Source organism: Dromiciops gliroides, chromosome 4, assembly GCF_019393635.1.
Source record: "Dromiciops gliroides isolate mDroGli1 chromosome 4, mDroGli1.pri, whole genome shotgun sequence".
NCBI classification, from domain to species: Eukaryota; Metazoa; Chordata; class Mammalia; order Microbiotheria; family Microbiotheriidae; genus Dromiciops; species Dromiciops gliroides.
The window spans coordinates 229,853,420-229,925,508 of record NC_057864.1 but is presented as its reverse complement, the minus strand read 5'-3'; the positions used below and the strand labels follow the sequence as shown (position 1 = coordinate 229,925,508).

The 72,089-nt window shown below is 38.2% G+C and overlaps 2 protein-coding genes and 1 pseudogene across 5 annotated transcripts in view; 1 reads left to right on the top strand and 2 right to left on the bottom strand.

The window, feature by feature from the left end:
• LOC122752565 (L-amino-acid oxidase-like) overlaps positions 1-5,645 on the bottom strand; it is a 12,980-nt gene extending 7,335 nt beyond the window's left edge. Inside the window, exons 1-4 of the mRNA XM_043999396.1 lie at positions 5,627-5,645; positions 2,961-3,178; positions 2,259-2,371; positions 1-48 (exon numbers count right to left, since the gene is read on the bottom strand). The exon at positions 1-48 is cut by the window's left edge and continues 154 nt beyond it. Of these exons, the coding sequence (XP_043855331.1) occupies positions 1-48; positions 2,259-2,371; positions 2,961-3,178; positions 5,627-5,639 (392 nt within the window). The 5' untranslated portion in view covers positions 5,640-5,645. The remainder of the gene's footprint in view (positions 49-2,258; positions 2,372-2,960; positions 3,179-5,626) is intronic.
• Positions 5,646-25,174: 19,529 nt separating this feature from the next.
• On the bottom strand, positions 25,175-25,293 carry LOC122727193 (annotated as a pseudogene).
• A 5,617-nt stretch (positions 25,294-30,910) lies between these two features.
• On the top strand, positions 30,911-45,072 carry PGBD2 (piggyBac transposable element derived 2). Of its 4 annotated transcripts, none has more exons than XM_043999487.1 (5): positions 30,911-31,049; positions 36,932-36,993; positions 38,267-38,379; positions 42,286-42,355; positions 43,290-45,072. In XM_043999487.1, exons 4-5 carry the CDS (start codon positions 42,339-42,341, stop codon positions 45,046-45,048), a joined length of 1,776 nt encoding a protein of 591 aa, XP_043855422.1. In that variant the 5' UTR covers positions 30,911-31,049; positions 36,932-36,993; positions 38,267-38,379; positions 42,286-42,338; the 3' UTR covers positions 45,049-45,072. The 4 variants fall into 4 exon arrangements, with proteins under 4 accessions (XP_043855422.1, XP_043855421.1, XP_043855424.1 ...); XM_043999489.1 differs by lacking the exon at positions 30,911-31,049 and adding an exon at positions 31,126-31,451; XM_043999486.1 differs by lacking the exon at positions 38,267-38,379.
• Positions 45,073-72,089: the final 27,017 nt, after the last annotated feature.

Sequence of the window (72,089 nt, the reverse complement as noted above, 5' to 3'; positions counted from 1 at the left end):
AACTCATTCAGCTTCAACCCAAATTGACGGATGAGTTCACGAGAAAACCTGGCAGGAGCAGAGGTCAGAGGAGTTCATGAAGAAAGATTCAGGAAGAAAGTAGGAAATTTATGCTATGCACCATAGCTCCCTTTGCTCATTATTCCTACCCCCAATTCACTTTTCATTTTTTTATGGCTATTGAAATGGCTATTGGCTAATGGCTATTGAAGAGCTGGCTACTTGCCATGAGTATAATTGTGATCATGTTTTATGTATTTGAGTTTTTTAGCACTTCAAATAGAAAAATTCAGTTCTCTTTGGAGGAATGGGGTGTGTGTGTATATGTGTTTGGTGGAGAAAATTTGGTTTGGGGAAGTATTTTTCAGAACATCAAGTTTCCTTACTTGGAGATTTTATCTTCCATTTTCCTGCTTCCATACAGAAGCTGCACCTCACCACCTTAATCCACACAGATCAGTGTATATCTTATGATCATTCCTTAGGAAGACAGATGGTCCAGCCTCCATTTTCCCCATCCCAGAATCTATCAAGTTACTAGAAAGGTCTTTCAGAGCACTCATCCTTCCTTGCTGCAAATGTTTGTTTGTTTGTTTCTTTCTTTCTTTTTGGCTCCTCTCATCAGGGAACTGAACGATGTCATCTTTTACTTGGAGCAGGCTTTAGACTTTCCAGTTGATATTTTTGCATTCACTGGCACTGACAATAGAATTTCAGAATTGGATGGATTGCGTTTTAGAGAGCATTCATTCCAATCCCTCATTTTATAGATGAGGAAATTGAAACTAAGAGGTAGGAAGTCTTGATTTGTCATCATCATTCTATGCATTTGGACAGATCCAGCATTCGAATACAGACCTCTTGGCTCTTAGTCTGGGGCTCTTTCCATATATCATGTAGTTGGTGAGCAATTATTCAAATAAGATAATATTTGTAAAGCACTTAGCATAGTGCCTAGTATATAGTAGGCATTTAATAAATGCTTCCTCTATAGTTCAGGCCTTAAATCTTATCCTCTGACTTTTTTTTCTGTTATTATCTTCTTCCTTATACTATCTAGCTCTCTCTTCCTTCCTTCCTACTCCTGAGCCTTGCCCTTGTCATCTCTAGGATCTTCAATTCAATTGAACAAGGATTTATTAAATACCTACTAGATACTAGGCACTGTGCTACATTCAGGGAATACAAAGACAAAAATGACCCTACTCCCAGTCCTCATGGAATTTACATCCTATTGGGGAAAAGTAGCATGTGCAGATCAGCAAATACAAAATATTTTGTTTGGACCTGTGATGTTTTTGGTGTAGAGAGGTCCTGGTGAGGAAACTACCTCTGTGAATGCGGATCTGTAATAGTTCTGCAACATACAACTTTAAAGATGTGCCTGAGGCATTGAGGGGTAAAGTAATTTGTTTACACATGTGGCTAGTGTGTTGTCAGAGATGGAACTTGAGTTCCATTCCTGCTTATTCCATGACCACCTCTCTATCATACTATTATTTCTCCAAATATGAAACAGATACAAAGTAATTTATGTAGGGGATTGGGGGTAGAATGCTAACAACATTTAGGTATACCATATATAGTTATACTATATATACATACACAAACATATTTACATACATACACACATATATACATACATACACATACACACTGTACATAGTTATTTGCTTGTTGTCTTCCTCATTAAAATGTGAATTCCTGGAGGACAGATTCTGTTTTTGTCTTTTCTTTGTATCCCAGTGCTTGGCACAGAGTAAGAGCTTAATAAATGCTTGTTGACTGACTGACTAATTAACACCTGGAGAAATTAGGCAAGGATTTTTGAAGGAGGTGGCACTTGAGCTGAGTCTTGAAGGGAACCAAGGGTTCAGTATTTCAGGCCTTAGGGACAGACTATACAAAGCACAGAGAGGGAAGACTAAATGTTGTATATATATAGAACAACAAATAAATCAGTTTGGCTGGAAAACAGAGTGAAGAGAGGGGGAGTAATGTATAATGAGTCTGAAGAGATAGATTGGAGTAGATTATGAAGAACTTTAAATGCAAAAAGAGGCATTTGTATTTTATCCTAAAGGTAATAGGGAGTCATTGAACTTCTTGATCAGGGAAATGACATAATCAGATCTATGTTTTGGGACCATAAGTTTGGCAGCTGTGTAAAGAAAGGATGGGTTCAGGAGGGGACACTGGGGATAGACTAGATGAAGGATGCCAAATTAGGAAATCAATTACAATAATTGCTTGCTTACATGTGGTTGGCAGGGATCCGCATGGCACCAAGTTCAGCATACCACTCTGCTCCAGGCACTCGGTGAGTCTCAATTCTCCCACCTACTCGTCCAGAGGCCTCTAGCACAGTAACCTAGAAAGATATATTCTGCCCAACCTTAGTGAATCAGGTTTCCCCTTAAGTCCTATCCCCACACAATTACCAAACCCCTTAGATCTCATCCTGATCATACTTCTCTCTTTTTCCAGATCCCAGTTATAGGCACTAGCTCCTTTCCAGTTTAGACCTCTTTCTCTTACTAGGTTTGAGATTAAAGACTCAAGGATCTAAACATCTACCCAGTCCACTCTCCTCTCCTTCATATTTTCTTGATTTCTTTGTTGTTGTTGTTGGGGCAGCTAGGTGGTACAGAAGATAGAGCAGGGTCTGGAGTCAGGAAGACTTCTTGAGTTTAAATCTTGCCTCAGATATTTACCAGCTGTGTGATCCTGGGCAAGTCACTTAACCCTGTTTGCCTCAATTTCCTCATCTATAAAGTGATCTGGAGAAAGAAATAAACCACTCCAGTATCTTTGCAAAGAAAACCCTAAATGGGGTCATGAAGAGTCAGGCATGACTGAAATGACTGAACGACATTTCCCACTGCCTTCCCTTTCTTATTCCCCTTTGTCTTAAGTCTGAAATTCTGGGCCCAGAATTCTGGCATCCCCAGCTCTTGTACCTGGTGACCAGCATCCTGTAGGACTTTGGCAGCAGTGAGCCCAGCCATGCCACCTCCAATCACTACCACACTCTTCTTCTCAGTGGGTGCTCCCAGTCCATTCCGCAATAGCCCAAGCAGGTCTTCATACTGGGGGTCATCAAAGCATTTCACCAGCTCACTATTAAAAGCCTGGGATTGGGGGTTCAGCAGTACCACAGTCATGAGGAACAGTTTCACTAGGATTGATAGGAGAGAAAGACTAGGGTCAGAAGAATAGCTAAAATACTAGAGATAATTGGGATAACAGACATATCACCAGTCTGGGGTAGGGAGAACCCCAGAACTATCAACAATTTTAAAAAATCATAGCTTACATTTATATAATGTTTTAAGCTCTACAAAGTGCTTTCCTCACAACAACCCTAGAAGGAAAGTAACTTAGTAGTTAGTACAGCAATTCACACATGGTAAGTGCTTAATAAATGCTTTTTCATTTATTCATAATTATCTCTATTTTCAGAGATAAAGAAAATGAAGCACAGAGTATCTAAGTGACTTCCCACAGTTACACAACTAGGACTCCTGTCTCTAGATCCATTAAGGACATTGAGGTCTTAAAGATAGATTGGAAGACTCATCCTTTTTACTTTAGAGCAAGATTTTATTCCACCCCACTTTCATTAGCCATGCCCCAAATTCTTTCAAGATATCATTTCATTGCCTCTTCATCCCAATCCATATGAAGACCATCTTAACATCTAACTTCAATTTTTCCTGCTGTAGATGATGCCTATTTCCTCTTGCCTATTTCTCTCTTTTTAAATGAGGGATAAAGGAATAACCTTGTAATCTGGTTCTATTAAGGAGATTCTTCTAAGGCTAGCAGGTGGGATGATTGTTCAAATCTTCCATTCTTTACTTCAGACTGGAGGCTCATCATGTTACTTTTACTTTGAATTAGGGTTTGCCTAGATCACTAAGAATGGCTTTCTGCAGGCTTCTAGGTCTTGTTCTGATTCCTGGGTTTTTAACTTCATTCAGTCTTTTATGAAAATTAAGAATAAGCTCCATGTAGGACACTATGCTGAGTGCTAGGGATATATCAGGATATACATGCATTTTAAAATACATGGATATACATACTATCTCCACATATATATCCATATATATATATATATATATATACACACACATTATAGACCCTATAACTATAATTTTTATAATCTGTTGGGGGAAAGGAGATGGAAATAGAAGCATAATATTCTGAAATGAACACTGAATTAGGAGTCAAAATACTTGGATATGAATCTTGGCTCTACTACTACTACTACCTGTGTGACTTCCCTCCTCTGGCCTTCAATTCCTCATCTACAAAATAAGGGGATATTAGATCTAAGGTCCCTTTCAACTCGAAATTCTATGATCCTTTCATTGTTTTCTTCATTGATTAATGACCTGAAATGAAGTATCTCTACCAAGCCTTCTCTACTCTGAGATTAGCCCTGACCCTTTTGGCCTATTCCCAGAATATTTCATTTCTTTCTCCATCTTTGGATACCTTCTCTGAATTCTTCTCCTACTTTTCCTCTAAAATTAGGAGGCTTTGGACTCCCTCCTTAGTGCTCTCTTTTCCTCTATTTCATCCTGCAAAACATATATAGACATATATATATATATATGTATATATATATATGTATATATATATATATATGTACACAGATGTGTATATACCTGCATGCATGTAACACAGCAACACATATGCCATGGGAAATATGCTAGTTTTGGAATTTATCTACAATCCCCTCCTTTAAGGAATAAGAACAGAGGCAATATTCTTTCCCTCTCCTCTCCACTTAGAAAAATTCAAACTCTTGAAAACTACTCTGCCTTTTAGTGATACTCCAATTAAAACTGCAGTGCTGGATTGTTTGTGATTTTGAGCAATTCAAAGATCTTACTTATCACAATAATCCTGACAAGAAGGAAATTGAACCACTCACATTCTTTCACCCAGTCTCTGTCCTAGGCATTGTGCTTTAGAGTGAATACTAGAGGAGATATTTAAAATCATTTAGTTCAAGCTCTTGACTGATGAAGAAAGTAAAACCTAGAGAGCTCAAAGTTATATAACTGGTTAGTAGCAGGCCAAGACCAAAGTTAATTGGTCTATGAACCTTTGATGTTGACTTCCCTAACCTCATACTTTCTTCAACTACATCCAAAACTGCATAAATAACAAGTTCTTATTCTTTCCTTAGCTAAGGAGAGGGTTAATAAGAAAATAGGGCTAATTGTTTTTAGTGGGATAAAAGAGAGGCTCCTAACTTGTTTCTTTGAAGACAAGGATCCTTCATGGTTGGCAAATTGCTTTAATCTGCCAGTGTTTGTATTTGGATTTAGAGATCATCCCATCTTTCTGTGTTAGGGATTCTCTTTAGCACTGAAAGATAGAAGTATGAAGAATGGGATATGTGTATAAAATTGGCCTATTGAAACCCCAGAAAGCAGTAAGTATATATCCTATACCTGGAAGGCTGAGGGCCAAGAGGGCACTTCTCTTGAATGAGGGTAATACACTGAACAAAAGAGATGAAGAGGAAATAAGGAAGAGAAAAGCTGGGCAGAAAAAGGAAAGAAGATATTCCCATCACACTCTCATCCTGGTTCTATCTTTGGTTACTCACAGAAGGTCTCCATGGTCCTCAGGATGTGGAGGAAAATCTTATCCCCTTGGATGGTTCAAGTCAGATCCCTCTGTTGAGAGACTGGGTAAAGGCCAGTAATAAATTGTCTTCTCTCTCTTTCCTCTGAACTGTCCCAACCTCCACCTCTTTAATTACACATCTCTCCTCCTACTCTTAGATCAGTCATTCCCCTCCAAGACTTGAGAAACAGGAAGAAGGTACTAGGTAGACAGGAGGAAAACAGCCACACTTAGACTTTAGGATCTTTCAGTATTTTGGTGGTAGAGGATGTTAGCTCCTTTAAGGAGAAATCTCATTCAGACCCCTGATGATAAAGGATCCCACAGGAGTGAGCACTTTCAGCCCTTCCCCTTCTCTCCACACCACCTTCTGCCATTTTCTGGTTTCAAATTTTATGAGACTGATGATATTATTGACCATTTTCTTGGAAGGTCCTAGATATGAATCAGTTCACCAGTTGTTCACCCTGCTATTCACCAGTCCCATCCCTACTTCCAACATACTGTTGTGTGGCTTTAGATAAACTTGTCTAAACTCTTACTTCTTTGTTTGGAGGATTACCCATTGTATGCTACATATCTGAAATTTCCAAAATATTTTCTAACCATGGTCTCTGAGAAAAAATTGAAAGAGAAGAAAAGGAATATCTGAAAATGCTCAAATGAGGAAGACAAATTAGGAAGATTGGGAAGAGAATGAGGCATGGACAGGAGGAATGGAAGGACTGAGTGTAGGAATTCTCCCTTTTCATTTTCACTTTGGATTCCATTTGACAATACTTTCCAATCTGCAACCACATCCCACTACTACCACTCCCTGCCCTAGGTCTAGGGCCCTATTCCTTCCTGTTCTCCAACTATGTCTCTTTTATCCTAAATCATCCATTCAACAAAAGTTTAAGTATTTAATAGGTACAGAACACTGCACTAGGTGCTGAGGAAGGTGTAAAGATGAGAGCCCATTTTTTCTCCTCAAGGAGCTTAACCAAGCAAGAGAAATAAGGCCCAAATTATTATCGCACAAAACAGGACATGAGAAATGTGTGAAAGGTACAAACAAAATGTTGTTAGACTTCTGAGAAGGAAAATCTTTTTTGATCACCGTGTGACCTTAGATCACTGTGCCTCGTTATGCCTCAGTTTCCTCATCTATTAAAAAAGGAGGATTTCAATTACATGATCTCTTAAGTTCTATGATTCATTTTATATTCATTCTATGAATCTTTTATTTCTGAGTGGGAAAATCAGAGAAAGCTTCATGGCATCATTTGAAGGATGACAGAATTTCAATAGGCAGAGATGGTGGAGGGGAAGGATTAGAAATGAGTAGAAGGGGAGGGAATTCTAGTTACAGTGAATAGAATCCCTATTTTCTTTTTCCACTCTGCTCTTCTAGGGTCCCTTTCCTTTCCCTATTCTTCAAGAGGTTGCACAGTAATTTGAAAAAAAGCAGAGGCTTAGGAGTCAGAGGACCTTGGTTCAAATCCTACCTCTTTTACTTGCTACCTGTGTGACCTTGGACAAATAATCTAATCTTTTTTTTTTTTTTTGGTGGAGCAATGAGGGTTAAGTGACTTGCCCAGGGTCACACAGCTAGTGTTAAGTGTCTAAGGCTGGATTTGAACTCAGGTACTCCTGAATCCAGGGCAGTGCTTTACCCACTGCACCACCTAGCTGCCCCCAAATCATCTAATCCTACGAGGCTACAATTTCCTTATTTTTTAAATGAGGTTGTTGGATTTAAACTGAGTCTCTTCTGGCTCCAAAATTATAGTTCATTCATTTGACTCATTTGAGCATTTTAATATCTCCAAGTGGTCTTTTCTTCCGTTATTTTCAATTATTTTCTCAGAGACCAAGGATATTTCCTTTCCTTTTCCCACTCCCCCATTTTTGTATTGATTCATTTACATCTAGCTCAGAAATAAATATAGCAGCACTGCCAACTCCTGTGCTCTGGGAGGATATGGAAAGGTCCAGACAAACTCAGCTCCCCTGAGAAACATTTACTAATATGAAGAGCACTGTATGAAACAAAGAACCAAAGGGAAACATGACAGATTCCTCTATCCCACAAAGGACTGACTATATGAGGAAATGGTACCTGAAACAAAGTGTGCCCCAGGGGTTGGATTAAGGCTTCCTGACAGGTGCAAGGAAACTGAGTCCAGGCCCATATGGATAGGGCTTGGGGGAGTACCTGGGGAATGGGCCTGGAGTCAGCTTGATCTTATGTAGGCCTGCTTTGTAGGCTTAACTGGAAATGATTGCATTATGAAGTAGACAAGGTCAGTGTGATGAAGGTAAAGATGCACCAAGAGAGTAAGAAGCTATAGCCTGTAGCAATGCATTAGGGCTTGGTCCCAGCAGGTAGGTCTAGCTTCTGGTCTCAGGTCAGGACTTGGATTCCATGTTAGGATTGTGAAGGCAAGGTCTGGACCCTAGGCAGACATCAACCTAGGAACTACAATTAGGGAAGGAGGATACAAACGCAGCCACATCGCCTAGGACTAAGACAAGGCAGAGTCCTTCTGACTGCAGTAGGATCAGGGCCTACCTTCCATATAACATTGTTCTATTATAGAACTGCAGTGGGAGATGGATCCTGGGCATAACCAGCCCACATAAGAGTGTAGGAAGAGCCACAGTCTGGTCCTGACATAAACTTATTATATAAGAACTGACGCTGAAAACATGATCAAAAACAGAAAACTCCAACTACCATGATATATTATGCATTATAAGAATCCCAATACAAAATCCCAAAGGAAGGAAACAGTTACAAAAAAAAAATCATGAGTACAACTTCAGAAAAAAGAATGAACAGGCCCAAAGTGCTCCTAGAATGAATGGAATAAATGAAAAAAGAGCTGAAAAAAAAGATCCAAAATGCAATCAGAAAATAACCTTACTTAAGTAAAGGACACTGTGAAAATAGAATGGAATAAAGTGAAATAAATGATTGAATGAGGAACAAGAAATATTAGAACAAGGTCAAAAGACTGAAGAATAAGAACCATCAGGAATCAATATAGCACTCCATGAAACATAACTACATTTTAAGAAAATTTCAATGGAAAATCATGGTAGAAGGCTCTATCTTATAAAGTTTAATACTTTTCATGTTTAGATTTTTTACTTTTATCTATTCCAAAGACATTCCCTGATCATTTCTCTAAGCCAGTGTTACAGAATACATTTGCTGGTCCCTTTAGAAACCTAAGTTTCACAGTGTCTGACTTTCTAATACCACCCCCTTCCCCAACCAGTTCTGTCACCCAGACACAGATTATGTCTTCAAAGTGTTTTGATAGTAAAGATAAGTGAGGTGCCAGCTAAGAGTATCATTAAGAGTCTGAGAATTCTTGAGCCCTTCCTTTGTGTGACAGCCTCTCCTTTCGCTCCACTTCCTCCCCCCTTGCCCCTACCTACTTACCAAAGTGGATATACTCCTTAGAAGGCCCTATTGCAAGGAGGAAGAAAGTACAAAGGGAAGAATGAGGGCTAGACCGCTGAAAGAGTTTTCTAGATATTCATAAAAACATAGGATCATAGAATTTTAGAGTTGAAGGGATCATGGATGTCTTCTTCTTTGTAGTGGATGGTTAGATTAGTGCCTATGCTACATGTCTAAAACACTCATTTTGGAGGTGGTAAAAATAAGATGAAATAATTTGCCCAAGGTCACATAACCAGTTAGTGATGGAACCAGGTCTAGGACCTAGATCATCTCTGGTGTGTGTGCTGTCCTGTGTGAAGCCAGAAAGAGGAAAAGAATGATTTTTGGAGGGCTGTTCATGGCATTCTACTATATGTACAGGTACTTCTGCTGTTACCTGACATAAGCATTACAAAAAAAGTAATGTGCTATGCAAAATTGCACAATAAAAACCTCAGAGCTTATGGGGAACATGGGGTTAAGAATACAATGCTCAAGACTTTGTCAGTGACATAAAAAAGATAAGAACCTAATAAAAAACAGTAGAATTGGTTTATACATATTAAATGGTTAAGAAATACATAAATGGGGCAGCTAGGTGGCACAGTGGATAGAGAACTGGCCCTGGATTCAGGAGGTCCTGAGTTCAAATCCGGCCTCAGACACTTGACACTTACTAGCTGTGTGACCCTGGGCAAGTCACTTAACCCCAATTGTCCCACCAAAAAAAAAACAAAACATAAATACTACAATAAATAGTGGCCAAGTCAGTGGACTTGGGTTGCACTAGCAAGTTAGGTAGGCTTTAACTCCAGGCCTTGGGCAGGAGGCCTTGGTGGAATGCTCTAGGGGTGGTCTGGACTAGTCCTTCTCTGCTCACACATCGCTCCTATTGCACCAGAAGATATCAAACAATAAATATAGCACTTTATCTTGACAAACCTGAAGTTTACTTGTGGAAATGTGCATCAGATGAGTTACTGTTTGTGAGTTATTATGAAGTGGTACAGTTTTCTGCATCCTTATAATTTCTTGATTGCACAGAAGCAAATTACATCAATCACATTCAAACAAATTCACAATTTTGAAGCATGCATTATAGCAGAAGTGACTGTATATAGAAAAATGAAGTCCAGGTTGTATTCTGGCTGAAGATCATTTACTCCAATTTTATTCTTCCTACCCTGACTCTAACTCTACATCCAATTTCCTTGTCCCTTTCTTGCTATTCCTATTATTTGATAACAATTTAGAGGAAAGTAGCTTGACCTACACTGAAGTGGATTATATTGATCAGGAAAAATATGAGAGGAGCTAAATCAAGAATCCAGGTGTCTTCATTCCATTTTGATAATCCCTAGAGGACAATGGGGACATACCCAAAAGCCTAACCATACTTTTTTCCATTTGTCAAGATAGGAAAAACACACTGTGGCCTAAGCTCTGGACATCACTAAGTACTCTAATACTCAGTGAGTTCACTCTTGCTTTGAAAAATGACATTCAGCATTCGAGTCTAGGAAGAGAAACTTAACTTATCTCAAAGAGTGCAAGAAAAGAATTACTAGTACCTCAGATTAGCCAATAAATCAGAAGAGTGGATTTAGTAGTGGGGAAAGGTAAATGGCTATAGCCAGAGTTGTTGTTGTTGTTCTTCTTCTTCTTCTTCTTTGAACTTGACTGCCCCAGATGTGTTAGTTGATCTTCAACAAATTAATCTTCTTTCCATGTTTTAGTTTCTCATCTGTTTCCTGTATAATGTCATGAACAGCTCCCCCAAAGTCAGTAAAAAAAAGGCCAGTGAAATCCCTTTCAACTCTAAAGTGCAATACTTAATATTCATATTCTTGCTTTCAAACAGGATGGACCTCAGATCATCCTTGACAGATGTTGGTAAATTGGGGGTGGTGAATAGTTAGTGTCTCTCCTCTGTTCATATGAAAGATCTGGGTTCTAATCTTTGCATTGTCACTAACTAGTTGAATTTTTTTTGGTGGGTTTTTTTTTTGGTTTTTGGTTTTTTAATAACTCCTGTGTTTGAACTTCAAAGACACAGTTCTGGTTTTTTCATTCAAGGTCCAATTTTCCCCAAAGCATTTTATTCAATTTTGCTAACTAAGTTATTCTTGGCTGTAAGCCTCTGCCTTCTAGAACATCATATTTCAAGTTCTCTTCTCTTTTAGGGTGGTGGCTACTAAATCAAGTACAATCCTGACTGTGACTTCTTGGTACTTTCTTTCTTTCTAATTGCTAGTAGTATTTTTCTTTTGACCTCAAAGTTCTGGATTTTGGCTATCATGTTCCTGAGATTTTTCATCTTGAGGTTTCTTTCAGGAGGTGACCAATGAATTCTATTCTACTCTTCCCTTTGTTTCTAAGAGATCTAGGCAGTTTTAAGATTGCTTGAAATATGACGTGTAGGCTCCTTTTGTCCTGGTATTCAGATATCCAGTGATTCTTAATTTCTTTCTCTGAAATCTGTTTTCTAGGTCAGTTGTTTTTGCTATGAGATAGCTTACATTTTCTCCTATTTTTTCAGTATTTTGACTATTTTTAATAATTTTGTTTATCTCTATTGGGTTTATTCAAATTTTTACTTTTGCTTGGATAAGGTTTTGTACATCTTCTACCAAGCTGTTAATTCCCTTTCCAAAATTCTTTATTCTATAGATCTCATTTCTCTTCCAACTTTCCCTAAGTGCTCTCATTTCATTTATGAAAACACTTCTAACTCTTTTTCACCATTTATTTAGGATTTTATTTTCCCAAATTACATGTAAAAACAAGTTCTAGTGTTGGTTTTTAAACTTTGTGTTCCAAATTCTCTTCTTCCCTCCCTCCCCACCCTGCCCTTAAGACAGAAACAATCCAATATAAGTTATACATGTGTAGTCATGCAAAACATTTCCACATTAGTCAGGTTGTGAAAGAAAACAGACAAAAAACCTTAAGAAAAAGAAAAGGGAACTAAAAAAATTATGCTTCAACTGTAGTCAGACACCATCAGTTCTTTCAGTTCTTTCTCTGGAGATGGATTGCATTTTTCATAAGTCCTTCAGAGTTGTCTTGGATCATTGTATTGCTGAAAATAGCTAAGTCATTCACAGCTGATCATCTTACAATATTGCTATTACTTTGTATATAGTACATTTCACTTTGCATCAGCTCATGTAAGCCTTTCCAGGTTTTTCTGATAGCATCCTGTTCATCATTTCTTTTTTTTTTCTTTCCTTTTCTTTTTTCTTTTTTTGTGGGGCAATGAGGATTAAGCTGCCCCTCCTGTTCATCATTTCTTATAACATAATCGCGTTCCATCATAATCTCATCCCACAGTTTGTTCAGCCATTCCCCAATTGATGGGCATCTCCTGAATGTCAAATTTGACTTTTTGATTTTACCTCTTTTTGGATACTGACCTAGTAGTGGTATTATTAGGTCAAAGAGTATATACGGTTTTATAGCCCTTTGGCCATAGTTCCAAATTGCTCTACAGAATGTTTGAATTGTTTACAACTTCACCAAGTGTGCATTAATGTCCCATTTTTCCCATATCCCCTACAACATTTGTCATTTTCCTTGGTTGTCCTATTATCCAATCCAATAGGTATGAGGTAGTACCCCAGAATTGTTTTGACCTGCATCTCTCCAATCAATAGTGAGTTAGAGATTTTTTTTTTCATATGGCTATAGGTAGCTTTGATTATTTCATTTGAAAACTTCATATCTTACAGGCAGTTTTCTGATGAAGGAGTCAAAGCTATCTATAATAATATGAAAAAATGCTCTAGATCATTATTGATCAGAGAAATGCAAATTAAAACAACTTTGAGGTACCACCTCACACCTATCAGATTGACTAATATGACAAAAAAAGAAAATAATAAATGTTGGAGAAGCTGTGGAAAAATGGGAACACTAATGCATTGTTGGTGGAGCTGTGAAGTGATACAGCCATTCTGGAGAGCAATTTGGAACTATGCCCAAAAGGGCTATGGGACTGTTCATATCCTTTGACCCCGGTGGTCTGTACCCCAAAGATTCCATAGAAAAGGGAAAAGGACCCACGTGTACAAAAATATTTATAGCAGCTCTCTGTGGTGGCAAAGAGTTGGAAATCAAGGGAATGCCCATCAATAGGGGAATGGCTAAACAAATTGTGGTATATAAATGTAATGGAATACTATTGTGCTTGAAGAAACAATGAGCAGGGGGCAGCTAGGTGGTGCAGTGGATAAAGCACCGGCCCTCGATTCAGGAGGACTTGAGTTCAAATCCGACCCTTGACACTTCACTTAACCACAATTGCCTCACCCCCAAAAACAAACAAACAAAAAAGATGAATTTGGGGCCAGCTAAGTGGCGCAGTGGATAAAGCACCAGCCCTGGATTCAGGAGGACCTGAGTTCAAATCTGGCCTCAGACACTTGACACTTACTAGCTGTGTGACCCTGGGCAAGTCACTTAACCCACACTGCCCTGCCAAAAAAGCAAAAACAAAACAAAAAAAGAAAGGAGCAGGAGGAGTTTTGAGAAACCTGGAAGGACTTACGTGAACTGATGCTGACTGAGAGGAGCAGAACCAGGAGAACATTGTACACAGTAACAGCAACATTGTATGATGAACAGTGGGGATAGACTTGGCTCTTCTCAGCAGTGTAACAATCCAAAACAGTTTCAAAGAACTTGTGATAGAAAATATTCTCAACATCCAGAAAAAAGAACTGTGAATTATGAATGCAGATTGAATAATACGGTTTCTACTTTTGGACTATCTTTTTTTTCCCCTTCTTGTTTGAGGTTTTTCCTTTGTACTCTGATTCTTCTTTCACAAGATGACTAATGTAGAAATATGTTTGATGTGACTCATATACAACCTATATCAGACTGCTTTCCATCTTGGGGAGGAGGGAGGGAAGGAGGGGGAGAAAAGAAAAATTTGGAACTAAAAATCCAGTGTAAACAAATGTTGAAAACTATTCTTATATGTAATATGTAACTGGAAAATAATAAAACAAAATTTAACCCCCCCCCAAAAAAAAGCAGAAAAAAAGAAAACTTCATATCATTTGATTATCAATGTGGAATGTGACTCATTTCTCTATGTGTTTGAGAAAAGAGGCCTGTCAAGACAAACTTGCTTGAAATTTTTTTCACAGTTACTATTGCTAACTATATTTCCCTTCATCCTATTCCCTCCCCATGACATTTACTCTATTTTCTATATTCTTTCATTCTGTCCCTCCTCAAAAGTATTTTGCTTCTGACTGCCTTCTCCCCTAATCTGCCCTCCCTTCTATCACCCCTCTCTCCCTCATCCCCTTCCCTCCTACTTTCCTGCAGGGTAAAATAGATTACTATTCCCAATAAGTGTATATTATTCCCTCTTTGAGCCAATTCTGATGAGAGTAAGACTCACTCACTCCCTAGCAACTTCCTCATCTTCCCCTACGCATTTTCTTGTTTCTTTTGTGTGAGATATTTTATCCCATTCCACCTCTCCCTTTCCCTTTCTCCCAGTGCATTCCTCTCACCCTTTAATTTTATTTTTTAAAGTTATCATCCCTTCATATTCAACTCACACCTGTGCTCTCTCTCTAAATATACTCCATCCAGCTGCCTTAATAATAAGAAAATTCTAATGAGTTACATTTCTGTGAGAAATGGGTAGTTGTCTCCTCTCAATGTGGATATAACAGTCAGTTAACTGACCTGTTTGTAGGACAAAGGTCTCAGATCCCCGCCTCCCCCTCAGGTTAGCAAGGTCACATGATTTGAGGAACCCTGGTCTCTATAAGGTCTGCTCCAGAGTTGTGTCCATATAAGGAAGTATAAGGTCCACTCCTGAGTTATGCCCATACAAGGAAGAGGGGTGGGAATACTGCGTTCAGATTAGAGTTTTTGCGTGTAGATTGTAACCCCACCAGTGATGAAAAAGGGGAGGGTCCATTCGCATTAGGGACTAGGGTATAAAACAGGGCCTGCGAGCCCCCTTTCTGGGCACCCACTAGCTGCACACTAGGGTGCCTTCTTCTCATGAGAAGAAAATAAAGCCTTTGTCACTTCGCTGCTGAGTTCCTGAAAATTATTGAGAAAAGGATGGATTTTTCCCTCACAATATCTAACTCTTTTTTTTTCTTTTTGTGGGGCAATGAGGGTTAAGTGATTTGCCCAGGGTCACACAGCTATTAAGTGTCAAGTGTCTGAGGCTGGATTTGAACTCAGGTCTTCCTGGATCCAGGGCTGGTGCTTTATCCACTGTGCCACCTAGCTACCTGCAACATTTCTAACTCTTAAAAAAGCCCTTGCTTTAGCTCTTCAAAAAATTATAGTTAAGTTTGTACCCAAGCATTGTATTTTTTTTGAAGATTTGCTTGTAGATATTTTGGATTCATCCTTCTGTGATTGTATCTTTAGAGCACCTGTTATTATAACAACTCTTTATTGTGGGATTCTTGCTCATTCTTCCAGCCTACTTCCTGACTTCAGGCTTTCATTCATTCATTCATTTCACTCATTCATTTCATTCATTCATTCAATAAACATTTAATAAACACCTACTATATGTCATGCACTGTGGTAAGTGCTAGGGATACCAAAAGAAGCAAAAGACAGTCCGTGCCCTCAAGAAGCTTATAATCTAGTGGGGAGACAACATACAAATATGTACAAAGTAAGTGATATAGAAAATAAGTAGAAAATAATTAAAAGAGGGAAGGCACTAGAATTAAGAGGGGTTAGAGAAAGCTTCCTGTAAAAGGTAAGGTTTTAGTTGGGACTTAGGGCTGGGCTCTATCACATTTCTGGAGGGAAGGCCTAGGCTGATCCTGTTGCTGTTTTCTTGGGGGCATTGAGTGTTATGTTATTCTCTCTCTCTCTCTCTCTCTCTCTCTCTCTCTCTCTCTCTTTCTCTCTCTCTCTCTTTTTTTTTTTTTTGCAGGGCAGTGACGGTTAAGTGACTTGCCCAAGGTCACACAGCTAGTAAACTGTCAAGTGTCTGAGGCCAGATTTGAACTCAGGTCCTCCCGAATCCAGGGCCAGTGCTCTATCTACTGCACCACCTAGCTGCCCCCTATGTTATTCTCAAGGACAGACTGGGGATATGTTCCTGGAGTTTTTGGTCTAGGGCAAAGTCTGATATTGCCTCCCTGATATGAGCTCTACAAATTCCTTGTTTTTGGTCAGAGAAACAGTAGGATGCTACAAGACTCAGCCCCTACAAACCAGTTAGGAAGATCTGCTGGTTCAGCGTGACCAAACTATAGTGTCCCTTCAGTCTGGGATTCCTGCACTAGTTATTTTTTTTTTGTAGACTGGGCTGGCTGCTAGAACAGAGATCCTGCTCTGCTCCTGGGATCCCAGCCAAACTGCTGCTGTTTGCTTCTATACTTCTTCCCTTCTCAGTACACCCAACTGACCTCCCTACCTGGGATTCCACCCTTGTGTGCAGGTCCCCTTCTTAGTACACTCTAGATATGTAACCCAGAACAGGATAGTGAATGACAAAGCTGCCACTTGACACTTGTTCCTTTTACAGGGTCCTGGTATGGTTTGGGAGGTAGCCAGGATGGATTTGGAGCTCACTCTTACTCTGGTGCACAGTCTCTCCTTGGGTACTGGAGTACTCCATGTGCTGTGTGTTCCTGCCCTGACCCAATCCCTTGCATAAGTAGAGTCTTCTCTTTCCCTATGCCAATATGGGCCAGACAAAGGACTCACTGTGACTTTTTCTGGATGTCCCTATCAGGATTCAGTCTAGTACATTTTGAAGTTCTGTTTGGAGGAGTTGTGGATGGGAATTCAATTGTATTGCTTTCTGATATCCTGTCCTCTTGGTTTTGCTGCCCCCTCCTCCCATAATTAGTTGTATGATCATGGGTAAGCTGTTTCATCTCAGTACTACATAGTAGTCTGGAAATTCTTCCAGAAGTCTAACCCTCTTAGTTTTGTACTTTTGTCCCCCTTCCCATGAGGTCTTCTGAAAAGGTGTGTGTCCACTTTGGTGAGTAGGTATGTACAGCACAGAGGGAGCGGGGCTTTGACTTTGGTGAGGTCAAAATGTTTCATAGAATTCTGCTCCACAACCAACCTGGAGACTCAGATCCTCTTCCCACCTCCAAGACATGGATACCTTCCCCAGTGGCTATTCCACTGCTCTTATCTTCAAAATTTGTCTCTCCTACACAAATATGATTTATTCCATGCCACCTCTCCAAATTGCCTCCTCTTTTGTTGTTTTCCCTGGCTTTTGGGCCAAGCCTGGGAGAAAAATAACCCTGAAGAGAAAATCAGAATAGATGAAGAGATGGGGTCCACAATGTGACAACCAAGTCAGTTGGGCACATTCCTAAGATGCAATACCATGGACACCAGTGTTCATTTTTGCCTTACCTCCCAAAAAATGCCAAAGTGCCATTTTTTTGCCTCTTTTACTCCTTAGGACAGAAGAATTAATTCCCCAACTCAAATAAACTCATTTTAGTTCAATTGGATTCAATTCATTACAACATACTTTCTAACATACTATACAACTAAGCTCCTACTTTTGTGCAAGGCATATTGCTAGATTCAGGGGATATAAAGAAATCTAAAAAAATCCTGCCTTCCAGGGGCTTATATCCTACTGAAATACCATCATAACTACAGTTAACTTTTTTCCTAATTCCCCCCATTCCCAGAATGCTTTCTTGGAGACTTCTTTAAGTGTCTGTTGTCTGAGACCTAGTAATAATTATTATGGGATTTTAGTAGTAATTAATAGGCATTTTCCTTAGGGACTTATTCCTCAAATAGGGAGAAAAAAAGATATGCATTCCCAGAGACCATCCTTTGGGCTATCTACTACTTCCAGCCCTAAAGAACATAGTTTCCCAGAGCTACTTTTATCTTCTGAGGATGAGTCATCAAGAACAAGAAGTTAGAGGTCTCCAATGGGTAATGTGTCCATAAGAGAGAAGGAAGAGCAGTGACCTGAACCACTACATTGATTATTTATATGGCCCAGTAGCCTGTTCTGAGGATAGCTCTGTATCAACATACCGTGCCCCCCCAATTTTGTTGTGGCTAGTCACAATTCACATTGTACTGTCAGTTTAGATTCTCAGAGGAGTAGAAACTATTGCTTATCTCAGGGTTCTAGGCAGGATTGTTAAGAGGTTCAAATGAGACAAAGGTAGCAAAACATTTTGCAAATTTACAGTACTACATAAATGCCAGTTATTATTGTTATTAGGCTACAGTTATCAGGCCTCCAGTCTGGGGATGACTTAATTCCCTGAGTCTTCTACTGCTATTCTACTAACTTCAAGCAATGTTTATAGAGCAATACTGGGATCTCTAGAAAAAAAATTATGCACATATACTTAATTTTTCTCAATTACAGTACACATACACTTTAAAAAATACATTTTTATTAGTGTCTTGTTTTTTTTACAACATCATAGTTTTCCCCAGTATCCCTCCCCATACACCTCCATTCCATATAACAAACAGCATTTTTCAAAGAAAAAAAAAGGAGAAGGAAGAGGAGGAGGAGGAGGAGAAGGAAATCAGCACAGACCCTCTATGTCAGAAAAGTCAGAAACATGTGCAATGTGCTATACCTGTGGACCTCCCACCTCCATAAAGGAGTGGGTTGGTATGCACATACACTTTTTTTTAAACCAATATTTTATCTATTTTATTGGTTTTTTCATAAAACCAGCTCTTAGTTTTATTGATTAATTCTATAGTTTTTTTGCTTTCAATCTTATTGATTTCTCCTTTAATTTTCAGGATTTCTAATTTAGTGTCTAATTGGGGATTTCTAATTTGTTCTTTTTCTAGCTTTTTTTTTATTTCTTTTTTTTTATGTATAAGGTATTTTATTTTTTCCGTTACATGTAAAGATAGTTCTCAACTTTTGTTTATACAAGCTTTACAATTTCAGATTTTTCTCCCTCCCTCCCCTCCCTCCCCCCTCCCCTAGACAGCAGGTAATCCGATATAGGTTATATCTATATATCTCTATACATATACATATAGATATAGATATATACACACACATATATATATACACATAATAACATTAATCCTATTTCTGCATTAATCCTGTTACAAGAGAAAAAATCAGAGCAGTGATGCAAAACCTCAAAATAGAAAAAAAAAAACAACAGCACCCAAAACAAAAGAAATAATATGGTTCAATCAGCATCTATACTCCACAGTTCTTTCTTTCTTCTTTTTTCTTGGATTTGGAGATCCTCTTCTATCATGAGTTCCCTGGAACTCTTCTGTACCATTGCATTGGTGAGAAGAATATAGTCCATCACAGTACGTCAACACTCAATGTTGATGATACTGTGTACAATGTTCTTCTGGTTCTGCTCATCTCACTCATCATCAGCTCACGTAAGACCCTCCAGGTTTCTCTGAACTCTTCCTGCTCATCATTTCTTATAGCACAATAGTATTCCATTGTATTCATATACCACAACTTGTCCAGCCATTCCCCAATTGATGGGCACCCCCTCAACTTCCAATTCCTTGCCACCACGTAAAGAGCAGCTATAAATATTTTTGTACATGTGGGTCCCTTTCCCCCTTGCACATACACTTTTAAGTTTACTATACATTATTAAAACTTTCTTAATTTTAGACAATCAACAATGCAATAAATCAAGCCCTGATTTGTAGTTTCTCTTGCAAGCTGGTTAAAGTTGGCTCTGGTACTGTTCTAGGGATAACTCTGAGGGGTAGCACCTTAAATGATGTCTCTCACAAACATACCCCATCTGATTGGTTCCCCAAACAACCAACCAGTTGACATAAATTAACTTTTCTAATGGGTTTTAACTGAGAAAGTAAAGTAAGATCAGATTGCACAAAACAGTCTTCCCAAACAGGGTATGCACTGTGCTCTTGCACACACACATACACAAAGTTTTTTGGGGGGGAGTGGGCTCAAAGTTAAAGTTCAAATCTGTTTGCACACCTGTACAGAAAAGATGTGGGTCCAAAGGAGATCTTATGACTCCTGTCCCTGGTAGTCCTTTTCTCCCTTTGGAGTCCCACCAAGTTTTCTTCTGACAAAAGTATTAGTAATGGATTTGTTCCCATTCTTAGGTGGGCTGGCTCCTTGCAGGGTACAGCATCTCACTGGATGAGGAAATCCATTGCTTGGCTGGGGCAAGGAAGTTGCTTGGTTACTTGTGCTGGTTCCTTGCTACAAGCTCCAGTTGTTAGTGAAACCCCTCTGAAGATTCTGGTCCTCTCCTGAACTCACCAATTGCTTGAGCACTATCCTTTCAGAATACTCATTCACCCCAAATCAGGAAAGAATAAACACAAAATAGTTACTATGTTATTGTGATGTCATTACTTGCACTGAATTGGATTGTCCTTGCCATTGTCCTCCAGAGATATCTAGGTCCAGTAGCAAGATATACATCAGGACGACTGGAGATAGCCCCAGATGGTGAAGGCAATTGGATTTAAGTGACTTGTCCAGGGTCAAACAGCTAAGTAAGTATCTGAGGTAAGATTTGAACTCAGGTCCTCTCAACCTTAAGGCCAATGCACTATCCACTGCGCCACCTAACTGCCCCAGATTTTTCTATAGGTCAGGTTGGAAGAAGTGACCAGCTCCCCAAGCACCTCAAAGATATCATCCTCACTTGAAGGTTACCAGGGAAGGCACTGGGGGATTTTCTATTTGAACCTTTTGTCTGCATACTCAATTAGTTCTGCCTCAGCCTCTCCTGAGTCATCATTCCTTCTGGCTTCTCAGCCAACTAGAAGACTTTTCATTATTACAAAATACTAATCCTGAGTCATCCTGAGCCATCATACTAATCAGAAGTTCCATTTTTCTGACTGGTAGTACATGTTCTGTATAACCCACCAAGAAAGGCCAATCCGAGTAAGCTTCAGACTCAGAACCCATTGACCTATCTTCTATTACACTCTTTCCACCATTAAAATTTTTCTGTCCTCAGTAAATCAATTGGAGTACGTTTTTAATTCATCCATATACACAACCCATTGTTCTTTTTAAATGATTTCTCCAGTACCTTGTACTAAAGAATCTCAGAAAAGTCCATGACAAACAGATCTAATACTGTCCCAAACTTACAAGCAGAAATCATAATTGTCCTCAAATACAGTTATGCAGATTCTAAAAATTGCATTTTACAAATGTTTATCAGAGATGACTACTTCTCTAGAACTTAGAAAGTACTGTGCACCTATCTTGAGGCCTTTAAAGATCTTCCCCAACTCAAGGGCAATTAAGAAAAGAAAAAAGGAAAGAAAACAAAGCTTCCAAAATCATACAGAAGCTTGATCTTTAAAAGGCTTTTCAGAAAACATGGGGCTCTCTGTGCAGGAATTTAAGACCTGGGATCTACTTGAAGTCACTGATTCGTCTTCAGGTGAAAAAGTAAATTTCCTGGGTAAAAATTATTCCATGATTCATTTAGCTCAGAAGACCATCTAAATGGAGTATCTAGACAAATCTAAGTGTCCCTTTCTACAAGGAGGATACCAAAATTTTGCTACAAGTTTCTGTACAATTGTCAATCTCCTTGGTGATCTATACACATTTCCTCTGGGTTCCTATACCATAGGACACCAACATTTTCTCAATGGATTCTTCTACTGCAAGGAAAATAAATATGACAACTGTATCTAAATCTATTTATTCAATGCCATACCAATTAAACTACCAAAATATTTTATAGAGCTAAAAATAGGGGGCAGCTAGATGGCACAGTGGATAGAGCACAGGCCCTGGAGTCAGGAAGACCTGAGTTCAAATCTGGCCTCAGACACTTAACACTTACTAGCTGTGTGACCCTGGGCAAGTCACTTAACCCCTATTGCCCCACAAAAAATAAAATAAAAGTAATGTTATCTATATTCTAATATATTTTCATTTATTTTGTTAACTATTTTAACCAAGTTCAAGCTGCATGCTCCTGCTCCTGTGTTTAATACCTAAGCTTTAAATAACACACAGAAGGCTTTATATTTGATCCTGGAAGTAATTGGGAGCTACTAGAGTTTAATGAGTGATATAGATCAGTATCTTAGGAAAAACACTTTGGCAGGTGGGTGGAGAATAGAATGGATCATACAGAGGCAAGGGAGGGAGGCTATTTCAAGTATTGGAAAGGGGTGATGAGTGCCTGTGTTAGGTTGGTGTCTGTGTGAGTGAAAAGAAGGGTCTCTCTCTCTCTGTGTAGCTAGATGATGATAGATAGATGATAGATGATAGATAGATAGATAGATAGCCCCATCTTTGTAAATCTTATTAGCACAATTGTTCATTCTTTGTGATCCCATTACTACGTATGAATCTCTTTGGATCAAGAAGGAAATAGTTTATTGGTTAAGCTAACAAGCTAAGCACACCTCTGGGGACTTTAAATACCAGGAATTTTAGCATAAATCAGTCTATTAGTGAAGCAGTCAATTGGTGAAAGACTTTAGGCTTGGGATTACCTTGAAGAGGCACTCTCGCACCTGTGCCAAATGGCAATAAGGAAGGGGGTTGATGGTGAGCCCAGAGGAAGTGTTCTATCTTTCCACTTCTCCCACCCCTAACCCCACCATGTCATAGAAGATATTGAACCAATAGGAGATAATACATCCCACTGGGAGCAAAGACAAAGTTAGGACAAGCATGGATACAGAGAGAGGAAGCATCTTAAATGAGTGTGATCCTTCACATCAGAGTAGAATGCTGACTATGGACCTAAGAAAACAACTTATAGTAACCACGAGTTTTGAATTCACCCTTTGGCTACATGTGTATTCTATATGGTTAGAGACCATTCTTCATGGATCTGTGTGTACTTATGGAAGAGCATGTCCTGGACTTTTTTTCTTTTTGGAGGAGAAGAGATATTTTGTACCAACTGTTCTTAACATATAATGTTAGTAAATATCTTTTCTAAAAGCTAAGATACATTTAATTTTATTTTTTAATTCAAATTTTTCTTTAGTTTTAGATTTACATTCTCTTGCTCCTATCCCCCTTCCCATTTCCCTATCAAGAAGGCAAGAAAAATAAAACCTTGTTACAAACATGTATAGTCAAGCAAAACAAATTCCCACATTAGTCAAAAGAAATTTCTCAATTTGTATTCTGAGTACAAATTTCCCTATCATGAGATGGGTAGTATGTTTCATCTCAATTCCTCTGGAATTGTGTGGTTGGCCACTGTATTGATCAGTGTTCTTAAGTCTTTCAAAGTTGTTTGTCCTTATAATATTTCTGTTGTATAAATTGTTTTTCTGGTTTTGCTCATATCACTCTGTATCAGTTCCATCTGATTTATTATTTTTTTTTGAGGCAACTGGGGTTAAGTTATTTGCCCAGGGTCACACAGCTAGTGTCAAGTGTCTGAGGCCGGATTTGAACTCAGGTCCTCATCCATTGTGCCACCTAGCTGCCCCCCCCCCATCTGATTTATTTTCAAGATTGGACTGAGTGTGGCTTTCAGCTAAACTTCCAAGGAAGGAACAGGAAAGATAGGCCTCAGTTTTGCCTTTACCCTAGGTCTCCTTTCCTCTCTTAATATTCTATTCTTTTGGCTGGAAGAGGGCCTTGAAAGCTTCAAAAGGTTCAGGGGATTTTGGATTTTCCGTGCTAACAACTTCTGGCATCTCCAGATCAGTTGAAGGAAGTGATGACATTGGGATCTAAGGACAGACTAGACATCAATTTGTAGCTCCACAAAAGAGCTCAGCAAAGAAAGTACGCCTGACCAAAAGGAAATTCTTGAGTACCCCACAAACATAAACAAAAGGCTTACAATCAGGAACTGTACTCCTTTGCCACTTGTGCTCTCTAAGCTTTTACCCCCTTTCCTTTGAACTTATTATGTAGTTGTAGGGAGGGTATCATTGACATTTGGAGGAATGCTTTGTATTAAATGTTCTTACTGCATTGCCTTTGTAAATACCCCTTTCTAAAAGCAACTTAAGGATGGCAGGTAAATGATTCTTAAATGTTGACCTCACAGAGAACTATTCCAGAGGTGACTTGAATTGATATTAGGCATTAGATATTCACCCCTAATTCCTTTAGGGGTACCCCTAGAACACTAATATGGAGACTTATTCTTGGACCTGAGACTCATCTGTGAGAATGGGAATTCAGATGCCTCAAAGTTTACATCTATCTTAATCCTAAAGTCAAGATCAGGAGTGGAACTCAGAAGTCTGGGCAGGGTAAGAGGGTAATCTTCCCTAAGTCTCTCTGCCCCCACAAAATTTACACAACATAAATGCAAAGTAATTCGTTGTGGCAGTAGAGAGTGGAGGAAAGCCTTAACAACTGGGGAGAATGAGGAATGCATCATGTAGGAGGTAGCTCTTGATAAGACTTGAAGGTAGCTATGGATTTCAAGAGGCAGGTGATAGGGGATAGTATGTGCCAAGGAATGGAAACAGATGCTGAGAAGAGAGAAGAACAAGTAGGCCAAGTTGACTGGAACATAGAGTATATAGAAAAGAATATTTAATAACAAAAAAAGTAGGTTGGAGAAAGATTGTAAAGGGCTTTAAATGTCCAGAGGAATTTGTATTTAATTCTAACGGCAAAAAGGAAAAACTGAAGCTTCCTGAGGAGTCATGGTTAGAATATCAATATGGCATCTCTAGATAGATTGGAAGACAGATTGAAGAGGGATGAGACAAGAGGCAGGTAAACTAATTGAGACACTATTATAATAAAAGAGTAGTGATCATATGAGCAGAGAAAAAGATATGGCTACTACATCTACTGTGAAAGACTTGGTAACTTATTAGATATGGGATGAGGGAGAATTAAGAGTCAAGGATGACCATGAGATTGCAAATCTGAGTGATTTGGAGAAAGGTGACACCCTTGATGGAAATAGGGAAGTTAGGAAGACAGGTAGGTTTTAGATGAAAAATGAGTTTCAGTTTGGACATGTTGAGTTTAAGATAAAATAATACCTAATACAAATGTCCAACAGTCAGCTTGTGATATAAGACTGGAGATCAGGAAAGTGATGATGGGTATATTTGTAAATTTGGTTATTTGCATAGAGATAATAATTTTTTATTTATTTATTTTTATTAAGCCTACAGCACCCGGTATTCCCAGGTGGTCTCCCATCCAAGTAGTAACTAGCCTCGACCCGGCTTAGCTTCCGAGATCAGACAAGATCGGGCTCATTCAGTGTGGTATGGCCATAGACAGAGATAATAAATTAACAGGAGGTGATGAGAATATAGAAAGAAAACAGGGTCCTGGGGTATACTAATAGAGGACAATACATGGATAATGATCAAGGAAAGATGACAATGATCAAGGAAAGATGACAACTTTACCTTATATTTCATTGAAAAAAACTGAGAATATTGACTGAGAGCTTCTCTTCTTCATTTCACATCACTCAGGTGTTCTCACCTTTTACTTTTATTTCACATGAAGAGGGGGTCTTTCTCCTTCTCCTTGCCAAATTGCTCTACATGTACAAGTGATGCCATTCAATTCTAATTCTCCATCATATTGTCCCTTCTATGATCCCTATTTTTTTTTAACTTATCTTCAATTCCTCCCTGTCTACTGGCTGCTTCCCTTCTACCTAGAAACATGCCCATGTCTCTCCCATCTTCAAAAAACCTTCACTTAATCCAACCATTTCTAATAGTGATAGTCTTCTCTCTCTCTCCCTCTTATGGCTAAACTCCTTGAGAAGGCCATCTACAGTAAGTGCTTCCAATTCCTATCATTTCATTCTCTTCTTATTTCTCAGATTCTGGTTTTGAGCCTCATCATTCAGCTGAAACTGTTATATCTGAAATTACTAATGATCTAATTGTCAAATCCAATGCCCTTTTCTCAATTCTCATCCTTCTTGACCTCTCTGCAGTTTCTGACACTGTCAGTCACCACTTTCTCCTTTATACTATTTTTTTTCTCTAGGTTTTCATGACACTACTCTTTCTGCTTCTCCTCAGTCTCTTTTGCTGGATCATTATTCAGGTCACACTTGCTAACTGTGGGGTATCCCCTAAGGCTCTGTCTTGGGCTCCCTTCTCTTTTCCTTCTATAGTTTCAATTGGTGATCTCATCAGTTTCCATAGGTTCAACTATCATGCCTAGGCAGATGACACTCAGATCTATTTATCCAACTCTAACCTCTCTTCTGTCATTCAGTCTCACATATCCAACAATTTCTTATTAGACATTTCAAACTGGAAGTCCCATAGACATCTTAACTCATCTTTCTTCCCAGACCCTCCCCTCTTCCTAAGTTCCCTATTAGTGTTGAGGGTAAGACCATCCTCCCAGTCATCCAGGCTGGCAACCTAGGTGTCATCTGTGACTCCTCACTCTCCCACCCCCATCCAATCAGTTGTCAAGTCCTGTTGTTTATAATTTTTATATCTCTTGTATATGTCCCCTTCTCTGCCATGTATGGAGCAAACTGCCTCAGTTTACCCAAATAACTCGAGGAGACCACCAAGTCAAGCAGAGACAGATTTATTACATCCTCATGAGGACGGGCAAAACCCAATTACACATTGAAGTCTTGCAAAGATATGCCCAATCCTCTAGGTTTTTATAGTAATCTTGAAAGGACTGTCCCCACGTACACCTAGGGTGGATGAGCTCACAATCTAACATCCAATCCTGTCTCACCCAGGGTGCGTGTTCAGCTCATGATCAATGTATGGAGACATGCATACGTGTTCCAGGAACAAGGGGGAAAAGGGGAGGGGGAACAAGGTCAAACCAAAGGAAGAGGAAACAGGGGAGTGACAGTCAGATGTTTCAGGTCTCACAGTTCCCACTGACTCCCCTCTCCAGGCCCCTGTCTCTAAAGATATTCAACCTGAATAACAGGAAGAGTCACTCAGGTGCTTCAGCACTGTTAAGGATGACAGGGTTAAAATTTATCTTCGGTTATGTTGGGAAGTCAAAGAAATAGAATAAAGAATAAAAGAATAACACATTGTTGGGACCCTAGGGTCAAGGGGATTCTGCTTTGAGAAAAAGAGACAATGTCACTTAACATCTGGTCTCAACTCAACTGCTGCATCCTGTGCCGAGCCCTGTCCTTTCTTCTTGAGTCCCGAGTATTGAATTGGTGGGCTAACTCCCTGACCCACTGACTGGGGTTCTGACACATGATGGATTGCAGACAAAACTAATACGTAACTGACAAGTGGGGAGACTGAGCAGAAGTAAAAATACTGTTAATTGGCAATAAAATTTAAAGGAGACAGTGAGAATTTGACAAGCAATAAACTTCTAAACAAACTATACTGGGGCAGGGCTGGGTACCTTCCAGACCCCATCCTCAGAGTTTAATCTGACTCAAATCCATAATCATATCATACAGCCATGACACTGCTACCACCTTGGCAAAGGCCCTTGTATAAACTACACCAAGCCTCTCCCCACTAGTCTACTGAGCTTCTTCCTAAAATCCAAGTCTAATCATATCAACCTTTTTTCCTCTCCACCTTCCTCAACTCCATTTGATAAACTCCAGAGACTCCCTATCATCTCCAAAATCAAACATAAAAGTCCTTGATAACCTGGTCTCTTCCTACCTGTCCTTACACCTTACTCTTGCCCTTTTCCCCCTAAGTATTCTGGGATCGAGTGACAAGGACCTCCTTGTTGTTCCTTTAACATGACATTCCCTCTCTAGATTCTGGACATTTTTACTGGTTGTCTGCAATGCCTGGAATCCTCTCCCTCCTCATCTCTGCCTCCAGCCTTCCTTGGCTTTCTTCAAGTCTCAGCTAAAGTCCCACCTTTTACAAGAAACCTCTCAATCTTAGTGCCTTCCCTCTGAGATTATCTCTAATTTTTCCTGTATAAATCTGCTTTCTACATAGGTGCTTGCATGTTGTCTCCCCTATTAGATTCTGAGTTCCTTGAGAACAGGGTCTGTTTTTAAGCTTTCTTTATATCCCCAGCATTTAGCACAGTACCTGATATTATAGTGGCACTTAATAAATACTTGTTGAATTTATTTGACTTTAGAATCAGTGTAATTGAGCCTTCCTTTCATCTCCTTTCCCTTTAATATAGCACCCTATATCTCCATTCTTTTGTACAGACAGTTTTATCTTTGTCTCTCTTATTTGACTACTTTTATTTTTGCCCTTCATATCTCACCATACAGAAAAAGGGTTATTTTTGCTTCCATGTCATGGTTTTAAATACTTTGGTGTATATTTATTGACTAAATTTCTTTTTTTCCCTATTCTTTATTTTGCCGAAAATGTGAAGAATTTTCACATTTCTCTCTTAAAAAAGAAAACAACTGACCAAAGGAAACTTGGGCAAGTTATTTATATCAGTCTTTGGACTAGTCAGTCACTTAATAAGTATTTGTTAATCACTGTGCCAGACACTATGCTAAATGCTGGGGATACAAAGAAAGGATAAAAAAAAAGGCCCTCAGGGAGTTCACTAGAGGATTTCCAAGATTCCTTCAAATAGTAAACTCTATGATCCTATTCATTCATATCCAAACTGAATGACCACAGATGAAGAAACCAGGCTCAGATTGGAAAATTGACTGAATAGGTAAAATATCTGGATTTATAATTTAGGACTTCCTGTCTTCTTCTTTTCACTACATCATGATCTTTGAGTGATGTAGTCTATGGGCTAGACTCCCTGGAAAGAGAGCTAGAACTGTTAGTTCAATAAGTTCCAGTACTGTGTGACCAAAAGTCACTGAATTTCTTTGAGCTTCAGCTTTATCAGTTGTAAAATGAGAATATTATCTGTAGTTCTAAATTGATGATCGGATAATGGAACACACAAAGCATGCTACCAAAAAAAAAAAAAAAAGGCAAAGAAACCTCCCAGGAGACTGAAAACAGTAACTCTGCCTGGCTCATAATAACAGATAAGTAATGGAGCTTTAAGGTTTGCAAACATTTTACATTCTTTTTATCTAATGCGCACAACAAAACTGTGAAGGAAGTTAATATTACTATTCTCATTTACATATGAAAACTGGTAGTCAAAAGTTAAATATGATATGGGGAAAATGGGGCAGGGGGTTAGGAATAGGGGATAGGGGTTTGGGAAAGGGGTAGGGGTTTGGGTTCCTTAGGAGTTCCTCTTTAAAGAATTACACCCTCTTGCACACAAAAGCTGTTAGAATAAGATAGTAGTTTATTTCGGGGCTGAGGAAGGGAAAGGGAAGGGAAGGGAAACCATGAAAGAAATCCTTGGCCTTCTCATGGGGAGAAAGGCATCGCAAAGTGTGGCTCTGAGATACCAATCTCCTCGAGCAGGAAACAGGTAGATACTTTTATTGAGGACTTGATGTAGGAGGCAAAAAGGGTTAATAGAAAAATCTAAGATCCAAACTCTAATTCAGATATTAGCTCCAAAAGCGAGTTAGACCCCAGTTAATGGATAACTTATGTGAGAAAATGGGTAGCTGTCTCTTCTCAATGTGGATAACAGTCAGTCATACTCCTCCTGACCTGTTTGTAGGACAAAGGTCTCAGATCCCCTCCTCCCCCTAAGGTTAACAAAATCACATGGTTCAAGGAGTCCTGGTCCACTCCAGAGTTGTGTCCATATAAAGAAGTATAAGGTCCACTCCTGAGTTATGCCCATACAAGGAAGTGGGGTGGGAATACTGTGTTCCAATTAGCAAAAAAAAAACTTGTCACATGCTCACTGCTCCTACATTGTTAGGGCTACAACTCACTGAACAGTAACTAGTATAAGTATTAAGATCTCCCCACACTGCCCCAGGCCTTCCCCTGTACCTCCCCAAGGTGGAGATTATTATAATGAGACTGATAATCAATTTATCTATACTATAAATATAACTGTCTTTTCTTTCACTATTTGAGAGATACCTTTCCAATATTCTGGTTCTCTCCCTGTGGTCACTCACAGTATTGCAATAAAACTTGGGAAAGTGAGTCACTGATGACTCACGATCAATTTGACCTCAAATTCCAGCCCACGTCAGACTGATGGGGGTGATCATCTGACTGTGCAAAGTTCCCTTAGTGCGGGAGGACCATCCCCCACTGGTGGTAGCTGGGGAATTGGGTGAGGTGTGGCTGTGGATCTCTCAAGCCATCTCTCTCCTCAGGATACAAAAGCAGCAGCCACACCCAAATTTATTTCCCCAGGGTTGAGGGAGACTAGAATGAAGGGTCAGTCCAAGTTTGTTCCACTTATCTCTTTAGGTGTGTCTGTTCTGTGGATTAGTTTCTCTAGGAGAAGGTTCTTTGATGTGCCCCAGAGAAATTCTGGGGTGCTATGGACCCATAACAGTCATATACCTATTCAAGCATCAGATGCAGAACCTGAACTCGTATTTTCAGCACTTGAAAGTCCAGCACCTATGCCACCTTCATGCCTCCCGACTGCACATGGAAGAGGGTCAGGTGCTGGTTTTTGCTCAAGGTGTAATATTGCTCAGGACTGAGATACACTTGGGCGGTGGGCCAAAACACATAATGTAGCAACCCCCTGCCTCGGGGCAGAGGTCAGAGCACACTCGCTTTTGTTCCTTACGCAACATGGCACGGAGGTCATGGTGGGGGAAAAAGACCCATCTGTTTCCCTAACGCCAGGATAGCCTGGCTGGCTACGTCCCCCTTTAGTGGCCCCAGTTCACTCCAGGAGGCTGCGTTGTAAACTTTCGGCGGGCCGGGACTACTTACTGAGCCTGCCCGGAAACCAAGCCAAGCAGCAGGGAAGGGGCGGGACTCCCGGAGAAATGCGGTCTGAGAGCATTTGTGCCGGAGGTTGCGCATACGAGACAGCGGCGTTTGCGCAGGTCCGAGCTCCCTTCTCTCCCGGGTCCTGCATCCCTGGTAACCGTCTTCTGGCTGCCTGAGCTGGGCTCTGCTCACATTGTGTATTGAGCGGCGTAGAAGGAATGCACAGGGTCCACGGCTGGGGGAGAGCGCCGCTTTCCTCCCTCGTCCCTTTTCCCTGCAGGTAGGCATCATTTAAGATCCATGAGTCTGTGTTGGTTCAGTCCATCCTGATGCCGGCCCCACCCCGCCCTGCCCTTCACGATGCAGTGACTTCCCAGGATCTCCTTTTGGTAGTGGTGGTGGGTGGATGGAGCTCCCTGTGGAGCTTCCGTAACGATGACGTCGTGATGTCACCATTACCGGACCTACAAGCCCTGACTGTTGTGCTCTCGGGACTGGGACTTATCTGTCTTTGCCCTGCTCTCCATTAGGTTTGCGACGTAGTCGAGGCCGGCCTCGAATTTGGGTCCGAGGCCTAAAATAAGACATCGGAGGTCACAGCCCTGAGGTCCCCGACGCACGCGCTTGCCACCTTCCTCAGCTCCGCCTGATCCCTGCCCCTGAAGGAGGGACGGGCCTAGGGGTAGGCCAAGGGGCGGAGATATGAGGCCTGCGGGAAGGCTGCTCCCTCGAAAGTCTTTACTTGCTGTTCGCCTCGAGGGCTGTACAGCTGGATTTACCCTTGTGCAGGCGAATTGTTTTAAAAGCTGGGGCCAGTGGTGTTGGGGAAGGCTATTAATGTGTAATGTAAGAGTGAAAAGTATAGATGTGTGATTGAATTCTGGCAGTGATTGCCGCCTGATTTAGCATTATTTGGGATGAAGAGTGGGGAAGAGGTGGTTTAATCTGCCTTTAAGGGTTTTTTTTCCTTTTTGTTTTATGATGGGCTTCATTTTTGAAAGTTATTTTTATTCTTTCAATTAAAAAAAATATGCCCCTCCTGTTATCTCTTCTTGAAAAACCAAACCAAACCTGGAAAACAAGCCCCTGCATAGTCAAACAAAACAAATACCCATATTAGCATGTCCAAAAACGTATGTCTCTTTCTATGTTTTAAATTCTTTATCTTTCATCTTCATTCTTTTGGGCCCAAGGCTTATGAATAACATTGATCAGAGTTTTGTAAAGTCTTTCAAATTTTTTTCTGTATAATATAGTTTATTTTATAATTATTCTTCTAGCTTTGCTCATTTTGGTTCCATTCAGCTCATATCCCATCATAGGGTCTTTCTCATTGTGATATAGTGGGAAGAGTGTTATTTTTTTGGAGTCGGATAACTTGGATTTGAAACCCAGCTCTGCATTTACTTCCATTGTTGACTTTGAACAAACTACTTAACCACTCTCAACCTCATTTCCTCATTGTTAGAATTTTCAATCAAGGCTTTTTCAAGACTTGATCCTGTAATCCTTTAAGTTTAAATTCCTAACAGTTTACAGAGTACTTCAGAAAAGCTCACTGAACCATCAAAATCTATTTTGTTATCAAATTGACAACTGCCTTTTATATATTTTAAGGTTAATTTTATTTCTTTATTGTTGGAAAAGGACTTATATTTTGTGTAACTTTTTCCACATAGAAAAAAAGATAAACATTTCTCTTTTTGGATGGTAAAATTATGGGAAATTGAGTGTGGGTGGTGGGGGTGGGGTGGGGGAAGGAAGCTATTATGGATGAGGTAAAAAAATTCTTAATTGTTAAAACTAGATAGTGATATCACCCATTTTGTATTATACATCACTCCTTAGATGTACTTCTTATTAGTGACACATTAGGTTATCCATTTTTGCAGAAAGACAGGGGAAAGAGCACTCCCTCTAGATTTAGAATTAAAATCTTGCCTTTGATGCTTACTGTCTCTTTAGGTAAGTCTCTTTGTGCCTCAGTTTCTCATCTGAAAAATGAAGGGGTTGAACTCTGAGGGCACTTCCAGTACTAGAGCTGTGATTCTAGAATTTTAAAGATAGCTCAGAACTAACAGGAACAGAAGCCATTCTTGGGAAGAGTACAGGAGTCCTTTTTCATTTTTAAATGACAGACATTCATTAAGTACCTACGCTGTCCTAGAAATACAGTAATGAAACATTGAGGTTATAAACCTCCTGTCTTCAAGGAGTTTATAATCTATAAAGGAGAAAAGACAGGTACATAATTTAAATACCATTTTGATAATGGAAAAGCAGCATGGTATAGTGAATAGTGACAGTGGGAGTGAAAAGGAACAAGTTTGAGGAACATAGTATTCTCGACAGGACTTGGTGATAGGTATTAGGAGGTGAAAGAAAAGGGAGAGGCAGCTTTGACTCAAAGCTCTCAGCAGAAATTGAGAATTTAGAGAAGTTTTTTTTTTTTTTTTTGTAGTGGGGAGGACAGGACACATTTTGGACCCATTGAATTCTCATTGAAATGTAGCAGTCCTTCATCAGTAAGAGGAAAGTGGTACTGAGGAGAGAAAAATTGCTTCCAACTGCCATCTTGAGTCTACTTACTACAAATTCATCGTATATGAGTTCTTAACACTATGTGGTAAAAGTTTTATTCTTTCTCTTGAGTTCCCCAAAGTATTTGTTTCAAACCAACTCTGGCCTCTTTATTTCAGCCCCTTATCTTCTTAGACTTATGAGACTCTGAAACTGTGCTTCATTTATTGAAAAATTTACTATCCATTGTGAACTCAGTAATCATGTCATAATCATCTCAAAACCCAGTCTCTTTTGGAAAGGTGGTGTGCTCTAGATGCTATCCCCTTTCTGGATATTTCCCTTTATTCCTATTCCTCGTCTCATTTTTTTACCTTGCCCTGTCTACTAGTTTCTTTTCTGCCTACAAATAACCTCAGGTAAATAACCTCCTTAAAAAACCTTCACTATATCCTGTTATCCTGTTAAGCTATGATCCTACATTTCTCCTCACTTTTACAACACTTAAAAAAGAATTTTCTGTGCTCACTTCCTTATTATACTTTACTATCCACTTCTCAACCCCTTGCACTCCAGCTTCTGATCCCATCCCTCTGCTAAAACTGATTTCTCAAAGAATCTAAGTAATTACTTAACTGCTGAATTTGAGGACCTTTTCTTTTCCCTAATCATCGAGGTTGACTATGAAGCTTTCCCACTGGATACTCTCTTAATTGGCTTCCATGGCACTGCTCCCTGATACTGCAAATCACTTAGGACAATCAATAATTTTGTTATGGCTTCAGCTTAATTTTGTGATAGCAATGAACACATTTGTGTGTTTTTACTGCTATTAGGCTGACTCCAAACATTTGACTTTGACTAGATGAAACTGTATTGAGCTGATTTTCCCTTCTTTAGTCAGTTTTTTGTTAGCCAAGTACTAGATTTCATGCCATGCACATGCTTTCTTTGTTCTTGTTGTGTTTTTAATTATGTGGTTTTTAAAAAATAGATATTTTTGCACAAGGAAATTGCATGTTGCATAACTCTTTAAAAAAGCATACTTCAGTGCTTTAAAGTGTTAAAGTTAATGGAATTGTTATGGAGAAGTTAGTTATTTCAAGGATCATTGAAGCCCACAGTAGAACAGGATCAGTTGCACCAAAGCTCAAAAGAAAGTGCTTTTGAAAATGAAAAACAATTCCAACAAGTGACAAACTGTTACCATAAAATAGCTTCACAAAATCCTCAGGAAAAAAGAACAAACTTTTAGAGGAAATTAGCAACTAGAAGAATTTATTGATTTCTCTATAAGTATGGTATAGACTTTTTGAGATTGGAAGAAGAGAGAGAAAACTAGTTCAAAAAGACAGCTGCTAACCATTGCTATGAAGGAAAAATGTCATGGGCAAGACAATACAAAGACTAGAGCACTAATGATTAGAAAAAGGTAACTATTGCCAATGAAGTTCACTTTTTCATTCAAGGCCATGTATAAAACTATTGTTAGAAGTTCAAGTAAACCTGTGATTGAGGGAATGATCAACTTTGGTAAGAGTGTGTGTATGTGTATGTATAAAATCCAATGAAATAATATATGTATAGTGCTTTTCAAACCTTAAAGCACTATAAAAATATTACCTATTGTGAATAATCATTATTATATTATTATATTAATAACTAATTGTTAATTTGTGAGCCAGGCTTTTTTCCTTCTAATTTCTATTTAGAGTCCCAGCTCTTATTAAGGTTAGTCTGTTTCTGAAGGATATCACTGGTTGATGAGATTATTCCTGGCCCTTAAGGAATATGGTAATTTTGGATAGGAACCCATTCAACTAGGAGACCTAATTTCTCTATAAGCAGAATCCAGTCTGGGCCAGTCCTTGTCCTGAGGGAAGGAACCTCCCACACCCCCCTTTTTCCTCTCCATAAGAGTTTAAGGTGACCCAGCTCATGAAGGAGAAAGCGAGCCAGAGAGGTCTGCATGGAGATGGATTCCCCTGCCCAGATTGCTAGAGGCTGCTGAATCTCATTATCAAGCCAGGTTCTTAGCTGGAGGAGCTGAAGACTTTTTAGCCCACCTTCTTAAATGTTCAGCCCAGGGTAGATTTTCACTTGTCAAGGGAATTCCCTTTCAGAAGAGTTTTTTTTGTTTTTTTTTTTTGGTGGGGCAATAAGGGTTAAGTGACTTGCCCAGTGTCACATAACTAGTAAGTGTCAAGTGTCTGAGGCCGTATTTGAACTCAGGTCCTCCTGAATTCAGGGCCTTATCCCCTGCGCCACCTAGCTGCCCCACAGAAGGGTTATTTAAGGCAGTCAGGGTGTCCATTGAGGGTCTTTGGTTACTAAGGGAATCCACTGACCATCAATTTATTGATTGCTGGCTAGCCTAATTAATAAATTATTAATTACCCAGAAATTCTGTCTCTTGGGGTTTTTCATTTGCCTTGACCACCATCTACATCCAGTAGCTACTGATGACATGGAATAGAAGGTTCTTGCTGCCAGTCATGGGCACTGTCAAATGGTTCAACATCAGAAATGATGTGTTTTTTTCAGTGGAAAGGCAAAGATAATAATAATAAGAATGTGGTTTCTTGGTAAAGAATATGAACTCCTTGCTGTAACTTATTTGAACAAAAGGAGAGCATATTAAAAACTTTTTAAAGATTTAAAAAATTGTAACATTTATTATATGTTAATTAAAATATATTTTATTTTGTCCCCACTAATTTGGTACACTGGTACTTCTGTCTCCTTTTCTAGATATTTATCTTTTTCCTATAGGCTAAATGTGGGAATATGTCCTGAACCATCTACTTAAGTCACCCAAATTTCTCTTTTAATTCCAATCCCACATCAGTCACTGCTGACTGGATATCTCCATGTAGATGTTTTGTCAGCATCACAGATGCTGAATAAATTTAAACTGGAATTAATAATCTTTATTCCTAAATCCAGACTTGGAGTAATTCTCGGTTCTTCAAAATCTCTTAATTTTCTTACCTATATGCCAAATGCTGTTAGTTCGATTCCCGATTGAACATGTATTATGTTATCATCTCTTCATTCACCTCTTGCCTAGAGTATTGTAATAATCTCCTACTAGGTCTCCTTACTTTCACTCTTCTTTCCAATCCATTCTCCACACACCCTTGTTCTCACCTACGTTGACAGTCTTATTTTACACTATTCCTCTTTATACATTCTTATTTTCTAGCCAAACTGACTGAGATTCTGAACTCAGCAATGCATCTCCTAGCTCTGCCTTTGCACAAGCCTTTCCCTATCTCCATCAGAATTATTACATTCCTTGAAGATTCAGTTCAGATATGATTTAATCCATGAATTCTTCATGATTTTCTCCTGCTTCTATCCCAAGGACCTAGTGTTTTTCCTTTTATAGGTTATATTTATGTGTGTACTTACTGTATCCCCCTGTGGAATCATAATTCACATTTATATAGTGTTTTAATGTTGATAAAGCACTTTCCTACTGTGGTAGGTAGGATAGTGTGAATATCCTATTTTTTTAGGTGAGTTAGCAGAGTTTCAGTTAAATGACTTGTCTATATAATGTTATACTGTCACAATGTATTGGCAACTGGGATTTGAATACAGATATTTTGACTCTAATCCCTGTGCTTTTTCTACTAGGATCATAGATATGGAGCTAGAATGGACTTTGGAGGTCTTTTCTTACACTCTTCTTTACAAAGGTAAATTCCTTAAGGGCATGGATTATGGGTTAAAAAATATTCTAAGCTCCTAATACAGTGCCTTGTACATAAATATTTAATAATTGTTTGAGTTAAACGGTGTAAAATGAGTGTTTAACAATATGATTGCTAAGGTACCTTGCAGCTCTAAAACCTATAAAATCTATAATTTGAAGATGCTGTTGGTATCAAGTATCCAGGCCTAAATGCATAGCAGGCATTTGGAAATATAGAACTGGAGACTAGAGGAGAGATTTGAACTGGGAATATAAATTTGGGAGTGATCTGCATAAAGGTTAACCATGGGAGTGGATGACATCACCCAGGAAGAATGTATCAAGAAAAACAAAGAAAGTTAAGGACAGATCTTTCTGGTAATCCTCTTGAAATGACACAAGGAGGATGAGCCAGAGGAAGAATAGTTTAAGAGATAGAATAAACAGGAGAATATTGTTACAGAAATGAGTGATCACTTAATCCTATTTGCCTCAGTTCCTCATCTATAAAATGAGCTGGAGAAGGAAATGGCAAACTACTCCAGTATCTTTATCAAGAAAACTCCAAAATGGGGTCATGTGTTTTCTAAAATTATTTGCTACTACTGTATTTTATAAATTAATTACTATTTGAATATTAATTGCTATTGTACTCATTTTGGCAGTAAGCATTTATTAATACACACACACATGCACACCAATAAAGAATTGACAGCGTGGCAGTTAGCACAAGCAGGAGAAAAGCCCCAGACCCATGTTGTCTCTCAGAGAGACAGCATGTGGTCTCAAGGAGAGTTCAGAAGCCCTACAAAACCTACACTGTCCTAAGAGGAAGAGTGTGTACCTAAGAGGCAGCATTCCAAGCCAAGGATCAAGGGAGCCAAGAGAAGAAGCCTTGTGTGGTCAAGGGTTTTATCCTCTTGGTAGTGGTGCCTCATTATACATTGATCAAAACTAATTGGTTAGCATCATTCAATTCCATTGGTTAATATGACTTGAGGGTGGTTCAAATTAAAATGAACTCTAAGATGACATAAGGGGGAGGAGACCCTTGCTGAAGGGCAAAGGTGAAGTCAGTATCTTGGTGTGATTTAATCCCATCAGTGCACTGAGTTAGACAAAAGAATCACTCTCCATTTCTTTTGTTCCCTTGGGCTTGTCCCAGACAAGATTTGAACTTCCTCTAGGACTGGACTTTCTGGTGTGGGGAGGAGAAAGGACTGAAACTGATCCCTGGGTCCCCAAGAAATTAATTATTAATAATTATTTTCTCACAGTCACAGAGTTGTATATAACTGAAGAACAATGTATAGCACCTACTGTGTGCCAGGCATTATGCTAAGCACTAAACAGATGTTATCTAATTTAATCCTCACAACAATCCTGGGAGGTAAGTGCTAGTATCATTTCTGTTTTACAATGGAGGAAACTGAGGCAAACATTAAACAACTGATAGGATGATGGTAGGAATAGATGTGGGAAGTTTGAAGAGAGAAGAATTTTGGGATAACTTCTTTGGGAAGTGAGATAGGGAATCGGTTAGGTAAGGAAGACCTAAGCAGCAAGTCCCAGGGTCTGATCTAATAGTTTCTTGCTGCTAATACAACCTAGGTTCTTTGATCCAACTTCACTTTGGAAAAGGATGCTCATATCCCTGATCCCTGAAATTAGCAATTTTTTAAAAGGGGTCTGCTGCTAATAGGGAAATGTCATGCCCAGTGTACTTTTAAATTAATAAAGCTTAAGTAGCAACCCCGCCCCCCCTTTAAAAGCTATTAAAGCACAAAAACTGCACTGACTATTGTGACTTCCTCTATATTGGAATTAAATTAATAAAGAGAAAAGTTACATAGCAGTACATATTTTAACAGCTAGCCTTTGTTTTGATGTAATACCTGAACTAAATATGCCTTACATTTCCCCTTTTACCTAGTTTAACCTTTCCTAGATGTTTTCCTCAGTCACCAAGCTCAGTCCAATTTGGGTTGGATGCAGGATCAGTCTATATTGTCTAGTTGAGTTAAATTTACATTGTCAAGTAATTGGTATTCTTAGAATCCACTTCATGTTCTTGCCTCTGAGGGTTGGAACTGACGTTACCAAAGAGTTCTACCCTGGGCTTTAGACCATTCTACAAAGATCTTTCAGGCACCTCCTTTACGGTCATCTTGGTGAATGTGGACACATATAAAACCTTGTCTTAATTGGTAACTTCTTGGATACAGCTGTCTTACCTATCTAGCCTCCAAGTATTCCTCTTTTAAACTTGATGCTTCTTTTCACTAACCCAAAAAACTGAGATACAGGCTCATGAAGGAATATTATAAATATTGACTTATTTTTTGCCTTTGGCTATTTACAGGTTGTCATATAGAGGAGGGAGTAAGCTTGTTATATTCCATTGAGTAGAGCTCATATCAATGGAGGAAAGTCAGAGAAACTTTGTAACTGATTTTAAATAACTTTGCAATAGCTTAAACTATCCAAAATTGGAACAAAATTAGTACTAGTAGTAGAGGCAGGATGACCATCTGTTAGTAGATTCCTGAATTAGGTAGAAATTTGTATTAGATGTCCTCTAAGGTTCCTATGAAAAGTCATAGGGCATAGATTTAGAGCTACAAGTGTAGTGGGACCCCAAGAAACCTAAAACCCCTAAGGAATCCTTAAGGTGTGGCCTAGCAAGATCCTGGTATTCTGATAAGCAATACCAAGGTCTACAAGATGATGTGCAAGACCTTGATAGTGACATAGGGATGGATTTAATTGATCAAATTGATCATGAGGCATGCCAAAGAATTACAAGACTCAGTGACTCAGTTTCCCAAGTTTTATTAGAAGACACAGGTGATGTAGGAGGCAAAAAAGGGTTAATAGAAAAACCTAAGACCCAAGCTCTAATTCAGATATTAGCTCTAAAAGGGAGTCAGATCCCAGTTAATGGATAACTTATACTATGTTCTTGTACCCACAGAAATCAGTGCCCATAACAGACCAGAACAGGTCAGGTCAAAATAACAATAAAGGAAAATGACAAGGCTATAGAAATTCTAAAGAAAAATGATTATATTTTGAAACTAGCCATGGGAATCAGAAAGAGACATGCACAGAAAAGGCCAAATTTGTCCCCAGATTCACCTTATGATGTGTAAACCCCCAAAACACACTTCCACTGAAAAAGATACTCACCGTAGGAAACCAGGAACAACAAATTAGCATAAGCCCTCCCCTGAAACACCCCTAGGTGGAGAATATTATAATGAGAAGGACAGTCCCTCCCCTGTACCTCCCCAAGGTGGAGATTATTATAATGAGACTGATAATCAATTTATCTATACTATAAATATAACTGTCTTTTCTTTCACTATTTGAGAGATACCTTTCCAATATTCTGGTTCTCTCCCTGTGGTCACTCACAGTATTGTGATAAAACTTGGGAAACTTAGTCACTGAGTCTTGTAATTCTTTTGGGACGACTCACGATCAATTTGACCTCAAATTCCATCCCACATCATAAGGACACATCTGGTCTTTCTGCACATGTTCAAACTTGTCAGAGCCAGAGGGTTTCTGTTTATGATATCTCTTTACTTTAAAATCTAGTTTCTGGGTACAGTTTCTGTTTCCTGTCATATAGGAATATTAATGACTATTAATGGTTAATGGTCCCTGGTTACTGTCTCCTTAGGCTTCTGTTGATATTTTTGTTGGTAAGGACTCAAACCCTCTGGTTATAGTTGATAAAATTCAAACCTTAATTTCTCTGTTAACCCTTCTGGCTACTATTGATCAAGTCCTAGGTTACATTAACCCCTTTTAGCCTCCTCCATCAATAGCTCTTAGTCACTTTTTGCTCATTCTTCTTAATTTTGGTTATTTTTTTTCCTAAATCATTTCCTGACTTGATTACATTAAAATACATTACATAAAATACATTACTTGAGGAATGTATTTTAAATGCCTGCTTGAAAATAAAATACCTTTTTAAACAGCAATAGTATTCCCACATTTTAAAAAATAAATTATTATTGATACCAGTTTTGGGTAAGCATATATTAACTTAGTAATATCATACCAGTAAAAGATCGACCATCTGTCTCCCTAATTTCTTGAAGTCTCAGGCTGAGTGGTAGAGAAAGCAGGGAGAGGGCTTCAGTAGGAGTACCAGCAGGAGAAAAGCATTCAAAGATCCAGAAAACCTAGAAGCTAGAGAGTCAAGAGAGTTCCTAGCCTCTTCCCAGGGTTTTTTTTTCCCCCTTTTTTTTTTTTTTTTTTTTTGGTGAGGCAATTGGGGTTAAGTGACTTGCCCAGAGTCACACAGCTAGTAAGTGTTAAGTGTCTGAGGTCGGATTTGAACTCAGGTCCTCCTGACTCCAGGGCCAGTGCTCTATCCACTGCGCCACCTAGCTGCCCCTTCCCAGGGTTTTTAATCCTCCTTCCATAGAGGCAGGTCATTATACATAGATCAAAGCCATTAGTTAACATCATTCAATTCCATTGGTTGCTTTGAAGGTCCACATTAAAATGGACTCTACCATTGACATCTGGGAAAAGTATGCAAAAGACCCCCACCCAAGTTGCTTAAGGCTGAGTCCATTATCTAAGTGTGGTTTGATCCCATCTGTCCTTCACTGAGCCAGACAAAAGAATCCATCTTCATTTCTTTTGTTCCCTTGGGTTTGACCCAGATTGAGGAGAACTGGATTGGGGAGGGGGGGTGGGGTTGGTATAGAAGAAAGGACTGAGAAATTGATCTCTGGGTCCCCCAAGAAATTAATTATTTCTTTGTTGTTGTTGTTGTTGTTGTTTTAATTTTGTGTTTTTTTTTTGTGGGGCAATGGGGGGTTAAGTGACTTGCCCAGGGTCACACAGCTAGTAAGGGTGAAGTGTCTGAGGTCGGATTTGAACTCAGGTACTCCTGAATCCAGGTCTGGTGTTTTATCCACTGTGCCACCTAGCTGCCCCGAAATTCATTATTAATAATTATTTTCTTATATTCCCAAGACTTTTAGCATATTTCTCCTAAAAGACCACTTCCTTTATTTCTTCATAACTTAAAAAATTTTATTTGTGAAACAAAGATTTATTTTCCTTAGCACAATTGCTTAGCACATGGTAGGGCCTTAATAAATATTTGTTGAATATTATATGAATGGAAGAAGTCATTTTATGAAAGAGGACTTTTGAATTATAAACTTTTATTTCTAAGCTAAAATTGTCTAAAGTTTTGTGTTTATCTTTTTAGGAAAATGTGGAAGTAAGATTCAGTTTTCAAAAATACCATTTTTTATTGTAGAGAGAAACTTGGACTCTTGAATGTGAAGAAAGATCTATTTTCTCCAGCTTGCCATGGCATCAACCTCAAGGTAGGAATTGCCATTTTGTACAGGATATAATTAATAAATGGTGGGGTATGGTGGATAGCAAGCTGACTTTGGAGTTGGAAGTGGCTTTGGCTTTGTATACAAGTTCAGTTTCTGACATGTACTGGTTGTGTGACTAGAGACAAATTAGTTACTTAATCTTTTAATTCCCTGAGCAACTTTCTAAGACATGGATGAAATCACAGGACCAGGAAAAAAAATTTTATTATTGAGAATAAAAGTCAGCAACTCAGAGTGCTGCTGGTACAACTAAGCATTGTCTAGGATTGAGAGGAATGCAAAGAAGGGAAGATAAAAATAACAGAAATGGTAAAGAATAGAGAGATGAAAAAGGATAGAAACAGAGAAAGTGTATATTGTAGGGAATGGTTGAGTGCCACCAATGGATCAGATTACTTACTCTGTATCCAAAAAGATGTTTCCTTTTTGGGGGGTATTATTGGAAAAACTGCCTAGTGTTTCCAAGGACTTGCTTAAGTTTAGGTTAGCTTTCCTAACAATAGGATTTGGAATTTATTGTTTGAGGGTTGGTTTGTGAATTCTGTGGACTTGAAGCAGCCAGTATAGTATAAACAGACACTGAATTGGGAATTAGTAGACTTGTCTCCTAGGTCTGATTCTGCCACTAATTAGTTGTATGACACCAGGCAGATTATTTAACTCACCCAGACATTAGTTTTCTCATCTACAAAAAGAAAGGAGTGAACTGGATAGTCATTAAGGTATCTTCTTGCTCTAAAATTTGACAAAAGTCTTTAGCTATTCATTTCCTTCTGTTTTCCTATTCCCCCAAGCCAGGGTAAAAATTTGGAAATAATTTTTTTTCTTCCTATCTAACATCACCTTTTAAAATAATAGCAGACAACTAACTATAATCTAATCCCCTCCCAGTAATGACTGTGTTTTGTATTTTTAGAGGAGATGCATCTGGAAAATTGCTTAGCCCTAAGATAAGATCTGCTAAGCTACTTGAAGTTCTGAATTCTCTGGAAGATGAATCCACCAAAGAGAAAGAAATTATATTCATCTCGCCACCTGATAATGCCGCAGGAGACTTCACTGATGAGGACTCAGGAGATGAAGATGGACATAAAGGAGGGAACTTGCCTGGAAGCATACTACATGCTGCCGTAGTGTCTGAAGGCTCTGATACTGGGGAGGACAATGAAGAACTTGAACTACAACCAGCAAGAAAGAGACAAAAGAAAATTGCTGAACCAAGGAGGGTTTGGACTAAAAGAGATATTAGACCTGACTTTGTAAGTTGGTCTGCATCAGATCCTCATATTGAGTATCTTAAGAGCCAGGAGTTGAGCCCAGTTGGACTCTTTGAGTTGTTTTTTGATGAAGGAACAATTAATTTCATTGTCAATGAAACCAATCGTTATGCTTGGCAGAAAAATGTCAACCTGAGTCTTACAGCCCAGGAATTAAAGTGCGTTTTGGGTATACTGATTTTGAGTGGTTATATTTCTTATCCAAGAAGGAGAATGTTTTGGGAAACATCTCCTGATTCACATCATCACCTTGTTGCTGATGCAATTAGACGGGACAGGTTTGAATTAATATTTTCATACCTACACTTTGCTGATAATAATGAACTTGATGAGAGTGATAGATTTGCAAAGGTAAGGCCTCTCATAATTTTGATGAATCAGAATTTCCAAAAACATGCTCCCCTAGAGGAATACTATAGCTTTGGTGAATCCATGTGTGAATATTTTGGACATCGTGGATCTAAGCAGTTGCACAAGGGAAAACCCATTCGATTTGGTTATAAGATTTGGTGTGGAACAACTAGCAGAGGGTACTTAGTCTGGTTTGAGCCCTCTCAGGGAACATTATTCACAAAACCAGAAAAGGATTTAGATTTAGGAGGAAGTATGGTGATAAAATTTGTAGATGCACTTCAGGCAAGAGGCTATCTGCCATACCATATTTTTTTTGACAAAGTTTTTACAAGTGTCAAATTGATGTCCATTTTGAGGGAAAAGGGGGTGAAGGCCACAGGAACTGTCCATGAGTACATGACTGAGAGGTGTCCACTCAGAGATCCCAAAGACTTTAAAAAAATGAAAAAAGGCTCATTTGATTACAAAGTAGATGAAAGTGAGGAAATCATTGTGTGCCGTTGGCATGATAGTAGTGTTATTGATGTATGTTCCAATGCAGTTGGAATAGAACCTGTAAAACTAACAAATCGTTGTTCAAGTGTATCCAAAACTAGGACTCAGGTACATCAGCCATCATTGGTGAGGTTGTACAATGAGAAGATGGGAGGTGTTGCCAGAATGGACCAAAATATCTCCAAATATAAGGTGAAAATTAGAGGAATGAAATGGTATTCTAGCTTTATAGGTTACATTATTGATGTGGCTCTAAACAATGCATGGCAGCTTCACAGAATCTGTAGTGAAGAGACCCAGGTAGACCTTTTGGCTTTCAGAAGATACATTGCTTGTGTCTATTTGGAAAGTAATGCTGACACATCATCCCAAGGAAGAAGGAGTAGACGTTTAGAAACAGAAAGCAGATTTGACATGATTGGGCATTGGATCGTTCACCAAGATAAGCGAACCCGATGTGCACTTTGCCATTCCCAAACAAACACCAGATGTGAAAAATGCCAGAAAGGTGTTCATGCAAAATGTTTCAGAGAATATCATATAAAATGATCACTTAAGGACATGCATTAAAAAGAAAAAAATAATGGTTTGCAGTCCACTAGAATGTAACATTTTGAAGTTTACTTATTATATATCCAAAGGTTTATTTCAATTAATATGTAATAATATTCAATATGTATAGCAGTTAGAGCAGCATTTCTGTTCTTGTGTATTGAAAAATGTTTTTGGACTTGATTTTCTAATAGTTTGTTTTTGCATTATTTGTTCCCTTCCCCTTCATTTCATCATTCACTTTTTTCCCAAATAAAATCCCATTTTTGGTCACAGTGTCTTGTACCTAAATATAGTAAAAACAAAAAAAAAGGGTTGATGTTTAGTTTTTTGAAATGCTTGGTTATATACTGTTGAACCATTGTTATTTCTGTGCCCTTCCATCCCCTTTATTTATTTTTAATATAGTTGGGTACCAGTGAGGAGAATATATAGGCAGTAATGAGAAATCAATAATCAAGAAATATTAGAAATTAGAATATGCTATGCACTATTTTAGGCAATGAGGATAAACATTTTAAAAAATGAAATGATCTCTACCCTCAAGAATCTTATATTTTGGGGGCAGCTAGGTGGCACAGTGGATAGAGCACTGGCCCTGGAGTCAGGAGTACCTGAGTTCAAATCCGGCCTCAGACACTTAACACCTACTAGCTGTGTGACCCTGGGCAAGTCACTTAACCCCAATTGCCTTACTTTAAAAAAAAAAAAGAAGCTTATATTCTAATGAGAGAAGACAACATAAAAGGAAGGGAACAAGACTTCGTTAAGCACCAACTTTGTGCCAGGCACTGCGCTAAGCACTTTACAAATATCTCCTCACAACAATCCTCTGAAGTAGCTGCTATTATGATCACCATTTTTATTTGAAGAAACTGAGGCAGACAAATGACAAGAGTTACAGCTAATGTCTGAGATCAGATTTGAACTTGGGTCCTCCTGACTGCAGACCCGGGACTCTGCCACCTGCCTGCCTTCCATATACTTGTAGAATGATTTTATATATACCCACACATATGATAAATATCAAATCACAAAGTAATTAAATACCAGATAGTTTGGGAGAGAGGGCACTAATGATTGGGTGCGGATGGGGTGTCTGGTGAGCAAGAAAGTCTTCATGTAGAAGTTGGTGCTTTAGTGGTCTTGCAAAGGAAAAGGGATTCTACATTGCAATCATGGGAAATGTCCAGTATAAAGACATGGAAATGGAAGATGCAGTGTGTGAAAAACAGAGGAGTCCAGTTTGACGACTTGGAAGTCCAAGCAATGAAATACACACAGATACACTGAAAAGAAATTGGGATCAGGTTGTGAAAGACTTTAAATATCAAAGAGGTATTTATATTTGATCCTACAGAAAAAAAGGAAACTAATGTGGTCAGATTTGAACTAAAGGAAAATCACTTCACAAAAGTGTGAGTTGAGTGGGGAGATTGTTGAGACCAAAATAATTAGAAGGCCATTGTAATCCTCTAGGCCTGATGGGGACCTTGATGGTGGTTACGTGAGAGAAAGGGTCAGATAATATGGAAAGGTAGTTAGGAACAACAAGATCTAGCAACTGGTTAGATGTATAGGGTAATGGAGAATGAAGAGTAGAAGATAATATGATGGTTAAGAACCTGGAAGAATGGTGGTTCCTTTGACAGAAATAAGATTTGGAAGAAGGGTGGGTTTGGGAGGAAAGATAATGAATTCTCTTTTGGACATGTTGAGTTTGAGATGTTTCCAAGAAAATCAGCTTGAACTGTCAAATAGCTAATTTGTGATGTAAGACAACCTCAGGGAAGGGACTCAACCTGGATATATAGGTCTGTGAGTCACAGGAGATGATAATTAAACCCATGGAAGTTGATAAGGTTGGAAATAGAACCTAGGACAGAAATTTGAAAAAATAGGAATTGTGATATGTCAGCAAAGAGACACAGGAGAGATCATACAGGGAAGAGGAGTGTCAGAGAAAAGGGCAACCGGGAGAGGGTAGTGTCACAAAAACAGGAGAGAATATCCAAGAGAAGTGGGTGATCAGCAATGTCAAATGTAGCAGATAGATTGAGAAGGATGAGAACTAAGAAAACTCCATGGATATGGTAATTGATATCTTTAAAGAAAGCATTTTCAATTGAGTGATGAGGTGAGAAGCCAGATTGCAAAAGCTTGAGGAATGAGTGAGAGGATGAATGGAGGGTAGTGCGTGTAAACAGCTTTTTCTATAAATTTGGCTAAGAAAGGGATGAGTGATAATGGGATTATAGCTTGAGAAGAAAGTAGGGTTGAATCAGCATTTCTCTCTATATTTTTGTTGGGAAATTATTGTTTTTCATAAAAATGTTATTTATATTAAACTCATAATAATTTTTTTGTTATTTTGAATGAATAAGTATTTTTAAAATTTTATCAGTTTAAACTTCTAACATGGTACATATTGATACATATAACCCACATAAATCAAAGGTCTTTGGAATCTTCAGTAATTTTTAAGAGTGTAAAGGGGTCCTGAGACCAAAAAGTTGGATAACCACTAGTTAGGCAAGACTTGGGTATATTTTAAAGGTAGAAGCAGGAGGGGGAGAGAGACAGAGAGTGAGTTGTGACTTGAGATTGCAATCTGTTGGAGAAGACAAGGTGGAATAAAGGTTTCATGTAAAGGGATTGGCCTTGGTAAGGAGAAGAATCACTTTATTAGGGACTTAAGAGAATCGTATATGATCTCAGTGGGTTTCAAGATGAAGGGAAGAGAAAGGCCTCTGTTTTTTTTCAATAAAGTAAGAGCAGATAAGGTTGTGACAGGGATGTTGGAAGCTTGAAAGAAATGAAGGTTTTGAATAGCTTTGTTGGGAAGTAAGAGAGTTGAGGAGGAATAAAAAAATGCTTGAAAATATAATGCATCTAGTCTTCAGAGTTGTGTGACTTTATTTAGTTCCAGCATGTTTGTAGACACAAAGGAGGCAGATGATGGGATAGGAGAAGAATTGAACTGATTATCTATAGGAGTGAGATCGGAAAGAGAAGAACATGAATTTTCAAAACAGGATAATGACCTGAGAAAGTATTGAGGAGTAGAGGTCAAAATGAAAAACAAAATGTGGCTGAGGTGAATTGAATTGGAATGGAATGAGAAAATGATGGGATTTAAGGAGCTGGGATTGAAAGTTTGAGGGAGCATCAATATTTGAGGTTGAATTCCTCTAGTATAAGGAGTTAAGGAGGTAAGGAAGACAAGTGAGCCAGGTGCTCAAAAAAACCTTTTAGGTGTACAGTAGTTTGGATGTGTATATTTAGTTATTGCCTTAGATCTTATGGTATAAAATGAAAGCACTGTGATTTAAACATTAAATCAACAGATTACAATATTAATATGTTCTATGTGGTTTTGGAATGGGCCATGGCCTTAGACAGAAATAGACCAAATAGATTCTCATGAAATACATTCTCTAGAATACAGTTTACCATTTGTTAACAGAAAGAAAGAAGTGTCTTTTAATGTTGACAGTACTAAGATTAGTTGTATTGGGCCAGAATTTTATTGCCTCTCCATATTTATTTTATTTTTTTTTTAAATAAACATTTTTATTTAAAGTTTTGAGTTCCAAATTTTATCCTTCCTTTCTTCCCTCCTTCCCTCCCCTTACCCCTTCCTGAGATGGTAAGCAATCAGAGTATAGGTTATACATGTGCAATTATGTAAAACATCATATTCATAATTTTGTATAAGAAAAAAATGAAAATGAAAAATAGTATGCTTCAGTCAATCAATATCAGTTCTTTCTTTGGAGGTGGATACTAAGCTTCATCATTAGTCCTTTGGGATTGTCTTGGATCATTGTATTGCTGAGAATAGTTAAGTCCTTTATCGTTCTTGATTAAACAATATTGCTATCACTGTGCACAATGTTCTCTTGGTTCTGTTCACTTCACTATCCATCAGTTCATACAAATTTTTCTGGGCTTTTGTGAAATCATCTTGTTTGTCATTTCTTATAGCACAATCACCATCACCATCATATACCACAGTTATATTGATTTTATTTATACCATTGAAGCGAGTTAATATGCATGTATTTTTTTCTGGTCTGATTTCTTTCCTTTGCTTTAAAACAAGTATAAACATGTTTCTATGGATTCTTAATATATTGGGGGGGGGCAGGGCAATGGGGATTAAGCGATTTGCCCAGGGTCACACAGCTAGTAAGTGTCAAGTGTCTGAGGCTAGACTTGAACTCAGGTTCTCCTGAATTCAGGGCCAGTGCTTTATCCACTACACCACCTGACTGCCCCTATCATTCTTTATAGTATAATAATTTTCCATTACAGTCATAAGGCAGTTATTCAGTCATTTCCTAAACACAGGGCACATATTTTATTTCCAACATTTTGTTAGCTCAATTAATTTCTTTCAACAACCATTTAGGTTTTGGTCTTATGTGCTAGTCGTTACCAAGATATTTTTACGTGTATAATGTAATTTTACTTGTATAATGGCTACAGGACACACTCTTCAGGATGCATTTGCTGGAGTGAAAGAATTTAGTTCCGTGTTGGAGAACCCAGGAGGCTCTCTGTTGCCCCTCTGACTGAGTTCCTCCTCCCCATGCTTGGGCTGTGGTCACTGAGGCAGCAAGAGAGTCCAGAGACAATGCTTGGCTGGCCTCCCAGGGTTGGAAGAATCAGGTGTGCAAACTTTGTTCTGTTAAAGCCTAGAACAAGTTCTGACATGTCAAGGCTGAAAGGTTGGAAAATTACTCTTATTCTCTTAGAATTATTCTTGCAGAGACTTTGTTTGATTTCTTTGTGGTTTTTTGCTATAAATACTGGGCTATCCTGAATAATAAAGAGCACACAGTTACACACATAATGTGGTGCTGATGTGTCAATGATTAATCGTCTCTGATCCTCAACTTCTGTCAAGGGGATTGAACCTGAGACGCTGACAGTTCCATATCCAATAAGTTAGTCTTCTTTAGAAGGTGATCTTTTAGAGTCAATACTGAAGTAGGGGCAGCTAGGTGGCACTGGCCCTGGATTCAGGGGGACCTGAGTTCAAGTCCAACCTCAGACACTTGACACTTACTAGCTGTGTGACCCTGGGCAGGTCATTTAACCCTCCCTCATTGCCCCACCCCCCAAAATTAAAAAGAAAGAAAGAAAGAAAGAAAGAAAGAAAGAAAGAAAGAAAGAAAGAAAGAAAGAAAGAAAGAAGGGTATAAGTTCCATCTGAAAAAGACAACAGTATATACAAGATGAAAACAGTACAAATAAGCCTCAATTTCTATTTTGTTTTAATGTTGGAGGGGTGGGGCAATGAGGGTTAAGTGACTTGCCTAGGGTCACACAGCTAGAATGTGTCAAGTTTCTGAGACTGGATTTGAACTCAGGTCTTCCTGAATCCAGGGCCAGTGCTTTATCCACTGTGTCACCTAGCTGACCCCAAGAAGCCTCAATTTCCATAAAGTACTCAAATTGTCTTCATTCAAGGAACATTTTAAAAGTACCTACTATATGTGCTAGGTGCTAGAGGAGATTCAAGGTAAGGATTGCCCTAAAGGAGTTCACATCAGTGTTTCACTCACAGTCTATTTCTTTTCCCCATGTCTCAGATTTTATATATATATATATATGAATGAATATATACACAGACATACCTAAAACATATAACATGTATATATGCATATGTACACACATATATAGTTTAACAAGTTGGCAACAAAATTGCCATTTGTGTTTCAATCTAAACTTCTTTTTCTTCTTTCAATTAAAAATATTTTATTGATGTTTTTTTCATATCTGTCACTTTTCACTAATTCCCCCAACTAACTTCTTCTTTAATAGAAGCCCTCCCATGTAATAAATAGGCTTCATTATCAATCTTTTGAAGTCATGCTAGGGTCAAAATTCTTAGGTTTTACAAAATCTTTTCCCATTTTGTCATTCTTGGGCTCATTGTGTGAATTGTTCTCCTGATTCTGGTCATTCTAGTCTTTCACTTGCATTTATGTGTCAAAGATTCTCAACAGCTCTCATTTATTCAATGGGAATACATAAAAGTACCCCATTTTATTACCGGTCTATTTATCCTGCTGTAGAATTATACTCAGCTTTGTAGTATAAGTTTTTTTGTTTTGTTTTTTTTTAGATATGGCTGGATGCCTTCCACTGGGCATCATTTATTTATTAAAATTCATATATATCAATAGTACTATCTATAGCTATTTGTATATTTATATTTTATACATGCTCTTTCTTGCATTCATTTATATTTTTTGAACAACAATAGAGTCGTGGAGTACACCATCTGGTGTCTTGTTTGCTTTTTTTTTTTTTAAATTTTACATATAAGGTATTTTATTTTTTCCGTTACATGTAAAGATAGTTCTTAACTTTTGTTTATACAAGCTTTACAATTTCAGGTTTTTCTCCCTCCCTCCCCTCCCTCCCCCTTCCCCTAGACAGCAGGTAATCTGATATAGGTTATATCTATATATCTATATACATATACATATATATATATACACACACACACATATATATACACATAATAACATTAATCCTATTTCTGCATTAATCCTGTTACAAGAGAAAAAATCAGAGCAGTGATGCAAAACCTCAAAATAGAAAAAAAAAAAACAACAGCACCCAAAACAAGGGATAAGTTATTTTTATTTTGTTATTGTTGTTGTTGTTATAAGCCTTTTGTCATGTCTTTTGACTTTTTGTATATCAGATTCCAAGATTTCCTCTCTATGTGGGGGTTGCTGCTAACTTTTGTGGGATCCTGCTTTTTGGTTCTCTAGTACTTGTACTCTTCCTGACCACTTGCAGTATTCCTGATTTGACCTGAAAACTGAGTTTTTCCTGTGACATTTCTGGGCATGTTCAATTTATGTGTATGTATTTTTTAAAGGAAGTATATATTATTCTTTTTTTCACTTTTCCCTGTGGCTTTGACTGTTATGGGCAGTTTTCTTTTATGATTTATGGTATCCAGGTTTTTGTTTGGCCATGATTTTCAGGAAGTCAGTTAATGCTTAAATTCTAACTCTGACTTGTTTTCCAGGTCAGTCATTTTTGATACTAGATATTTCACTTTGTTGTAATATATATTGTATCATTGAATTGTATGCAACATTGTATTGACCACTTGGTTAAGGTTTTAAACTTTCTTGCACTGAATGGTTCTCTTTTCAAGTGTTCTAATTTAATTTTTAATCTCTTGTTTCAGTTCTTCATTTCTTCTGTCTATTCTTGGATGATACTCTGAATCTTTAAACAACCAAAAGTTCTTGGGAGCCAGAGTCAAAAGTCAGATTCTTAGAAAATTTTCTGTGGACATTGAGGATTTTTGAAATTCCAATGTTTAATCATGGTGTTTAGGCTTTAGCTAGTGACAATCAAACATATATAAACATTTACTTATGAAAATAAGAAAGTTATGGACTAGGTGATATAGCAAATAATTGATTATAATTTTGGTTAGGTCAGGATCAAGATTCTGATTATATGATCCAGGGCAATTTACTTCATCTCATCTTTAAAAAAGATAAATTTACCTAAAATACTAACCATATATAGGTTGTTGGAGGGTTAGATGGGATAATATTTGTCAAGTGGTGTGTAAATCTCAGAGTTTTTATTTGCATTTCTCCAATCAATAGTGATTTAGAGCACTTTTTATGACTATAGAAAGCTTTGATTTCTTCAGAAAACTTTCTGTTCATGTCCTTTGATCATTTATCAATTGGGGGAATGACTTGTATTCTTATAAATTTGACTGAGTCCTCTATATTTTTGAGAAATGAGGCCTTTACAGCAGAGACACTTGCTGTAAAATTTCCCCCTTCTCCCAGTTTCCTGTTTTCCTTTTAAACTTGGCTGTATTGGTTTTGTTTGTGCAAAACCTTTTACATTTTGATTTAAATTTAAATCAAAATTATCCCTTTTATGACTCACAATGCTCTCTATCTCTTATTTGGTCATACATTCTTTCCTCATCCATAGATATGACAGGTAAAATTTTCTATGCTCTTCTAATTTGCTTATGATATCACCCTTATGTCTAAATCATATACCCATTTTGACCTTATTTTTGTTGTTTGTCCTTCATTCTCAAAGAGGAGTATGACATCAGGAGGTGATGTCATGACTTACAGTGAATTGGATTTAAGTGAGGGAAGGCTGTGCAAAGTCACCAGCCTCACTCTCTCCTCCAGAGCCATAGGGGTCCCGTGGCAAGTGTAAGGGCTAAAATTCTAGCTATACTGTCTAAAATATCTAATGAGTGGTCGCCAATAAATTATAAGCTTTAGCAAGAGTTAGACTTTTAAGCATTTATTAAGGAGAATAAGAATTTGGTAAAGAGAGAGAGAAAGGTCTAGATTCCTCTGTCTATTAAAGGGAGAGCACATTTGTAGCTCCCTTCTCCACCAGAGTCCTCAGGAAAGAGAGCCAGTCAGAGTACCAGCCTCCCCCTTCCTCCTCCCACAAGCCAATGTCACTTCCTGACTCCAAAGGAAGCCACATGGTCCTGCCCTCAGAGGTCTTCTCCTTGTGGCAGAGCTTTTCTACACTAAGTCTCCAGCAGGTGGCATCATTCCATTCGTTACACAAGATATACATCAGTACGACTGGAGATAGCCCTGAATGTTTGAGGCAGGCAGGGTTAAGTGACTTGCCTAGGGTCACACAACTAGTAAGTGTCAAGTGTCTGAGGCTGGATTCAAACCCAGGTCCTTTTGACTCCAGGGTCAGTGCTCCATTCATTGTGCCACCTAGCTGCCCCATTTTGACCTTATTTTGGTATACAGAGTGATAACTGGTTTCTGTCAAATGCTTTCCAGTTTTCCCAGCGATTTTTGTAAAATAATGAGTTTTTGTCCCCCAGACTTGGATTTTAGAGTTTATCAAACACTAGATTACTATGGTCATTCACCACTGTGTATTGTGTACCAAATCTATTCCATTGATCCATCACCTCATTTATCAGTCAGTACTTAATTGTTTTCATGATTACTGTTTTGTAATATAGTTAAAGGCAGCTAGATAACTCAGTGGATAGTGGGCTGAGCTAACAAGGAAAAGGAGGGATCCACAGCCTCCAGTAGCCAGCAAGTCCCAGAGAACCACGAAGCTGTTGCTTAGTTGAAGGAAGAGAGAAGTTCACCACCACAGTCAATCTGGTATGAACAAAGTGGAGACTGTTGGCTGATGCCTAAAAACTTGACTTTAGAACAAGCAAACTGTAGATTTTCCTTAGACATTTTATGTCCTTTTTAAGCCAAGGAGGTAAGGAGAAAAATAGAATCAGTTTTCGAAGACTGGAGATCTGAGGAGCAAAGGAGTAATAAAGAGCATGGGGCCTAAAGGAAATTTAAGGTCATTGAAGTCTGCTTTCAAAATTTGTGAGAAGTAGGAGGGACTCTGTGTAGCCCTGGGGTAGAACGTACTGCTGACCCTCCCAAGTGAAAGCAAAAAGAAACTGGCTATATGATAGGGAATAGATTCAGGAGGGTATAGGGATTAGGGACCACAGGTATTCTAGGAATCACACAATCATTTCCTTCTCTCAAGTCTCAGACAAGATGCCATCCTCAACTGCCTGGTTTACAAGCAGGTAGGGTTGGAGAATTATAAGGAGTAGTACAGGGAACAAAAAGGCCAGAAGTTAGGTAGTCTTTAATAAGAGGTCTAATTCCCTCCACTTCTCTGGAGAGGGGATGCTGTGAGACTTGAGGAAGAGGTTTAGAGGGATCAAGCTGAAAATGGATTGGAGAGGTACTAAGAATCTTTCCAATATCAGAAGAGTTAACTGCCTGGAGGGAGGATGGGACTTTGTCCAAGGGTGGAAAAGAGCAGATAAAGACCTGGTGGCTGTCAAGGTATGGGGGAAAGTAGGGTGCTTTTCAGGAAGAGAGAGGGAGAGCTGGATGTCATTTTGGGGAGAACTTGATTGTAGCTCTGTATACTTGGAAAAAATCACAACCCAGAAGGTGTAGAGGCGCATCTGATGAAAGAAGAAAGGGATGAGTTCCAGCAGCATCTACAAAGATAAAAGGTAGGGGGTAAGAAATATAAATAGAACGCTCATGGTTAGATATCCCTACTATTGAAACCTTTTTAGAACTCGAAGGGTGAGGAAAGAGGTTTAATATGGACATTGTGACACCAGTATTTATGAGGATTTCAATGGGATGAGAAGACACCACCATGCAAATGAACCCCAAAGAAAATGTGGACACTACCAGATAAACTCCCTCTATACCCTTGGAGCCCCATCAATTTGAGACAGACCAGTTGGTCCTGTTTTTTTTGGGGGGGGTACCCCATCAAAAGAAGAAGATGATGCCCAGTGCCATAGTTTAAGATAGTTTTTAGTGTCCTGTTTTTTTGTTTTGTTTTGTTTTGTTTTTTTCAATAGAAATACATTTTATCATCCTGGGGCTTTGAGTCTTGGTGCCGGGAGGGAAGAGATCTAAAGGCAGAGGAAAGTGGAAGTTTGATGTTTTAGCTGTTTTAATCTGTCTATAATCCATAATCTGTCTTTCTTATTTTTCTCTACCATTTCTTTTTCCTTTTCTTCTGCCAGGGCTTGTTGGTATTTACTAGCAAAATAAAACAGATCAGAAGTAGGGGTTCTCTTCCAATCTAATGTTCCTCTCTTGATTAAGTCTGCAAGGGGCTTGTTTAATCCGGCTATGTAAAGAGAATTAAAAGTGACTAAGGTGGGGCAACTAGGTGGCACAGTGGATAGAACACCAGCCCTGGAATCAGGAAGACCTGAGTTCAAATCCGGCCTCAGACACTTGACACTAGCTGTGTGACCCTGGGCAAGTCACAACCCCAATTGCCTCACCAAAAAAAAAGTGACTAAGGTGTCTGGAGCATTAGGACAAATATCAGAGTTAGCTTGGGAGGTAGACAAAAATCTGTTATAAAATAACAGATTATAAAAATAAAAAATTGATTTTCCTATGTTTTAGGTGCAGGACTGGATTTTTCTCCAATCTACATGTTTCAGGAAAGCTTTAGAGATTGCCTCTAATAAATCCTTTCCAATTTTTTGTGCTTCCTGGAGGTTCACTTCAGGTCTCACTTTTTCATTTGTTATTTGAACTTATGTGATCAATGGGATTATCCCAATGATCTGGCTTTGTTTGTTTTTGTTTTTGTTTTTGGTGAGGTAATGAGACTTGCCCAGAGTCACACACCTAGTAAGTGTCAAGTGTCTGAGGCTGGATTTGAACTCAGGACCTCCTGAATCCAGGGCCAGTGCTCTATCCACTGTGCCACCTAGCTGCCCCACAATGACCTGTTTTTTTAAAAAAATAATAAACATTTTTATTTATCATTTTGAGTTCAAAATTTCATCCCTCCTTCCCTCCCTCTTCTTCCCCTTCCCTAGGCAGTAAGCAATTAGATATGGGTTATACATGTATAATTATGTAAAATATTACCATATTTGTCATTTTGTACAAGAAAACTTGATTAAAAGAAAAAGAAAGAGTGAAAAATAGCATGCTTCAGCCTGTGTTCCATCAATATCAGTTCTTTCTTTGGAGGTGGATAGTATGTTTCGTCATTAGTCCTTTGAGATTGTCTTGGATCATTGTATTGTTGAGAATAGTTGTCATTCACAGTTCTCCATCAAAAAATATTGCTTTCGGGGCAGCTAGGTGGCGCAGTGGATAGAGCACCGGCCCTGGATTCAGGGTACCTGAGTTCAAATCTGGCCTCAGACACTTGACACTTACTAGCTGTGTGACCCTGGGCAAGTCACTTAACCCCAATTGCCCCGCAAAAAAAAAAAAAAAAGAAAAGAAAAAAAGAAAGAAAAAAAAGAATCATGATAAAAAAATGTTGCTTTCACTGTGCACATTCTCCTGGTTCTGCTCACTTCACTATACATCAGTTCATGCAAGTCTTTCTAGGCCTTTCTGAAATCATCTTGCTTGTCATTTCTTACAGCACAATACTATTCCATCACCATCATATACCACAACTTGTTTAGCCATTCCCCAATTGATGGGCATTCCTTTGATTCCCAATTCTTAGCCACCACAAAAATAGCTGCTATAAATATGTTCATACAAATGGGTATTTTTCTCTTTTGGGAGATGTCCTTAGGATATAAACCTAGCAGTTCCAGCCTCTTTGTTTTTTTTTTCTTTTTGTGGGGCAATGAGGGTTAAGTGACTTGCCCAGGGTCACACAGCTAGTAAGTGTCAAGTGTCTGAGGTCAGATTTGAATTCAGGTCCTCCTGAATCCAGGACCAGTGCTTTATCCACTGTGCCATCGAGCTGCCCCCCCCCCCCGCCTCGCCAGCCTCTTTCTTAACTTTTAACCATGTTAAAGTTGGGCTCTATATTTCCTAGGTAGAGGGGGCACTGTCCCAAGCTGCTGTTTTCAGAGCTAGTTCAGGGGGTGTTTTGGGTACTTCCAAGGTGGTATGATCAAAGGACAGGTGTGGTTATTGTCCTCCTGGTCTGTGCTCTGGTCTTTGCCCAGGAAGGTACCTTATTCCCCTGTAACCATAAGTGCTGCTACTCCTCTTGGCTCTGGAACTGTGAGTATATCCCTTGCTCTTCTGTAGCCACAAGCACTAGTGCTCCTTTCTGCCTTAGAAATAAGATCAGGTTCTCTTGTGAGCAACTAAAAATACTTTCCTCCACTTGGGAACTGTGACCAAGGCCCCTGTTCCCCTGTGGCTGTAAACACTAATAATCCTCTTTGCCCTGGAACTGTGACCCAGCACTATGTATGGACAATGAATGTAACTGGGTCCTGAACACAGCACCAGCAAAGGATCCCCTGTAATCTCTTTTGGACCATTTTGGCAACCCCCTTACTAAAGAACTTCCAAAACTTCTACTGCTGTTTCAGCCCCCTGAAAGGTCTGTTTCCTGTGCTGTGTACTCTGGGTTTTACTACCACCTTATTGTGACAGACTTTTGGTTTTTTGTTTGTTTTGTTTGTTTGTTTGTTTACCAACTTATTAAGTTGTCTTGGGCTGGAAAATTGTTTTACCCTAATCTTTTATTGGCTCTGCCACTCCAGAATTCTATTTGAGGCATTATTTTAAACTTGTTTGGAGGAGAATGTTGGGGGAGTTCAGGTGAGTTCCTGCTTCTACTCTGCCATCTTGGCTTCATCCCTTCATCAATCTCAATAGGTAAGCTTCTGGTTTATATTGCAATTCTATTACACAAATCTTTATTGAGTACCTACTCTATATAATGTTAGTTTCTGTAGGGAGATAAACTAGAAGATTAACTGAAATCAATCCTATGTAATGCATAACAGCATCATATTCAATAAGATATTTAAGTGATGATAATGTTTATGGCTCTCTAGGAGACATTCTAAACTTTAACCTGCTAGTCATCATTTAACTTCACCTAATCTGGATTTAACCAATATATTTTGGTTTAGTATTGTAACGATTGGAATAACGCCACCTGCTGGATACTTACTGTAGAGGAGTTCTGCCCATGAAGGGAACGTCTTTGAGGGCAAGACCAGGAGTCAGGAAGTGACGCGGACTAGTGGGAGGAGGAAGGAAGAGACTGGCGCTCAGTCTCACCCTCTTTCCTCTGGACTCTGGCGGAGAAGGGAGCTAGAAATGTGCTCTCCCTTTAATAGATAGGAATCTAGGCCTTTTTCTCTCTCTTTACCAAATTCTTATTCTCCTTAATAAATGCTTAAAAGTCTAACTCTTGCTAAAGCTTATAATTTATTGGCGACCACTCATTAGATATTTTAGACAGTTTAGCTAGAATTTTAACCCTTAACAGATGGCTGACCACGAAGAGGAAAGCTAACCCTCAGTCTTCTGATCTTCTGGTTGGGTAAGAAATTTCCCCTCCCTCTCCCTTTTTCGAATGGACCTTTTAAACTCCCTAATTATCCTATTTTTGATTTTAGTCTGTTTAACCAGACAAATGGGAGATAAGATCATGTTAATGCTTTGTTTTTGTGGATTTTCTATTTTTCTTTTTATTTTTGTTAAAAGAGCCAGCAACTTACTCACACAAGGAAATATCTCTCCCTCTCCCAACCATGCTTTTTCAGAGAAACCTGAAGAGATTCCTGCAGCTTTTCCCAGTTCTAACACTAATTGTTGCTTTAATTTTGCATGCCTGGAGGCAATGACCCACCCTCTAGAAGCTTTTAATCCCCTAGCACCTGGAGGCAAAGTGGGGGAAGAGGAATACAGGCCTGAGTTCAAAATCAAGTCTGATTCAAATTGCTCTGGTCCCTCCCCTCCTCTCCAGACCCCACCCTCTACTCCTATGGCCAAGCCCATAGCTTCCCCTGCCTGGGAAGTCCAGAGATCTGATGCACATGCTCAACTTTCTCTAACTACATTTGCAGCTTCAGGCTCAGCCCTTTCCCAGCCTGGCTGTGCTTTTGAGACAATCTTAGAAAACTCTTTAAATTCCAGATATGCTCGTTTTGTTCATAATTTTGCTAACCTGCTTTTGTCTTTAATTAGTAATCTTATAAAGCATTTGTATGGTGAAAAGCCCGACAGACAATATAGAGGGGTTAAAGAAGAAAAACTTAAGCTGAATAAGAATGACAATCAACATAGTTCAAGACTCTGCTTCTTTTGCCATGGAAGGGTATATATTTTACAGAAATGTAGAAGTAAGCAGCAAGGTATTGATATGAGTATTGGGGATTTTAGATACCGGAATCAAAAGTGTTCTGAATTCACTCAGAGTAATAGTATCAGTTCAGAGGTTACATAGGATTTCTATGCTATTATATATACATTTTGAAATTAATGGTATGGGTTTATTTTCATAGAGATTTTCATGCTTTTGAGATTGTGTTTTATACTTAGTTTTTAAAACAAGGAGAATATTTGTAAAAGCTTTTTATAGTCATGTGATCAAGTTTATATTTTATAATACTCTTATTAATATTAAGTTCATATTCATTTAGATTTCCCTAGTTTGAATTTCATTGTCTTTTATTGTTCCACGTGTATCTTCTTCTATTCATTCATCTATCTAATTTTGAAACATGGTTTTGATTTCATAATACAATGTTAATTCTAGGAGTATTGTGCTCCCATATTCTGAGTTATTTGTTTTTGTTATTTTTTCTCAACTGATTATTTGATCAAACTCTTTAAAGCATTTCCCTAGCAAATTGTTTGCCATGGCAAGTGTAAATTGATTCTAGAAGTATTATTTTTGATAAGCATATTCCAAAAAAAAAAAAAAAGAGGGGAACATTTGTAAAAGTTTTCTTTTTAAAAAAAAAAGTTTTCTTTGAGATTCTGTTGTGCTTTAACTTGTATTTAAATATGTTCTGATTTTTCACAAAAGTAATTGTATACTAAGTAAAAAAAAGGTATTATTTGAAATTGTTGCATAATTATATATTATATTCTGAGTCAAGATGTATTCACATTTTTTGCAATCATTTATTATCCTCAATTTTTAAATCTATATGAGACTTGGATTATGGGAACTTATCATTTAAGACATTAATTGCCTTTATTCTGAGTTATCAGATGCCAGTTGGCCAAGATGCCATCCAATCACAAGAGGAATACATGCAAGAGCAGACACTGAACTGTCACATGAGGGGAGACATGCATGAAGTCAAGGTATGGCCAAGGGAACGGCTTTTGACAAATGTTGAGGTTGGATTCTCTTGGTTTAATATTTTATTTTATTTTTCCCCACAATATTGTACAGATGGCTGGAAGTATTGATCCCACCCATCTCACTTCTACACCTGGCTTCTATGCTCCCTCCTATATGCCTGATGCCATGGACCATCTTAATCCCATGGATCTGATTAAGTCTGACTCAGTTTCCTCCAATATGTTCGGTGGCATGGACGTATATTCCATCCACCTATTTTAAGCCTGGCATACTGTATGGGCAGTACATATTGCTCAAGTGTGGGAATGCTCATATCCCATCATTTCTCTGTTCTTTTATGGTAACCCCCATAATTATCTCAGGTGTCATGATAAATACAGTGTTGAATTTGGCCTTGACACCTGTTACCAATTATATTAGATTTTAAAATTTCTCATAATGGCATGAGGATAATTAGGCAGATGATGCAAAAAGTGATGAAACAAAGATAAAAATTATTTTTATTAATTAATATTGCAGCAATTGTCTTCTCAATTACCCTCCATAAGGGGGGGACTATAGTAATATTATAATTTTAAAGAATGGTTCAATTTTTGTTTTATTATATGTTTCATGTGTAACAACTAAGATTCTGAATTTCCTTAGACATGTTTTTGAGAACTTTCATTGTTTGATTTGATTATTGACAAAGCTATTTTAAAGTTCTGTTAAGCTCAATTTTGTAGGAAATTTTCCTGGCTGATTACCAGCATCCACACATCAACCCCTGAAAAGACTTCCATTCCACGACTACACCTAGAGGACATCTGAGAAAAGACTTTCAGAGACTTTAAATGAACAGTTTTGATTTGTTCTTTTTGTTGGTTTTTTTCTCTTTCTGTTATAATATGCACCATCTGTAACATGTATTCTCTGCAGAGGCCCTCCCTTTGCAAGACTAATGTCAAAGCGTCGGTTCATGAGGACAAAAAAAATCGCCCCTCTGGACAAAACTTTCCTCTCTTCCTTTTCTATATTGTTGTTCACATATTATTAGTTAGCAATAGTTATCATATTGTTTTTACTGTTCCGTCAAGGAAACATTTTGTTTCTTGAGGAACAACAGGGGGGACTGTAACGATTGGAATAACGCCACCTGCTGGATACTTACTGTAGAGGAGTTCTGCCCATGAAGGGAACGTCTTTGAGGGCAAGACCAGGAGTCAGGAAGTGACGCGGACTAGTGGGAGGAGGAAGGAAGAGACTGGCGCTCAGTCTCACCCTCTTTCCTCTGGACTCTGGCGGAGAAGGGAGCTAGAAATGTGCTCTCCCTTTAATAGATAGGAATCTAGGCCTTTTTCTCTCTCTTTACCAAATTCTTATTCTCCTTAATAAATGCTTAAAAGTCTAACTCTTGCTAAAGCTTATAATTTATTGGCGACCACTCATTAGATATTTTAGACAGTTTAGCTAGAATTTTAGCCTTAACAGTATACAGGACTGAAACAAAGATGTAACTGTAGATCAGTTTCAGGAGAGGCTCAGGAACCCAATCTAGTTAGCCTGAGTTGAGTTGTCAGGTACAATAGTAGAGACCAGGTTCCTACACTGTCATTCAAACTATTAATGCTGTGATATCTTCTTCCCTTGCCCCTCCTAACCATGGCATGAGATTTCCCATTTGATGGCACAGGGAGAAATCCTCAGGCCAATATCAATATCAATTCCCACAACATCCTATGAGGGATATGGGAAATTTCTCCCTCCCCCCCCCCCCAAGTAAAATGAGAATTTTTGCCTACATCATGCTCCATGTGACATCAGGGACATTTTTCTAGCTCCTAAGGTTGGTTGCATTTCTATAGCAAGGGTATATCAAGGTTTTTTCTGGAGCTACATCTGCTCCAGATCCTCCTGTTTGGGATCTGTTCCTTCTGCTCCATCGATTTTGCAGAGCTAGTCTCCTTCCCCTGAGAATTAGAAAATCTTTCTCCCTTTGGATTTTTGGCAAACGAATGTGCCTAAATTAAAACAAACAAAAATTGATTTAACTAGGAATTTATATAATTGTTCTTGTGTCTTGGGCTCCCCAAATCTTTCTTGAGTGGTTTATTTTAGCCAAAACAAAACAAAACAAAACCTCAGAAAAGAATGAATCAAGAGAAAGAAGGTAGTGTCTGACTTCTGATATCTCCAGATTCAGAAACTGCATCTATGGATGCATATCTTAAAATGAGTAGCCAGTCCATGGGCAAGACATGGGTAAGAACCCTTTTGAAAAATCTGATTGCAAAAGTAGTCCTTATAAGACAACAGTTCTTTGTCTGGCACCTTAAGGTACAGATAAGGAAGAGGATGGACTGAGTGTCTCTGAAAATGAGGGGTCAGCCTGTTATTAAGATATGATGATCATTCTGAAAAATCTGATTGCTACCCCAGAACTTTATATTTCACCATTTGTGGTTAAGCCAGATCTTCACCCTATGCCAATAATTCCTTCCACTGAATATGATCTCATCAAAATTCCCACAGGTATCACAAAGTGGGTTGAGGGAATTTTCCCACTTTATATCATCCAGTGGATATAGTGAAGGTAATGCCATGGGCACATGTGGGAAATCTTTTCAAGACTATATCATAGAGCTGGGTCATCAGTCTAGTTGGTAAAGGAACTTGATCAAAATTATTTGCCGCCTTGATCTGTATCTACAAACGCTGAACTCAGGACATGGTGTTTATCAGCAAAAGCTGAACCAGTACACCTGGGATTAGCTGACCCCAATACACTCTGTCAGAAAAGAATATTGTTTGAAAGCTAGTCTTTGCCTCTACTCTGTGGGCCCTGCCTAGCCAAAATGTTGCCACCAAAAGGGGAGAAATTGTCCCTGTAGAAGGACCTTCAATGACTTAACACCAGAAATTTGGATCTCACTTAAATATCACACCACATCACTTCCAGCTCCTTATAAAATTCCACCTTTTGGATTAAAATTCTAAGAGGCTCTAGTCATTGATAAATTGGTATCTTGGGTAAATTTAACAATTGAGACAGATAGCTCAGTCAGTTTATGGGAACATTCATTAGTACTATAAGCAATCAATATTCAAGGCCTCTTGTAACCCAGAAAACCATGGAGAGGTATTTTTTCTTTTTTAAAAAATTGATTTATTCTGAATTTAACTTTTAACAACAACAAAACAAATGAAACATATTTTACAATCATTTGTTGTTATTGTTTGTCCTTCATTCTATTTTGGGCAGTGAGGGTTAAGCGACTTGCCCAGAGTCACACAGCTAGTCTGAGGCTGGATTTGAATTCAGGTCCTCCCAAATCCAGGGCCAGTGCTTTATCCACTGCACCACCTAGCTGCTCCTAATAGTTTTTTTAAAATAATATTTTCAGGGTATATTTCCCAACATTCGGACGATTAAGTCAAAAGATAATTATTTTGTCACTTTTGAAGAATACTGCCAGATAATTTTTTTAAACAATGCTCACGCCTCTCTTCTTTCCCTCATATTGTAATGGGTTCTTTTTGTGCCTCTTCATATGATGCAATTAACCCCATTCCACCTTCCCCTTCCTGTCTTCCCCCTAGTCTCCTTTTATTCTGCCCCTTAAGTTTCTTTATATCATCACATCAAAGTCAATTTAATAACAATACCTTAATAGAGATACAGATCCCAAGAGTTGAAAGTATTATCCTCCCTCATAGGAATGTAAGCAGTTGAACCTCATTGAACAACCTTTTCCCCACCTTGTTTACCTTTTTTTTTTTTTTTTGGTGAGGCAATTGGGGTTAAGTGACTTGCCCAGGGTCACACAGCTAGTAAGTGTTAAGTGTCTGAGGCCGGATTTGAACTCAGGTACTCCTGACTCCAGGGCCGGTGCTCTATCCACTGTGTCACCTACCTGCCCCTTGTTTACCTCTTTATACTTCTCTTGAGTCCTGTATTTGGAGATCAAATTTTCTGTCTAGTTCTGGTCTTTTTCTCAGGAAACCTTGTAAGTCCCCTATTTCATTGAATGCCAGATGATTTTTTAGAAAGATACCATCACTTTATGATTTTACCAACAGCATATGACAGGTTTTTCCATAATCTGGCACTCACTGCTTTTTGTCACTTGAAACCATTTTTGCCATTCTTTTCAAAGAGATACTTTGAAGTTGTTTTAATTTTAAGTATTAGTAAAGTTGAAATTCTAGTAATTATAGTTTTTGTTTTCTCTTTTGTCCATATACTTTGATATTTTAATAAATTATTTAGTTTTTATACGCTAAATTTGTATGTTGTTTTTCTACCTATTTCCTACCATTTCTTATTTTTCTTGATTATCTTTTTTGATGTATACAAGTTTTATATCTTTATTAAATTGAGAACATTTATACCTTTCTTTCAATAATTTATCCTATTTGCTTATTAGACACTAATGTATCTCAGCCCCCAGAATTAAGATTAAAATTTTATATTATTTCTTCCTTTTATATTCCTCTTTGCTCAGTCTGTGCTCAAGAAGGAAGACTATTAAGGATTTGTTGATATGGATTAGTGTCTGGTATAAAATAATTTTCATTTGTTGTAAGGATCAAATGCAGTCACTTTGTAAAGTTTAAAGTGTTATATAAATGTGTCTAATTATTGTTATCATAGTGTAGCCTATGATTACACTTTCTTTGGCCACCTTTATTATATTATTGACTCATACCAAGCTTCCAATGCACCAGAGGAGTCACTGTCTAGCCTTTCCTATCCCACCTTATATTTTTGGAGTGAAGAATTTAGATTTATTCTTATTTAATCTCATTTCATGAGATTCATCACAATGTTCTAGCCAGTCAAAATCCTGACTTTGTCATCTGATAAATTAGATATCCCTCACAGTTTTGCGTCACTTACAATTTTGATAAACATTCCAATTATGACTATCAAAGTTAGAGGCAGTGTGATGCAGTGTAAAGTATTCTGGATTTTGAGTCCTTAACCTGTCTGACCTTGGGCAAATTGCTTAACCTCTCTAGTCCTCAGTTTTAACTATGAATTTAGGGGGTTGAACTAAATGGCTTTTAAGGTCCCTTCTAGTCCTAAATATATATAATCTTATGTTAAGTAGCACAAGGCCTAGTGTCTTGGGTGTCATGTTGACAAGGAATCATTGATGACTATTATATAGTCCAGGCATTTAACCAGTTCTAAATCAAAATATGTGTATAGGCTACATAATCTTGTCCACAAATATAACATGAAAAACTTTGTAAAATGCTTTTATGAAATCTAGGTAAACTATATCTACCCCATTTCACTGATCTACCAACCTAATAATACTGACAGAGAAGGACATGAAGTTAGTTTAACATGACCTGTTCTTGATAAAGGTATGATAACTCTTTGTGGTCACTGCTTTTCTCTATAAACATTTGATAACCATCCCTTTAATAATATATTTTGTTGATCATAGTACACACATCAAATTTAAACTGTAATTTGATTGTTTCTGTTATACTTACCAAAGTTTATATATCTTATTTTATAATCTTCTTAATAGGTAATAACAAGCTTAAAGTATGTTATTAATTTTAAGAAGCATTTCTTTAGTTAATCTGGAATTCTTCCCCTGCTATTTGTGGGAATCCTTTTAATTATAAATTTTGTTCAGTAATTTTTTGAGGCCTTGGTAGTTTTTGAAATATGTTACTTCATTTTTAAGTAATATGTTCAAGTTTATAGGATATGTAATTTCAAGTTCTACTTTTTTGTCTTTAAAATGTATTTTTGTCCACTTTTTTTTCTTTCTGGTTGAGAAATTTGACAATAATTTAATCAGCATTTTAAATAAATATCTTTTTTTTTCTTTCTTTACACTTGGAAGGTACTTCATTCCTCTCTATAATTTTGAAATTAAATAATTATGTGCTTAAAGACTTGTATTAAGATATACCCATGTTGGTGTCCTCTGAAAATTTTCTACCTCATTAGTTTGGTACATTCGTTTTAGTTCTTCAAATATAATATCTAATTATTTTTCTTTTAAAATAATATCTGGAATTACTTTGTTCTACACCTCTATTAATTACATTTTAGTTATTTTATATCCTGAGTGAGTTCTCTAATTTTATTTTCATCATTCATGGATTTTTTTTCATTTATTATTCAATTTACTTAGGGATTTGCTATTTCTTGCATGAAGGGCAGCTGGATTGCACAGGAGATAGAGTGCCAGGCCTGGAGTTAGGAAGACATATCTTCCTAAGTTCAAATCTGGCCTCAGAAACTTACTGGCTGTGTGACCCTGTACAAATCACTTAACCCTGTTTGCCTAAGTTCCCTCTTTTTTTCCTTTCTTTTTTTTGTGGGGCAATGAGGGTTAAGTGGCTTGCCCAAGGTCACACAGCTAGTAAGTATAAAGTGTCTGAAGCCAGATTTGAACTCAGGTCCTCCTGAATCCACTGTGCCACCTAGCTGCCCCCAGTTCCCTCATTTTTAAAATGAGTTGGAGAAGGGAATGGCCACCGCTCCAGTATCTTTGTAAAGAAAACCCCAAATGGGGTCATGAAGAGTTGGACATAACTGAAACACTGGAACAATGAACATTTCTTGCATGTTTTAGCACTCATTTCTGAAGTTTTATCCCTTGGATCTTCTGTATTGGAGAACTTATTTATGATGTTCAAATTTTAATTTGATGTTTTCAGTATACTCAGGGCTCTAGCCCAGAGTTGAGGTCATTGTGAAGGGTGATAGTAGAGGCCCTACCTATTAGGCTTAGGGTTAGAGTTAATGCAAGTGGTTGTGGGAAAGGGCAGTAGAAGGCATGTCAAGTCAAATCAAGGTTATGCTGTTGTTTCCAGGAACAGCAAACCTGGATGTCATAATGGTGGCTCCCTTTTGAATCTTGAAGCAGGAAACTTCAGTTTTCTATATGACAGCTGCTTAAAAGCAACTGGGGCAGCAAGATGGGTAGGCAGTGACAGAAGTTCCCCTCCCACTGTTACAGGAGAGTTCCAGCTATTTTTCATCTTTTTTGCTTGATAATTTTATAATATTGAAAATATCATATCCTAACAAAGTTGGCTCAGTTGTTTTTATACCATCCCATCTTTTCTAGCAGATTGCCCCCTCATCCCCTACTCATTCACTAATATTCAATCTCTTTCTATTGCCTACCAACATGCCCATGTCTACCACAACCTCAAAAAATTCTCGAGGTAGCTAGGTGGAGCAGTGGATAGGGCACTGGCCCTGGATTCAGTAGGACCTGAGTTCAAATCCGGCCTCAGACACTTGACACTTACTAGCTGTGTGACCCTGGGCAAGTCACTTAACCCCAATTGTCTCACCAAAAATAAATAAATAAATAAATTCTCACTTGATCCATTGCTCTCTGTTATCCATCATCCTATATCTTTCCTCAAACTGGTAAAGAGGCCACTGGTGGTGCAGCAGTTAGAATGGTGGGCCTGAAGTCAGGAAGACCTAAATTCAAGTTTGGTTTCAGACACTTACTAGCAGTTATTGTTGTTTTGTCCTCTCAAAGAAGACCAATGATGTCAGGAAGGTAATGTCTTGACTAGCAAGTGAATTGGATTTCAGTGAGGCAGGGTTATGCAAAGTCTCACTCTCTCCTCTAGAACCATTTGGGTCCAGTGGCTTTCTGACCCAGGTGTTCTCTTTTTCACTAATAAATGCTTAATGCCAAACTTGTTGCTAAAGCTTCTAATTTATAAGTAAACCCTAGCTAGTTTTCCCTGGATTTGAGCTCAGTTCTTTCTGACTCCAGATCCAGCACTCCAATCCATCGCACCACTTCATTCTCTGCCCACATGATGAGTTTCAAGGAAAAAATAGGGAATACAGAAAAAGTAATATGTATGTATGTGTATATAGAACAGTTAGCTGGAAATGGGATGCATTTCCTATATCTTCAGATACTTGAAAAGGAATATTTTTCTCTAGCTCACATTTTTCTTTTTACTGTTTATGTCAGTGGTGATTTTTCCAGGATTTCCTTTTTTTGTCATTGTGAATACTACATAAGTAGATGGAAATAGTTGACCAGATTTGAATGTTTCCCTGCTTAAGAAAATATTGAGAATATTTGCCTGGCTATTCTCCCTAACTCTGAATTCCTCTGTATCCACAAAATGTTGCCAGGTTAGATGGCTTATAAGCATTCTCTCATAATGCCAATAATTTCCCCAGAAAAACTGGAGAAAACTCATGTTTGGGGACAGTGATTTCTTTTTTAACTCACTCTTTTCTTATGTCCATTCTGAGGCAAGTAAATTCAATAAAGGTAAATTGAGGAATGCTTTGGGGCATAATCAGTTTGTTAACAGTAACATGTATAATTGTTAACAAAGTGAATCAGACTGGCCATATTAGTAAGGCCAGTGAGAAGGTAGACATCCTCTTTGTTGACATGCAGGAAAAGAGGGAGTCTGCATAATTGGAGAAGATTACAATTGACTACACTGGGGAAAGTAGGCTGGCATTCAGGTGTGGGTAATCATGCCTTTTCTGACAATTAAGAAATGTTCAATGTTTTATTGTACTCATATACTTCTTGTAATCTTGGTTAGGAGATCAGAACCACCAGGAAGGCAATCAAACCTCACCTAATTGCACAAGGACAGGCAAGGACAGATGACTTGTCTTTTGGGGGAATGGCACCAGGTTAAGCCTGTTGGGGCTTACAGACACCAAGTAGATGTTCTAGAGGATAACTGTACGAGTGATAACAACATTCCCTCCAACCACACCTTTAAACTAGCTAGGATGAATAACTACTTTCTTGAGCTTAACTCCAGAACTGAGAAATGTGGCTTGACAAAATGGGGGATATGGTCAATTACACAATAGAATCAATACAGTAGAAATTAGAGACAATATCCATTTTTATCTTTTCACATTCATTCTTTTATTTAAGGTCTTTCTCTTTACTCATTCCCCTGTCACAGAATCTCTGATGGCAACTAAACCAAACCATACCTGAAAGGATTCTTTACCATAAGGAATATTTTGCTTACCATTTTAAGGAAAACTGTATTTACTCCTAGGATTTCTAATATTATTATTATTATTATTTTGGGGTAAGGCAATTGGGGTTAATTGACTTGCCCAGGGTCACACAACTAGTAAGTGTCAAGTGTCTGAGGCTGGATTTGAACTCAGGTACTCCTGAATCCAGGGATGGTGTTTTATCCACTGTGCCATCTAGCTGCCCCCTCTAATATTATTTTTAATAGGAAGAGGTGTTATATCTGGTTAAAAGCTTTTTATGTATCTATTGATAGTCATATGATTTTTGTTATTTTGTTACTAAGTTGAAATGATCAATTATGTTTGTTTTCCTAATATTGAACTACCCTTGCATTCTTGATATAAATTCAGTCTGGTCATAGTATGTAATCTTTGTGATATGTTGCTATAATTTTTTGCTAATATTTTCTTTAAAATTTTTGTATCAATATTCCTATTAGAGATATATTGGTCTATAGTTTTCTTTCTCCATTTTGACACACTTTGTTTTAGGTATTAAGAATATTTTTGAATCATAGAAGGTTCATAGGACAGCTTCTTTTCCTGTTTTTGTTTTGTTTTTAACAGTTAATAGCATTGCAATTAATTGTTCTTTAAATATTTGGATATTTGGCAGAATTTGCTTGTAAATCCTTCTGATTTTACAGACTTCTTTTTGCACACTCAGACAATTTTCACCATTCTTCCTCTCTATTTCCCACCCAACCCCCAATCCCTACTTCAACAATCTCCTCTCTTTCTGTTCTTCTTTTAAGAATAACAGAATTGGGGCAGCTAGGTGGCACAGTGGATAGAGCACCAGCCCCGGAGTCAGGAGTACCTGAGTTCAAATCCAGCCTCAGACACTTAACACTTACTAGCTGTGTGACCCTGGGCAAGTCACTTAACCCCAATTGCCTCACTTAAAAAAAAAAAAAAAGAATAACAGAATCGTTTCCAAGGCTTCTGGCTAATTAAGCTCCCTCTATAATCCCTGATAATAATAGAGTTCTGAAGAGATACATATATCATCTCCCTTATGTCTAGCCCCTTATGATGATTTGCTCATGTTTACCTTTTTAATGTTTCTTTTGACTCCTGTGTTTATATGTCAGATTTTCTACTCACCTCTGGTCTTTTCCTCAATAATGCTTGGAAGTCCTCTATTTCATTAAAGGTCCATTATCTTTCAAGTCCCTCCTCCCATATTATTATACTGAGTTTTGCTGGATAAATTTGGTTGTAGACCTACATCTTGTGCCTTCTAGAATATAATATTTCAAGCTTTCCACTCTTTTACTGTCAGAATATATTCTTAGCTATTTACTCCTTTAACTAAGGAATGGTTACTAAACCTTGTGTGATCCTGGCTGTGACTCCTTGGTACTTGAATTCTTTTATTCTCACTGCTTGCAGTATTTTTCTTCAACCTGGATATTCTAGATTTTGCCTGTAATATTTCTTCAAGTTTTAGGTGTTTTAGGAGATGATGTATATCTTTAAAAAAAATAAACATTTTAATTTAAAGTTTTGAGTTCAAAATTTTATTCCTCCTTCTCTCCCTCCCTTTCCCTCTCCCTGAGGTAGTAAGCAAGCAGATATAGGTTATACATGTGCAATTATGTAAAACATTACCATATTAGTAATTTTATATAAGAAAATTTGAATAAAAGAAAAAAATGAAAGTGAAAAATAGCATTCTTCAGTCTGTGTTCAATCAATATCAGTTCTTTCTTTGTAGGTGGATAGTATGCTTCACTATTAGTCTTTGGGATTGTCTTGGATCATTGTATTGCTGAGAATACTTAAGTTATTCACAGTTCTTCATCAAACAATATTGTTCTCACTGTGCACAGTGTTGTCCTAGTTCTGCTCACTCCTCTATACATCTATACAAGTCTTTCCAGGCCTCTCTGAAATCATCCTGCTTGCTTGTCATTTCTTATGGCATAATAATATTCCATCACAATCATATACCATAGCTTGTTTAGCCATTCCCCAATAGATGGACATTTCCTTGATTTTCAAATCTTAGCCACCACAAAAAGAGCTGCTATACATATTTTTAACAAATGGGTTTTTTTTTCTTTTGGGGGGATGTCTTTGGGATATAAAAATAGCAGTGGGGTGACCTGTATTTTTGCAGTGTCTACTTTGCCCCTCTGGTTCTAAGAGATGTGAGCAGTTCTTTTGTAAACACAGCTGCACGTAATTCAAATAAAATGAGAAGAACTTAGGACAGGCTAATATAGCTATTATAATCCACAATAAAATTCCACTATCAGTTACCAAATCTTTCCTTCCTTTCCATTATCCTTGCTACCAATCTAGTCCCACTCCCTCTTTCTGCTTCCTCTCAATTTACCCTTCTTTCAAAGTTTAAATAAAGCTTATACCTCTTCAGTAAAGAATGTTATTTGAG